A 62,909-nucleotide genomic window follows, 5' to 3' on the forward strand; every position below is an offset into this window, starting at 1 on the left:
GCCAAGTTCCTTGCACAAATTGGTTCATTTACCCTTGCACTGACCCTCAGAGGCAGGTACTCTTTTTTTTTTTTTTTTTTTTTTGAGACGGGGTCTTGCTCAATCGCCCAGGCTAGAGTGCAGTGGCACGATCTCGGCTCACTGCACACTCTGCCCCCGGGGTTCACGCCATTCTCCTGCCTCAGCCTCCCGAGTAGCTGAGACTACAGGGGCCCACCAAAACTCCCGGCTAATTTTTTTGTATTTTTAGTAGAGATGGCGTTTTACGGTGTTAGCCAGGATGGTCTCTATCTCCTGACATCGTGATCTGCCCGCCTCGACCTCCCAAAGTGCTGAGATTACAGGCATGAACCACTGCGCCCGGCCTTTTTTTTTTTTTTCCTTTTTGAGATGAAGTTTCACTCTGTTGGCCAGACTGGAGGGCAGAGGCACAATCTCAGCTCACTGCAACCTCCGCCTCCTGGGTTCAAGCGATTCTCCTGCCTCAGACTCCTGAATAGTGGGATTACAGACACGCACCACTACTGTCCGGCCAATTTTTGTATTTTTAGTAGAGATGGGGTTTCACCATGTTGGCCAGGCTGGTCTTGAACTCCTGAACTCAGAAGATCCGTCCGCTTCGGCCTCCCAAAGTGTTGGGATTACAGGCATGAGCCACCAAGCCCAGCCCAGAATTAGGTACTCTTGCCTCCCTTATACACGGGAGGAAATCATGGCACAGAGGGGAAATGTAGTGTGGGCAATGCGCACTTCCTGGGCGCTGGGGGTTCCTCTCTGAGGCTCCTCCTCGCATCGTGTCCGCAGATCCAGGGGCACAGGGCTCTCCCCATCCTTTCCCCGACCCTGCCTCAGTGCTCAGCTGGGAACTACCCTGGGGTTAGGAACCGAGAGGAGTAGCAGGCTTCTCCCACTAGGTGGCAGCAGCGTCCGCGCCTGAGTCCCCGCTCCCACCCTAGGGAAGGCGCTGCCGGGCGGACTCCCGGGCCTCCTCCCGCATCTTCCACAGGTTGCATCTGAGGCTGCAGGAAAACGGATGGCTGGGAATGGCTGTCGGGGGTTGGTCAGAGGAAGTCCCTAGGCCCTTTCCGAGGCACATCTCTTGGCCATTCACGCATCCTTCGCAGACTCCGCTCCCTGCACCTCCGTTTCCTCTTCTGTGGCCGGCGGCTCCCCTGTGGCCACCCCTTCTCCCGTCTCTGCCACCTCCCAACAGCCATTTCCACTCCTGTGGTCCCATACCAGCTAAGGAGAGCTCCCTTCTGATTGGCAGGTGGGCCTGTCTGTCACGGGCATGTTCCATCCCACCCGAGCCCAAGGACACTCCAGGGTCTCCTTAGTTTCACGACGAAGATGCGTGCTCAGCGGACTCTGCAGACCCAGTGTCGCGACTTCGCCCAAAGCCAGGCGTGTATCTGTGCGCGTGTGAGGTGCTCTGCAGCAACTCTATGCAGAGAACAGGAGGGCTAGGACTCGGGGTACTTGCCATGAACCGCTTCGAGTTCCTAAACAAGTAAAAAGCCCAGAGAGAGAAAAAAAAGGGGGGCGGCGGGGCAGGGGTGGGGAAGGAGGGAAACCAATATCTATGGGACTGGTGGGACTGGCTGCTATGGGACACGTGGGCTGCTTCCCCTGTGCTGCGCTGATGGCTTCCTTTTTTTTTTTTTTTTTTTTTTTTGAGACAGAGTCTCGCTCTGTCGCCGGGGCTGGAGTGCAGTGGCCGGATCTCAGCTCACTGCAAGCTCCGCCTCCCGGGTTCACGCCATTCTCCTGCCTCAGCCTCCCGAGTAGCTGGGACTACAGGCGCCCGCCACCTGGCCCGGCTAGTTTTTTTGTAGTTTTAGTAGAGACGGGGTTTCACCGTGTTAGCCAGGATGGTCTCGATCTTCTGACCTCGTGATCCGCCCGTCTCGGCCTCCCAAAGTGCTGGGATTACAGGCTTGAGCCACCGCGCCCGGCCTTTTTTTTTTTTTTTTTTTTTTTTTGGAGACAAGATATTGCTCTGTCACCCAGGCTGGAGTGCAGCCTCGACCTCCTGGGCTCAAGCGATCCTCTCACCTCAGCCTCCCAAGTAGCTGGCACGACGGGCGTGCACCACCACACCTGCTTATTTTTTGTTTTGTTTTGTTTTTTTGAGATGGAGTTTCGCTCTGTCGGCCATCCTGGAGTGCAGTGGCTCGATCTTGGCTCACTGCAACTTCCGCCTTCTTAGTTCAAGCGATTCTCCTGCCTCAGTCTCCCGAGTAGCTGGGATTAAAAGCACGTGCCACCATACCTGGCTAATTTTTGTAGTTTTTAAAGTAGAGATGGGGTTTCATCATGTTGGCCAGTCTGGTCTCAAACTCCTGACCTCAAGTGATCTGCCCTTCGCGGTCTCCTAGAGTGCTGGGATTACAGGCATGAGCGACTGTGCCCAGCCTACTTATTTTTTTCTTTGTAGAGATGGGGTCTTGCTATCAGGCTGGTCTCAAACTTCTGGGCATAAGTGATCCTCCCACTCTGGCCTCCCAAAATGCTGGGATGACAGTTGTGAGCCGCCACGCAGGTCACTTATAAGAAAGAGGAAGGGATTTATCCAAAGCCACAGGGCATGTGAGAGGCGGCAGAAGGGACTCAGTAATGTGGTTTTTGGGTCAGGCGCGGTGCTCACGCCTATGATCCCAGCACTTTGGAAGGCCGAGATGGGTGGATCACTTGAGGCCAGGAGTTCGAGACCAGCCTGCCCAACATGATGAAATCCCGTCTCTACTAACAATCCAAAAAAAGGCTGGGCGTGGTGGCTCACACCTGTAATCCCAGCACTTTGGGAGGCCAAGGCGGGTGGACCACCTGAGGTCAGGAGTTCAAGACCAGAGTGCCCAATATGGTGAAACCCCATCTCTACTAAAAATACAAAAATTAGCCAGGCATGGTAGCATGCGCCTGTAGTCCCAGTTACTCGGGAGGCTGAGACAGGAGAACTGCTTGAACCCAGGAGAGAGAGGTTGCAGTGAGCCTAAATTGTACCACTGCACTCCAGCCTGGGTGATAGAGTGAAACTTCGTCTCAAAAAAAATAAATAAATAATAAATAAATAAATAAATTAGCCAGGCGTGGTGATGCGCGCCTATAGTCCCAGCTAATCAGGAATCTGAGGCAGGAGAATCACTTGAGCCCAATAGGTGGAGGTTGCAGTGAGCCGAGATCATGCTACTGCACTCCAGCCTGGGTGACACTCGAGGCTTGTGCCCCAGGCCCACACGCAACTGCTCCTTGTGGTTAGCTGGGAGAAGGGACACAGAGCCTATGGCCTTTGGGGTTGACTTTTTTTTGTTTTCTTAAAGGCTTCAAAAACATACAGCTACTATCTCTACCAGAAAAGGCCGTTTCGACCCAAACAATGCATTATCCATTCATCCATTTATCCATCCATGACATAAATGTGCTGAGCTCCTGCTATGCACTGGCCAGACTCCATTTATGGCTCAGAAATCACCAGGGTATGGTCCTTGCCCTCAAGAGTGACAAGGGAGAGAACTCATAGATGCGCATCATTCTAGAGTAGACGGGCAACTCTGGGTGATCTACACCTGCTGTCTCCACTCCCTCACCTTTAATGGACTCTTCAATCTCTTATTTTTTTGAGATGGAGTCTCATTCAGTCACCCAGGCTGGAGTGCAGTGGCGTGATCTCGGCTCACTGCAACCTCTGTCTCCCGGTTCAAATGATTCTCCCACTTTGGCTTCCTGAGTAGCTGGGATTATAGGCACCCACCAGCACGCCCAGCTAATTTTTGTATTTTTGGTAGAGACGGGGTTTTGCCACATTGGCCAAGCTGGTTTCAAACTCCTGACCTCAGGTGATCTGCCTGCCTTTGCCTCCCAAAGTGCTGGGATTACAGGCATGAGCCACCGTGCCCGGCCAATTCTTTGACCTCTTGTAATCTGGCTTTGTCCCCACCAATCCACTGAAGCCGCTTTGATCAAGTCCATGAAAGAGCTCATAATCTGTCAAATCAAATGGTTCTCTCTCTTTCCATTCTGTCTGCTTCCCAGCAGGTGCACCTGTCCCTGACTCAGATCCCCAGAGCCACACTCACCAATTCTCAGGACTCCTTCTCCAGCCAACTCAGCCTAGGGCCTTGTCTTGCTATCTATATTCTCTGCTTAGGTGATCTCATCCATACTCGTGGCTTTAAATACCATCTATATGCCAGTGACTCACAAATGTATATTTCCAGCCCAGACCTCTCCTCGGAGCTCCAGACTCTGAGATGTCTGTTTGTGATGTCCAAATACATCTCCAAGGCAATGGATCATAAATGGAGTCTTACTCCAGACCTGCTCTGCTCCCATCTTTTCATCTCAGTGGATGGTCCCATCATTCCTCTAGATGGTCTGCTCAACACAGAAACCTAGGAATCATCCTGAATCCTTATCTCTCACCTAATGAGCCCCAAATTGAGACCTGTTCGGCCAGGTTTGGGGGCTCATGCCTGTAATCCCAGCAATTTGGGAAGCCAAGGTGGGAGGATCACTGGAGGCCAGGAGTTCAAGGTTCAAGTGAGCCATAATTGTGCTGCTACACTCCAACCTTGGTGACAGAGAATCACATCTGTAAAAAAATAAGAATAAAAAGATCTGTTGGTTTAATGTTCTTTTCTTCCCTTCCTTCCCTTCCTTCCTTCCTCCCTCCCTCCCTCCCTTCTCTCTCTCTCCCTTCCTTCCTTCCTTCCTTCCTTCCTTTCTTTTCTTTTCTTTCTCTTTCTTTCTTTCTTTCTTTCTTTCCTTTCTTTCTTTCTTTCTTTCTTTCTTTCTTTCTTTCTTTCTTTCTTTCTTTCTTTCTTTCTTTCTTTCTTTCTTTCTTTCTTTCTTCCTTTCTCTGTCTCTTTCTTTCTTTCTTTTTCTTTCTTTCTTTCCCTCTCTCTCCTTCCTTCCTTTTCTTTTCTTTTCTTTTCTTTTCTTTTCTTTTCTTTTCTTTTCTTTTCTTTTCTTTTCTTTTCTTTCTTCAGCATTTCACTCTGTTGCCTAGGCTGGAGTGCAGTGATGCAGTCATAGCTCAGTGCAGCATCGACCTCCCAGGCTCCAGCAATCCTCTCTCGCCTCAGCCTCCTAAGTAGCTGGGACTGCATGATCAAGTCACCATGCCCAACTAATTTGTTTTTGGTTTTTTTTGGTAGAAATAGGATTTCACTATGTTGCCCAGGCTGGTCTTGAACTCCGGGGCTCAAGGGATTCTCCTGCCTTGGCCTCCCAAAGTGCTGGGATTATAGCACCCAGCCTCAATTTTATTTTCTTTTGTTTTCTTTTTTTTTTTTTTTCTTCCGAGATGGAGTTTCACTCTGTTGCCCAGGCTGGAGTGCAGTGGCGTGATCTCAGCTCATTGCAACCTCTGCCTCCCAGGTTCAAGTGATTCTTGTGCCTCAGCCTCCTGAGTAGCTGGAATTACAGATGCGTGCCACCAAGCCCACCTAATTATTTTTGTATTTTTAGTAGAGATGGGGTTTCGCCATGTTGGCCAGGCTGGTTTCGAACTCCTGGCCTCAAGCAATTCTCCCACCTCGGCCTCCTGAAGTGCTGGGATTACAGGCGTGAGCCACTGTGCCAGCAATAGGTAGTTTTTCGACCCTTTCCCTCCTTCCCCTTATTAGGAGTCCCCAGTGTCTATTATTCTCATCTTTATGTCCATAGGTACCCAATGTTTAGCTCCCACTTGCGAGAACATGTGGTATTTGATTTTCTGTTTCTGCATTAATTCATTTAGGATAATGGCCTCCAGCTGCATCCATGTTGCTGCAAGGGATATAATTTCATCTTTTTTATGACTGCATACTATTCCATGGCATATATGTATCACATTTTCCTTATCCAGTCCACTGTTGGTGGGCACCTAGGTTGATTCTGTGTCTTTGCTATTGTGAATAGTGGTGCAATAAACACAGTGCAGGCGTCTTCTTGGTAGAACGATTTTTTTCTTTCTTTTTCTCTCTTTTTCTTTTTCTTTTTTTTTGAGGCAGGGTCTCACTCTGTCACTCAGGCTGGAGTATAGTGGCCTGATCTCTGCTCACTGAAGCCTCAAACTCCTGGGCTCAAGCAATCATCCTGCCTCAGCCTCCCGAGTAGCTGAGACTACAGGTGCGTGCGACCACTCCTGGTTAATTTTTTTTTTTTTTTTTAGACAGGGTTTCTTCATGTTGACCAGGCTGGTAGAATGATTTCTTTTCTGAATATGCCATGCTCTGGACTGCCTCCCAGCCTTGGCACACACCTCTGCCTGGAATACACTTGCCCCCATGCTTGACCTGGCTAACTCCTCCTCATCTTTCAGGTTTCAGCTGAGACAGCTCCTCTTCTGGGAAGTGAGGTGTTAATCGTTGTTTCCTCCTGCCTCATAGGACCCTGAGTTCCCATGGCTTTCTGACCATCCCCTGTCCCCATGTCAGTTTCCCTGGATGAGGGTTGTCTGTATATTTGTCTATCTTCTCTATGAGGCTGTGAAGTCACAGCTCATTGACCTTGGTCCTGGTTGTATCCCACAATCTATAGTTGATATTCAGTCAATATTTACTGAATGACTGAGTGACTGGTACAAAAGCCTCCCCCCTCTGGACAAAGCAGGGCTCAACACTGTCCATCATTTTCCTCTGAAATTGGCTTGAACTCCAGCCTCATCCTCACCTGCCTTCAGCAAGTTCTTCTGGAGGCAGGCAGGGCTGGGGTTGAGCAAGCACCGTGGGAAGAGAGCACAGGAGACAGGACTCAGCAGGCTCCTTGGCCAGAGTGTCCCCCTCCCTTCACTGCAGGCCCCCTGCGCCCAGGTCATGGACACCCTCTTGCTACACTCACTGACTGTCACACTGCACAGCATCTCCCTTAGTCCTGCCTCTTTTCTTATCCTGGAGAGACACGAAGGAAACCTAATGGTTGCCTTTACTTTAGAAATATTGGCCGGGTGCAGTGGCTCACGCCAGTAATCCCAGCACTTTGGGAGGCTGAGGCGGGCAGATCACTTGAGGTCAGGAGTTCGAGACCAGCCTGGCCAACATGGTGAAACCCTGTCTCCACTAAAAATACAAAAATTAGCCAGGCATGGTGGTGTGCACCTGTAATCCCCACTACTTGGGAGGCTGAGGCTTAAACCTGGGAGGTGGAAGTTGCAGTGAGCCAAGATCATGCCACTGCATTCCAGCCTGGGCAACAGAGCGAGACTCTGTCAAAAAAGAAAGAAAGAAAGAAAGAAAGAAATATATTATTTTGCTGGGCATGGTCTATGGCTCACACCTGTAATCCCAGCACTTTGGGAGGCCAAGGTAGGAGGATGGCTTGAGGCCAGGAGTTTGAAACCAGCCTGGGCACCATAGTGAGACCCATCTCTACAAAAAAATAAAAAATAAAGACAGATTAGCCAGGCGTGGTGGTGCATACCTATAGTCCCAGCTACTTGGGAGGCTAAAGTGGGAGGATCACCTGAGCTGAAGTGTTCAAAGCTGGTGTGAGCTATGATCTTGCCACTCACGGCACTCCAGCCTGGGCAACAGAGTGAGACCCTGTCTCAAAAAAAAAAAAAAAAAAAAGATAGAAAAAGAAAAAGAAAGAAAGAAAAGACAAGACCAAAATTTGGCCAGGCACAGTGGCTCATGCCTATAATCCCAGCAATTTGGGTGGCCGAGGCAAGCGGATCCCCTGAGGTCAGAAGTTCGAGACCAAACCTGGCCAACATGGTGAAACCCCGTCTCTACAAAAATACAAAAAAACTAGCTGGGCATGATGGTGGGTGCCTGTAATCCCAGCTACTCAGGAGGCTGACGCGGGAGAATCACTTGAACCTGGGAGGCGGAGGTTGCGGTGAGCCGCAATCGAGCAATTGCACTCCAGCCTGGGCAACAGAGTGGGATTCTGTTTCAAAACAAACAAACAAACAAAAAAAGACCAAAATTTATTATTTTAATGTATTCTTTGGAACAGGTAACCTATGCATGTGGCACAAAATTCAAAAGATACAAAAGGATGTACGTTGAAAAGTCTTTCCTCTTCCTGCCCTGTCTCCCCAGAGGTCACCATAGTTATATTTTCTTTTGTGTATTTATTATTATTTTTTATTATTTTTATTTTTTCACTCTCTCAGCTTGTCAAGAGACACAGTTACCATTTTCTTGTGCAGGCCTCCAGAAACAATATATGAACAACTAAGCAAATACGGCTAAACTCTTTCCCTCTCAAATGGCAGTATTCCAACCATGCTTCTCTGCACTTGCTTTTCTTTTTTGATTTCTTTTTTCTGTTTTCTTCCGAGATGGAGTCTTGCTCTGTCGCCCAGGCTGGAGTGCAGTGGCATGATCTCGGCTCACTGCAAGCTCCGCCTCCTGGGTTCACGCCATTCTCCTGCCTCAGCCTCCCGAGCAGCTGGGACTACAGGTGTCTGCTGCCATGCCCAGCTAATTTTTTGTATTTTTAGTAGAGACGGGGTTTCACTGTGTTAACCAGGATGGTCTTGATCTCCTGACCTCGTGATCCACCCGCTTCGGCCTCCCAAAGTGCTGGGATTACAGGTGTAAGCCACCACGCCCAGCCTGCACTTTGCTTTTCTAAGTTAAAATGAAACCGTGAAATGATTCTAGGGCCAGGCACAGAGGCTCACGCCTGTAATCCCAGGACTTTGGGAGGCCGAGGTGGGAGGATTGCTTGAGTCCAGGAATTTGAGACCAGCTTGGGCAAAGTAGTGAGACCTTGGAGACCTTGTATGTTTTTTAAAAAAAAGATGATTCTAAACAAGAGCCAAACAGCCTCTGGTGGCTGCACAGTATTTCACTGTATGGAATTACATCATGACTGATTTAGGCCGGGCGCGGTGGCTCACGCCTGTAATCCCAGCACTTTGGGAGGCCGAGGTGGGCGGATCACAAGGTCAGGAGATTGAGACCACGGTGAAACCCCGTCTCTACTAAAAATACAAAAAATTAGCCGGGCGCGGTGGCAGGCGCCTGTAGTCCCAGCTACTCAGGAGGCTGAGGCAGGAGAATGGCGTGAACCTGGGAGGTGGAGCTTGCAGTGAGCTGAGATTGCGATAGCGTGAGACTCCGTCTCAAAAAAAAAAAAAAAAAAAAAAAAAAAAGGTACATCATGACTGATTTAACTGGTCCCCTACTTCTGGGTATCTCAGTTGTTTCCAATTTTCTGGAACATGTTACATTTAAGAATCTTGAACTTCGTGGCAGGGCGCGGTGGCTCACGGCTGTAATCCCAGGACTTTGGGAGGCTGAAGCAGACGGATCATGAGGTCAGGAGTTCAAGACAAGTGTGGCTAAGATGGTGAAATGCTGTCTCTACTAAAAATACAAAAATTTAGCCAGGTGTGGTGGCGCGCGCCCCTGTAATCCCAGCTACTTGGGAAGCTGAGGTAAGAGAATTGCTTGAACCCGGGAGGTGGAGGTTGCGGTGAGCCAAGATTGCGCCATTGCACTCCAGCCTGGGCAACAAGGGCAAAACTCTGTCTCAAAAAAAAAAAAAAAAAAAGAATTTGAACTTCTATTATTTGGCTCATGGGTCAGCATATCTATAAGATAAAATTCTAAAAGTGGAATTTCTGGGTCTAAGGATATGTGTGTGTGTGTGTGTGTGTGTGTGTATATATATATATATATATATTTTTTTTTTTTTTTTTTTTTTTTGAGACAGGATCTCACTGTTACCCAGGCTGGAGTGCAGTGGAGTGATTATAGCTTACTACAGCCTTGACCTCCTGGGCTCAAGAGATCCTCCCACCATCCCGAGGTCAGGAGATCAAGACCATCCTGGCTAACAAGGTGAAACTGCATCTCTACTAAAAATACAAAAAAATTAGCTGGGCATGGTGGTGGGCACCTGTAGTCTCAGCTACTTGGGAGGCTGAGGCAGGAGAATGGTGTGAACCTGGGAGGTGGAGCTTGCAGTGAGCCGAGATCATGCCACTGCACTCCAGCCTGGGCAACAGAGCAAGACTCCATCTCAAAAAAAAAAAAAAAGAGAGAGAGATCCTCCCACCTCAGCCTCTTCAGTAGCTGGGACCACAGGCACACACCACTATACCTGGCTTTTTTTTTTTTTTTTTTTTTTGTAGAGACAGGGCCTCACCATGTTGCCCAGGCTGGTCTTGAACTTCTGAGCTCAAGGGATCAGCCCACCTCAGCCTCCCAAAGTGCTGGGATTACAGGTGTGAGCCACCACCACCGGCCCAGACACTTTGATTTTGCCATTTTATGGGTAACAAGTGATTTCTCAGGGTTTTTTGTTAGTTTTGAGACTGAGTTTTGCTCTTATAGCCCAGGTTGGAGTACAGTGGTATGATCTCAGCTCACTGCAACCTCCACCTCTCGGGTTCAAGTGATCTTCCTGCCTCAGTCTCCCAAGGCACATGCCACCACGCTCGGCTAATTTTTTGTATTTTTAGCAGAGATGGGGTTTCACCATGTTGGCCAGGCTGGTCTCAAACTCCTGACCTCAGGTGATCCACCCGCCTCGGCCTCCCAAAGCGTTGGGATTATAGGTGTGTGCCTCATCCCCTCAGTGTTGTTGACTTTACATTTCTCTTTTTATTTTATTATTTTTTTTTATTTTTAAGAGACTGTGTCTCACAGTGTTGCCCAGTCTGGCTTCACTCAAGCGATCCTCTCACGGCAGTCCCTGGAGTAGCTGGGATTACAGGCATCTGCCACCAGGCTGGACCCCATTTCTCTGACTTAAAAAAAAAAAAAAAATTGCAGTGAAATACGCACATCAATATGTACCATCTTCACCATTTTTAAGGGTAAGATTAGGTGGTGTTCGGTATGTTCACTTTGTCGTGCAACCATATTTCTCTTTTAAATAACAGCACTTAGAGATGCCAACTTCGTGCCAGGCCCAGTTTGGGACACTAGGAACTCCCAGATGAATCAGCCGCTCCTGTGGAACTCCCTGCTGGTGGGGGAGGCACTGGCGAAACGGTGCTGAGCGGAGTCCTGACGGCGCTGGAGCTGAGGGGCAGTGTGGGATGCCCCAGGAAGGTTCCTAGGAAGAGGGGAGCCAGGGTGACTCCCTAAGGAAATGCCGGTCCCAGGTAGAGGAGCGCATGTGAGCCAAGATCCTTAGGACTGAGCCGTCTAGGTGTGTCCCGGGAACTGCAGGAAACGGTTGGGTGAGTCAGTGGTGGGCAGCGGGGGTGATAAGCCCTTTCGTGTTTTCGGGATGGTAAGTTTGGGGCACAGGTGAGTGAAGACCGAAGGCCAGGGGTGGACTGACACTTCGTGGTAGGCGCAGGCCAGGGCAGGGGGGCGGCTTGGGGGTGGCAGGGTTTGGGTGAGAAATGGCAGCACATGGGGAACGAACGCAGGGCTCGGGGGCCTTCAGAGCCAAGCCCCGACGCCCCTTCCCACCTGCGGGGCAGAACTGGAGACGGCAGGGGGAAAGGTTAGGGAGGGTGGTTCCTAAAGGAGATGCCATCCCTGGTAAGGGGACACGGGCCCCTGGGAGTTGGGTTGGGCCACAAGGAGAGGCCTGAATGGCCAAAGGGAGGAGGTGTGCGGGAAGCCGCAGCGTCAGACCTCTGCCTACTCCCTCAGATCGTGAGGCTCCCCAGCCTGGCTCGGGGGACCCCGAGATCCCCGGCCGGCGACAGCAGGCGGATCAGACCCCCTGCTCCTGTCCGCCTCTGGGTCCCTACAGACATGGGGAGGGGAGGACGGAGGCCCCAGCTCCCTGCGGGGGAGGGGCGTGAAGACGCGCGAGGTTCGGGGGAGATGAGCCGGCGTCGCCATGACAACGGGGCTGGTGGTCCGGCCCTGGGGACCCGGGAGGGAAGGAGGAGTAGTGGCCACACGCGCTGGCGGGGGCGGGGGCCCGGGTCTCCCAGGAGTACTTGGGGAACACCCGGCAATTCTGGCGGCTGCTTCCTGGTGGCGCAGGGAGCCCGCGTGTTTGCGAGTGCGTGTGCGTGCGAAGTTCTCCGGGTAAGTGTGCCAGCGCGCGCCTGGGGGTGTGCAAGGGTGTGAGCGTGCACACGTGGGCACGGGCGTGTGCGCGCAGGGGTGCCCGGCTGGATGTGTGCACACGAGTGTGTTCCGGCCCGCGTGCCCCTGCGTAAGTGTGCGCGCGCGAGCACACGTCTGTGTGTGCGCTCGCGTGCGCTCCCGAGCGGGCCCCGGGTGGGAGTCCGAGATCCCGCCCCCTCCCCAGCCCCAGCGCCCCTCCCCGCCCCCCCCCCCCCCCCCCCCCCCGCTGCCGGCGCCGGCTGCATCCTCGCCTCCACCTCGCTCACCCCCTCCTCCCCGCACTTTCTCGGCGCTCCCTCCCTCTCGGCTGGCACAGCCGGACTCCGCGCTCTCCTCGCCGGCCGCCACCGCCCAGCCTGCGCCCGCCGTTCCCCCATTGCCTGGGCACCTGTTGGAGGCAGAGGCAGGTGCAGGGGGCTGGGCAGGCCGGGGGCGTGAGGGTGCTGGGGAGAGTGCCAGCCTGTGTGCGCTACGGGGGTGTTCGGCTCTCCTGCGGCTGCAATTTCTGGCTCCCCTGGGGAGCCAAGGGTGGCATCTGAGGCTGGGGTCTCCACCAGGGGCTGTGGTGAGCGAGCGGGGGAACCAGGCAGGCAGACAGGTCCTGGGGCTGAATGAAGGGACAGTGGGGAGTGGGAACCTAGAGGGGTGAGTGACACCTTGACTAGACCAGCGCCTGGTGCAGAGGAGGACAGAGCCTCCGAGAAACAGAGGCGGGGCCCTGCAGGGTCCCTTGGGGAACAGGCAGGCTCAGGAGCAGAGCAGAGGGGAGCCCTAGAGGAGAGGAAGGAGCTGGCAAGATGATACAGGGACAACCTGGAGGTGGGTGGGTGAGGACGGGGTGGTGCAACTTCGACTTCTGCGGGGAGTGGGTTCGCAGCCCAGCCTCTGTGGAGCCAGCGTGGGGTCTGCAGGGCCCAGGCCTCCTGCCTGCCACCGGCTGGCACAGGCCACCCTCTCCCTCGACACCTAGGAAGGGAGGCTAGTGAGGGCCCTGCAGACCGAGGAGGCTGTCTGTCGCCTGGCCCTCAGCCAGAATGGCTAGGTATGATGGGCTCACTGGCTCACACGCCCTCTCCCAGCCAGGGGTGCTGCATGAGGGGCCGCAGGGGCGACCGCATGACCATCAACATCCAGGAGCACATGGCCATCAACGTGTGCCCCGGGCCCATCCGGCCCATCCGCCAGATCTCTGACTACTTCCCCCGCCGGGGACCAGGACCTGAAGGGGGCGGCGGCGGCGGCGGCGGGGAGGCCCCCACCCATCTGGCCCCCCTGGCTCTGGCCCCCCCTGCAGCCCTCCTTGGGGCCGCCACGCCTGAGGATGGTGCGGAAGTGGACAGCTATGACTCGGATGATGCCAGTGAGTCTGGGGGCTTGGAGGCCCCATGTGCTGGTGGGGGTCTCCAGGCTTGCCATGCCGGGGGAGGGGGACGGGCCCTGCTGGCTGTGCATATAGGTAAGGGAGGAGGGCAGTGGGGGGGGGGAGGTGGCAGGGATGGCTGCCACAGCTGCAGTCGGTGTGGAGATTACAGCTTCAGCAAGGCTCAATATTCAGTATTTCTGCTGAGACACTCCACCACCCACACAGCCCCAGTTGCGGCCGAGCCAGGGACCCAGACGCACACACGCACGGGCCCACTCAGCCTCTTGCACTCACACTCGCCGGCTGGCAAGAGAGAGAGAGACACACACACAGCCAGTGCCCACCTGCTGGCCTCTCTCACACACCTGTCTCCAAACCGACCCATGCTGCCTTTCCTCTCTCTCCAGCCGCCCTGGGCATGCTGGAGTTTGACCTTCTCTATGACCGGGCCTCCTGCACTCTGCATTGTAGCATCCTCAGGGCCAAGGTGGGCACTCCCTGCTGCCCCAGCCCGGGCCGGTTTGCGTGCAGCCCCCAGAGGGGGCCCATTCCTCCTTCCCTTCCCAGGCCTGCTCCTTCCTCCTGCCCTTGCAACCCCCTTCTGGGCTCCTCCAGGGTCCAGCTCTACAAGAGGGAGAAAGGTGCCGGGAGCCTCCAGCCCTCTCCCCTGCCCTCCTCTCCAGGGCCTCAAGCCCATGGATTTCAATGGCCTCGCCGACCCCTACGTCAAGCTGCACCTGCTGCCTGGAGCCTGTAAGGTAACAGCCTCCTCTCGCCCTGCTCGGCCCAGCCCGTGCGTCCAGCCCATGGGACTGGAGGACAGGTATTGAGAACCTTTCATCCCCACACCCCAGGCTAATAAGCTAAAAACGAAGACTCAGAGGAACACACTGAATCCCGTGTGGAATGAGGACCTGACGTACAGCGGGATCACGGATGATGATATCACGCACAAGGTGCTCAGGTGAGGGCTCCCCTCCCCACCACCCAGGTCCAGCAGCAGCTCAGGGACAGCTGACATTGTAACTGCTGGTTGGTTAATCTATGTCCCATTAAGCCTGTACCTCTCTGATGCTCAAGAACCATCAGCGGCTCCCTAGCCCCTTTGGCAGCAGGCCAAAATACTTCCCTGCCATTCCTGCCCCCCAATATCTCCTGCCAGCCAAGTGTGGTGGCTCACGCCTGTAATCCCAGCACTTTGGGAGGCCAAGGTGGGCGGATCACTTGAGGTCAGGAGTTTGAGACCAGCCTGGCCAACTTGGTGAAACCCCATCTGTACTAAAAATACAAAAATTAGCTGGGCATGGTGGCATGCGCCTGTAAATCCCAGCTACTTGGGAGGCTGAGGCAGGAGGATCGCTTGAACCCAAGAGACAGAGGTTGCAGTGAGCCGAGATTGCACCACTGCACTCCAGTCTGGGGGATAGAGGGAGACTCTGTCTCAAAAACAAAAATATCTCCTGCCCCTCAAACAGAGGACTCCCTTCTTCCAACTGGCCAGTTCCACAACTCCTGAACTTATCTTGTTGTTTTCTATCTGGAAAGCTCCTTCCTGCCAGCCTAAATTCCGCTCATCTGAGGCTCAGTCCAAGCTCTGTCCCCTCCCAAAAGTGTTCCTGGGTTACCGAGACTCCTTCTCAGAGTCCTTGGCTGAAGTCAGAGCTCTGCAGCTTTGGTCTGCCCCTTCCATGCCTTGAGTTCCCCTAAAATCTCTTAAGGAGTGAAGTCTTCAGGGACAGGGAACTTGCTTCGTCATCCCAGGAGATGGAGATGTGAGGAGAGTATTCCCTCAAGTCAGGTGGCGGGCAGCGAGACCCAGGCTCTGGAGAGACCTCTGCCTTTGTGCTTGGATTTGCATTTGGGACCTTCCCTGATGGTCAGGGCCGTGTGGCAGGGAGGCCACCTTGGTGTCGGGTGTGCGGGTGGAATGGAGGGGAGGCCAAGAGGCCAAAACCAGAATGAGACCTAAAAATGAGCGCTCACCAGGGCCCAGCCTGGGCCTAGTATTTTCACATTTCTTTCTTTCCCTTGACCATCTCCATTTACAGATGGGAATTGAGGCATAGGGTGATCAAGTGACTTGCCCAAGGTCACACAGGTGGCTCAGAAGTTGCAGGGGGCCGGGCGCGGTGGCTCAAGCCTGTAATCCCAGCACTTTGGGAGGCCGAGGCGGGCGGATCACAAGGTCAGGAGATCGAGACCATCCTGGCTAACACGGTGAAACCCCGTCTCTACTAAAAATACAAAAAAACTAACCGGGCGAGGTGGCGGGCGCCTGTAGTCCCAGCTATTCGGGAGGCTGAGGCAGGAGAATGGCGTAAACCCAGGAGGCGGAGCTTGCAGTGAGCCGAGATCGCGCCACTGCACTCCAGCCTGGGGGACAGAGCAAGACTCCGTCTCAAAAAAAAAAAAAGAAGTTGCAGGGTTGGGATCTGCCCATCCTCCACGCCACAGATGCCCAACCTGGTAGTGGGTCACTGCAGAGGTAGGGCAGGGGCTGCAGGAGGACAGGTGGCCAGACAGCAATCATTTCTTAGTGAGTCCCTGTGGGGCTGGCTGGCTGCTGCATGCAGGAAAAGAACGGGGTTCCCGAGGAGGCATGGGGTCCTCGTCTGGCTGTCCAAGGCTCTCACGGCCTGTGTCTATGGCCACATCCACTGTGGTGTTTGGCTTCTACCCCCAGGCCCTGAATGGAGGCAGTGATCAGGGTGCTCCAAGATTTCTGAGGGCTTCCCACAATGGCCGAGCACATTCTGATGGACCAGGGACAGCCGGTTGGCTGCACAGGGAGGGACAGAGGAATGGGCAAATCTGCTTGTCCTTCTTAAGTGCCAGCCTGTCTTCCAGATGAGACGTAGTGTGTAGGGCAGAGCTGGGCTGGTTCAAGGCCCTTCCTACACCCCAGAACAGGGCTCAGGTACCCCAGGGGCCCTGACACTGCAGTTCCCCACCAGGATTGCCGTCTGTGATGAGGACAAGCTGAGTCACAATGAGTTTATTGGGGAGATCCGCGTGCCCCTCCGCCGCCTGAAGCCTTCGCAGAAGAAACATTTTAACATCTGCCTCGAGCGCCAGGTCCCGGTGTGTGTGGGCGTCTGCAGGGGCACCGGGGGAGGGGGCCCTGGGGAGGCCAGGCTTCCAGAACCTTCTGTTTGCCCCCTCAGCTGGCATCCCCCTCTTCCATGTCGGCGGCGCTGAGGGGCATCTCCTGTTACCTGAAGGAGGTGAGGCATCTCACAGGGATGGGGATGCACGTGGGTGGGAGGCGGCAGGGGCCCAGGCTGACCCTGAGTCTGTGCCCCGCAGTTGGAGCAGGCGGAGCAGGGGCCAGGGCTGCTGGAGGAGCGCGGCCGCATCCTGCTGAGTCTCAGCTACAGCTCACGGCGCCGGGGACTGCTGGTAGGCATCTTGCGCTGCGCCCATCTGGCTGCCATGGACGTCAACGGTTACTCGGACCCCTACGTCAAGACGTGAGCCCTCGCCCTGACCCTCTCCTCCCCAGGGAGCCTGCCCTGGCCTGAGTTGGGCCTGGCCTGTCCCTGACTCCTCAGTTCCTCTCCCTCCACCCCACCTCTAGGTACCTGAGGCCTGATGTGGACAAGAAATCCAAGCATAAGACATGCGTGAAGAAGAAGACTCTCAACCCAGAATTTAACGAGGTACCCAGGTGGGGATGGGATGCAGAGGGAGGCCAAGGAGGGGCTGAGGAGCCGGCTCACGAATGGGTGGCTGGCCTTGTTCTCAGGAGTTTTTCTACGAGATAGAGCTCTCCACTTTGGCCACCAAGACCCTGGAAGTCACCGTCTGGGACTATGACATTGGCAAATCCAATGACTTCATCGGTGAGGGAGGAGCTGGCTGAGGGTGCTGAGGGAGGGTGAGTGGCAGGGAGGTGGCCCTGACCCTGCCACTTGCTCCCCCAGGTGGCGTGTCCCTGGGGTCAGGTGCCCGAGGCGAGGCTCGGAAGCACTGGAGTGACTGCCTGCAGCAGCCGGATGCAGCCCTGGAGCGCTGGCACGCCCTGACCAGCGAGCTGCCCCCCGCAGCTGGGGCTCTGTCCTCAGCCTGAGTGGACAGCAGTGTCCTGGCACAGCCCTATCGGGCCGGGTGCAGTACCCAACCTTCGCACGAGTGTGTTGCACGTTTACACGGGGTGGGCTGCCCCCACCCTGCACTACCTGTCTTATTTTTGTGAATCTCCGTGACCTGGGTCTGTCTGCTCGTGAGGGGCTGTGGAGTTCTATATTCATATATGCAAACCTCCTGCCTGACTCGCTAGTCCCTGCAAATATGCAAAGCTCCCCTCCTCTGCACACCCGGGCAGTGCTGAGCCCGGCCCCAGGCCCCCACGCTCCTCGCTCCTGCCTCTCCACGCTGCCCCGTCCCTCTCCCCCCACAGGGAGGAGGTCGGATTAGGGGAGGTTCAGAGGAGGAGAATGCCTCAGAAAAAGAGAAAAGGACAAAAAACACACCCAGAGCCACTCCTTTAATACAGAAACTTCATTGCAAAAACCTAGCCCTGTACAGCTGCCCTTTTAAAGGGGTGGCCATCACAGGGTCTCTGCCTCCCCAGCAGGGGGCAGATGCTCCCGGCCACTCGTTTAAATAACTGTCCCCTGGAGGGGGCCAGAGTTTGAAGGCAGGGCCCTTGCCACCCTCCTGGGGGACACCCGTGCATGTTTACGCCTTTTCTGGTTGTGTCAGTGGCCGGAGCATGGCAGCTGGGCGTCAATAAACACCTCCGAGGAAGCTGGGCTCATGTGTGCTGGCACGGGGAGGGCGCCGGGCAGGGCTGTGGTGGGCATGGCATGATGTTGCAGTCACTCCGGGATGTCAATCACCAGGTCATCGTCCCCATCCAGGGCATCGTCCCCGCTACCTGCGTCGCTGAACATCTGCCGAGGGACCGTGCTCAGGATCGTGGGGGGGGGCATCTTCGGGGGTGGGAGAGGGGTCAGGGCTGTCCCGACCCCAGCCCCAGAACCCCGGCCAGGGAAGGTCAGCGGTCCTCCCACAGGGCAGTCGGGGGGCCCCACTGCCATCTGCAGCAGGGGAAGAAACACAGGGGGGCTAGTCAGGGAGGCACTGGGGCCTCAGGAGACCGGGCCCTGCCCCCCAGGGCAGCTCTGGGGACGGGGAAGGGGCCCTGGGCACAGCCAGGCCAACCTATGCTGCACTCAGGGCCTGCCCGCCCCTAGCCCCTCGAGCCTCAAACCAGCAAGTGCCTGGGGGTGGTGATGGAGGTGAGATGAGGGGATGGGGTGCCTCACAGGAAACCGGGAGGGAAAGGCCCGGCCCTGCCCTCTCCAGGGAGGTGCCTGGGCTGCCCTGAGACAGGGGTTAAGCCAGAGGTGGAGTCGGCCTGGACTGCTTGCCTGCCTTCCACTGGGCCCCGAAGGTGCCACCTACTGCCACCGGCTTCCTCTTCCTCCTCCTCCTCTCCCTCTTCTGCGGAACTCACTGGTTCGGTGGAGGGTATTGCAGGCTGCCTGAGCCAAGAGCCCTGGTGGCTTCTCTGCCCCCCAGAAGCTTCTAATATGTCTTGGATGGGCCCCTCCTCGGTATCCCCGCAGCCGTGACCTAGGCCCAGCCCTCCTCTCAGCTCACCTGGGCTGCGGTCCCAGCCTCCTAACTGGACTCCCTGCCTGCAGCCTCTCCCAGATCCAGCTCCTCCGCACTGCAGCCAGAGCGCGCGCTCTAAAACACAGACCTGAGCGCGTCACCGCGCCACTCAGGGCCTCGGGACGGGAGTGCTGCCTGCCAGATGACAGGCGGCCCCTCCACCTGGGCATCCTGCTCTATTTGTCAGAAGTCCTGCTTCATCCTCTGAGGCTGGGAAGTGGCCTCTGCCCTGCCCAACCCTTCAGCACCCCCAGCTGCCAGGTCCTCACAAACCCTCCCCAGAGAGCTCTGTGTGTCTCCTCCACAGTCCCCATGCTTTGTCTGTGGGCACAAACTGGGCACGGGCTGTGTGCCAGGTGGTTTAATGCCCTCCCAGCCTCAGGACACTGGGGAGCGGAGACAGGTCACGTGCCAGCAGAGGAGGCTGAACCTGGTGTGGACACGGAGGTCCTGAGGCACAGGCCCGCTGGCTCCTGCGGGGCAGTGGCAGTGTCCAGTCTGGCCCTGGGCTAGATGCTGGGTGGGCTGGCAGGAAATGCCATGCGCGGTCTCCAGTGGCCCTTCTGAGTGTCACATTTGGCCCTGTGGCCTCCTCTCTGCTTCCTAAGGAGCCCTCACCCTCATCTCCGCTGCTGGGGTGGCGTGGGGGCCAGGGTGGGTCAGGCCTCAGGGTATAGGAGGCTGGTAGGATGGATAACGGACAGGGGGTCCAACTCTGAACAGCACCCCCGCGCCCTGCACCAGGCCCCCACATGTACACGCGGGAGCAGACGTGTGTATGACTGGAAAGCACCATCCCCTTCTCTGGCCACCCCCTCTCCTTCCCCGCTGTGCGCAACACGTCCCACCCTGGCCTGGACTTCCTCAGTGGCATCCTCTCAGCCTGACTGGCAGCGACTCACGTTTCTCTGTGGCTTACTAGGAGCCAGGCATGGGCCAAGCGATTTTTATCCCTTCACTCACATTCTCCCCACAAGGACGCCACTGAACAGAGAAAGAGAGCTGTGGCTCCAAGCGTGAAATGACACGCTGAGGTCGCATGGTGAGTACTGGAAGAGCTGGGATTCAAAGCCAGCCAAGTCTGACTCAGGCCTGACAGAACCAACCTGCTTCTGTCTTCAGTTATCCCTTCTCTGCTTGGACTCCCTTCCTTCCATCTCCTCGCTCCCCTGACAGTAACAGACAAACTCCCACTTCAGGCCAGTGTCCAGGCCTTCCATGACGCCGCCCCACCTGGTTCTTCTTGCCAATTTCTTACCACTCCTGCTCTGGCCCAGAGAGTGCTTTCACTGTGGCCCTGGCTCCCTTCCCACCATGGCTTCAGCCAGGAATATCCAAATCCACTCACCCTGGGCTCACACGTTCTCCTCGCTGAGGCCTTTCCTGGCTTCTCCCCACCTCCCCTGACAGCTATGGACCTGGGCCGCCCTCCCAAATCTTCTCTCCAGAATGTCTAGAACTTTGCTCCCAGACACAACTCCGCTTCAGGAGTCAGCACCAGGCCAGAAAGCCTCTAAGTGCCCCCCAATGCTGCAGCACTCCCCACCCTGCCTGCCATCCCCCTGCTAAGGACCAGGGCTAGTACTGTCACCTCTGCTACTCAGGCTCAAGAGATGAAGCCTCACAGGGCCAAGGTCACACGGAGAAAACGGCAGAGTTGGGATTGAAGCTCCAGATCCTGTACTCCAGACCACTGCAAATGCGGCCTCTCATTCTGCTTCTCTGGCTCCAGAACCCTGGAAGCCACCCAGCTGGTCCCCATTCTGCTTTGCCCCTCAGCCCATCCCCATCTCTCCCAAGGCTCGAATCTACCACCAGCCTGGTGGCTTCCAAATGCGCAGCCCCTCATGGGCTGCTGTCTAGCTTCCTTTCCAGGTGGCACCTGACACATCCGCGGCCAGACTCAGCTTCCCTCCAAGCCTGTGCTCCCACAGCCCTCCCATCTCGAGGGAGGGAGACTCCACTCGTGCTCAGACTAAAGCCCTGGAGGCATCCTGGCCTCTCTCCTGCACAGCCCACACGGGGTCCTCCCGGAACTCCCACCCTCATTCTCCGAAATGGGTCTGCAGCCCCCTCTGGACCCTCTGCCCTCGGCCTGGTTTACCGTGGTGGCCTCCTCATTCCCATCCCAACTCACCCCACCGCTCACCTAGTCTGTTCTCTGACCACCCGTGTCTGCAATTTTGTTAAGATGCAATTAGATCACTCTTGCTTCATGCTTGCAACCTGTGCCCCGCCAGGGAACTGCCTTCTCCAAGGCTTCATTCACAGCGAATCCTGCACGCTGGCGCCTCAGGAGCTCCCCTCTGACCTGCTCCAGGACCCACTTACTTTCCTTCCCGACACGGACTCCTTCCAGACCCTCAAACAAGCCCAGCTCACACCCTCCCAGGGTCTCTGCCTGACAGAAACACTGCCCAGGAGCCACACAGTTTGCTGCCACTTCCTGTATGTCTCTGCTCAAAGAACATCCCCGACTGCTGGGCCCTAAGTGTCAGCCTCGTCCCCCCGGCGTCCCCATGCTCTGGACCTCACTCTGTTCTTTTCCACAAGTACCTATTTTTCTAGTATGTTTTCTGCGTATCTTGCTAGAATGTGAGCTCTGTGAGGGCAGGCACTGGTCTGCTTTGTGCACTGCCGTGTAAGAGGAGGTGCTCCAGGGGCGCTTGCTGGTCATATCGAGTAGGACCATTAGCCCTATAGGTGCCAAGCCTAGGAGGCCTAGAGGGTAACAGAGACTTGCTGAAGGCCATGTGGTTTCTAATAGGCAGTCTTGACTTGACTAGATCCAGTAATCCTGCCCTGGTCTGGGGCTACGTGGCTTCACAAAACATGCCCCCCCTGCCCAGGAAAATGAGCCTGGCCCCGCTACACTACAGCCGTGAAAGGGCGGGACCTCTGGCATCTGCACGCCAGGTCCCCCAAGGCTGGTTCTGCCCTGATTTGTCTCCATACAAGCCTGTGAGCCGAGATTTCTCTGATCCACCCCTCAGTGCTAAGTGCTGACTGGGTCCCCAAATTAATCGTTCATGATTCTCTGACAGGCCCCCGCCTTGAGCCTCCCTCAGGTGGCTCTCCTCCTGCCGTCCTGCCCCTCCCTAGCGCCCCCACGTCAGGGTACCTTGAGTTTCCGGGGCAGGCGGGGCCGTTTCTCCCGCTTGGGCCTCAGGGGGCTGGGCTCGGGCAGCTGCAGGGCCAGGTAGTCAGAAGGGAATGGGGGGTAGCGGGGGGAGGCCAGCTGCGGGCGGGAGCGGGGATGGAGATGGGAGGCGGAGTGGACCGGGGTGAGGGTGGGGAAAGAAATGCAAACAGGAGGAAGATGGAAAAACAAAAGAGATGGTGATGAGTGCGGCTCCCGGGGCTCCCGAACACAGAAGGGCCGGGCAGCAGCAGGATGCTGTCCTGGGCTTTGCTCTCCTCAGTCACGCTTGGCCCCGTTCCTATACCAGAGAGAAGGGGGCAGCCCCCACTCACACCCTCCACGGGACACTTGGGCCACACCCAGACAGATGTCTCCAAAGTTGGGCAGGCCTTGCCCGGAGGCCCAGCCCTTCTGCCCAAATGACGTCCACCTTACTCCCAGGCATATTAGTTCACCACTTCCCACCCCTGACCCCAACTCACCGAGCTCAGGTATGGGGAGGGGACCCCGGAGGCCTGAAGGGGAAACCCTGTTGAAGAAGGCAGGGAGAGGCTGGAGGGAGAGGGGGCCCCCCCCAGCGGAGGGCTTCTCTTCCTGGAGAAAGGACAGGGCGGGGTCAGAGGTGGCTGGGAGCCCAGGCGCCCCACCTGACCCTCCCCAGCGAGGAGAATGCATCTTCTTCTCACCTCTTAGGGGCCGGTGTGTCAGACAACTTGGGTGTCCCCTCGGTCTCGCTGTTATCTGATGATGCAGTGGCATCTGAGTCTGTGATGGGGACAGATGGTCAGTGGGGGTGGGGGGATCCCAGTCCATCCCAGAAGGGTATAACCTCCTCCACACTACAGAAGGGCACCGGAGCACCAGGTGTGGGGGCTCACGCCCGGAATCCCAGCACTGTGAGAGGCTGAGGTGGCCAGATTGCTTGAGGCCAGGAGTTCAAGAGCAGCCTGGACAACCTAGTGAGACCTCATCTCTATTAAAAACAAAAGCAATTATCCGAGCATGGTGGCGTGTGCCTGTAGTCCCAGCTACTCAGGAGGCTGAGGCAGAATTGCTTGGAGATTGAGGCTGCAGTGAGCTGTGATAGTAACACTGCACACCAGCCTGGGTGACAGAGCAAGATCCTGCCTCAAAAAAACAAAACAAACCAAAAACCCAACAGAAGGGCTCCCAGGGGGGATTCTGACTCACCAGCTAGTGGGCACGCACATGCACCACACACCTGAGCTGTCCCAGGGAGGTCCACAGCCTCTCCAGCCTCCCCAGCGCCCCTCCCGCTCTGATTCCTCCGTAACACACCTGCCATGCATGGCCAGGGTGCCGGGCTCCTTCCCACTCACCACCTCTCCTTGTCATCAGATCCAAGGAAGGATGGGAAGGGCAGCACCTCCACTTGTCACATGAGGTCACCGAGGCTCAGAAAGTAAGGTGTGAGGCTGAGACTCTGACTCCTTGGCTATTTGATGCCACTGGTTCCTTGCCTCTGAGCTGAGCTGTCTTCAGCTCCTGCCTCTGCCCCACTCCCCATAACCAGGGTCCTGTTCATCCACCCCTGAAGTCCTCCCCTTCATCCACTGCTCCCCACGCCAACTAACACAGGTCAGGCCACCAGCATGTCAAAATCACCTGCTAAGCAGTCTCACATCACCCTGCCATCCACTGTCCACCCCCAACCCCACAGTGAGCTAAAACCAACCTGGTCACATCCTTCTTGATGACATCCCCCACTACCTGCATGAATTCATGGTGCTGCTTAATCTGGCTTCAACACACCTTTCCGATCAACTAACGTAACTGTATTCTTTACAGCACACTGACCTATTTTGTCAAAAAAGAAATGTATTTCCTTGTTCAGTGCCTCTGCCTAGAAGGGCCATCTTTCATGGAACAAATGACTGATACACCTATAGAAGCCATTACCAGTGTCTGCTCAGAGAGACCCTTTAAGAAGCAAATCAAATGCCACCGCCTCTGGGAAGTCTTCCAGAATCCCTCAAGCCCAATTAACTGCAGGCTCTCCTGGAACCCTCTACTCTCACTCATCATGGCTGCGCTCACACTGTGCTGGAAAGTGTCATTTGCATGTGTCTCCCTGGCCAGGGTGTGGGCCTCCATGACAGGAGTGGGGCTCATATTGCTGGCCTTTGCTCCTCAGATGCAACCCACTCTAGCCATGAACATGCTGGGTCCTCTTCCACCTCCTGCCCTGAATTCCCCTCAAACAGGATGTTAACTGGAAGACCCTAGGAAAGGGAGAGGCAGGGGATGAGAGGCTGCAATAAAAGCCAAACCTCCTACTATGACCTGAGTGAGCCCCTGCCTACTTCCCTAACCTTATCTACAATCCTCCTGTAATAGCAAGCGAATGGTTATCACGCGTTCTGACAAAACACTATGTCCCAAAACGTGGCTGGCTGCTACGTGCCGATCCCTGCCTCAGACCAATGTTTAAAGGCACCTTGGAGAGAGGTGATTCTACATGACATGGCTTATGAGGGCCCCACCCAGGAAGAGGCCCACAAATGCCCACCTTAGGGTTTTTTCAAACTGTGGGTCTCAATCCATTAGTGAGTCATGAAATCAATTTACTGGTGTGCAACCAGCACTAAAGGAAGGGAAAAAAAGCAATCTAAAGAGTATCAGGATGAATTGGATACAGTGATCTTAAAAATGTTTCACTAAACTGTTTTGTAGGTATGCATGTGGGGCTCCGGTTATGATGGAAAATATAGTTAATTGCAGACAATATTCAAATAAAGGGATGAAAACAGTGCTCTCTCTTTTTCATCCCTCTGCTTTTCAACCAAGCCTGGCCTGTTCTTACCTCAGGGTAGCTGCATTTATTATTCTGCTGGGGCAGCTCCAGCTCACTTCTTCACAAGGTTGGTTTTGGTTTTTCTTTTTCTTTGGACGGAGTCTCCCTCGGCTGCCCAGGCTGAAGTGCAGTGGCGCAATCTCGGCTCACTGCAAGCTCCGCCTCCCAGGTTCACGCCCATTCTCCTGCCTCAGCCTCCCGAGTAGCTGGGACTACAGGCACCCGCCATCACGCCCAGCTAATTTTTTGTATTTTAAATAGAGACGAGCTTTCACCATGTTAGCCAGCATGGGGTTTCTTTTTCTTTTGAGACAGTCTTGCTCTGTCACCCAGGCAGTGACACAGTGGTGCTATCAAGACTCACTGCAGCCTTGACCTTTCAGGCAAGGGATCCTCCTGGTTCTGCCTCCCAAGTAGCTGGGGCCACATGTATACACAACTATACATGGCTTTTTTTTTTTTTAATTGAGATGGGGTCTCACTATGTTGCCCAGGATGGAAGCCTGGTTTCTTATCTGGTCCCAACTCAAACGTCACTCCGTGAAAGGCCTTTCTTGAGTACTCTATTCAGACGTTGCCTGCTGCCTGCTTGCTGCTGTCTGCAAGCTAAGAATGGCTCTTTTTTTCTTTTTTTGAGACGGAGTTTTGCCCTGTGGAATGCAGTGGCAGTGATCTCGGCTCACTGCAACCTCTGCCTCCAGGGTTCAAATGATTCTCCTGCCTCAGCCTCCCCAGTAGCTGGGATTGCAGGCGCACGCCACCACACCCAGCTAATTTTTGTATCTTTAGTAGAGACGGGGTTTCACCACGTTGGTCAGGCTGGTCTTGAACTCTTGACCTTGTGATCCACCCACTTCGGCCTACCAAAGTGCTGGGATTACAAGTGTGAGCCACCGTGCCCGGCCAAGAATGGCTTTTAACCTTTTAAATGTTTGAAAAAAAAAAAAAACTACAGAAAAAATTTTCATATGGAAATAATACAAATTTCAAATTTCAGTGCCTATAAAGTTTTATAGAAACATAGCCCTACTCATTGATTTGCCTATGGGACATGGCTGCTACTACAACGGCAGAGTTCAGTAGGTGCTTCAAAGATTGTATGTTGCGGAAAGCTTACTTACCATCTGGCCCTTTGCAGAAACAATTCATCAACCTCTGTTGTACTATAATCATTACCTGCTTTCATTACCTTCAAGTCCTTACGGTGACCTAAAATTCTAGTGTATTGTCTTCATTTACTTATTCTTCCCAACTAGAATATAAATTACAAGAGACCAAGGGCTTTGCCTGTCTCTGCCTCTGCTGTATCCCCTGTGCCAAGCACAATGCCTGAAACACAATAGGTGCTCAGTAAGTGCCTGAATAAAAGAACGGTGCAGGTGGAAGGCAAGCAACTAGGCTTAAGGACCACTGGGGGCTGCATCAGCTGCCACTGCCTAAAAGGCAGGGGCCCAGGAAGCTTGCTAAGTGCCAGGAACCACGCCCTCCACCAATTTTTCAAGACCTTGCTCACCCGAAGAGTCTTCATCCACATTCTCGTACTGCAGAAGTCGGTCTAGGAGGAAACTGAGGAGAGAGAAGGAGAGACGGACAGTGATTCCCCAGCGCAGCAATGTCCCCCTGGGCCCCTCACCCTCCCAGCAGGCCCATCGGATCCTTGAAAGAGCCATGCACTTGTGGCCCTACTCAGGGATGGGGTCCCAATGTAGACTGCCTAGGAACCACATCGCCCTCCGCCCCTGCAACGTGCCTCACCTCTTGTCCCGGGACACCTTCAGTAATTTCCTTTGCGCTTTCCTCAGCTCCTCCTGGAAGCACTCGTGCTCCTGTATCACGGGCAAGGGGTGCGCTGGGCCAACGGTCCTCCGTGAAGGGCCCTGGAACCGGCAGCCGCTCGCCCCACCCACTTTACACCTGAGTAAACTGAGATTTTGTCCGCGCCAGGCCTCCCCCCTCTACAGCCTTCCCGCGGCAGCACTCACGTAGATGAGGAACTTGAGCTTCCGTTTCAGATTCCGGTATTTCTTTTTGTAGTCCACTTCACCATCCGCCGGCCCGTTCATGACCGGCCCGGCAGTGGCGCCCAGCTTCTGCAGTCCCGCTACCCCAAGCAGGAGCTGCCCCGTCGCTCACGCCTCCACTTCCGGAGACTCTGCAAGGCTGTGCCACCGGGACTACAACTCCCGGCGTACCGGGCGCCAAGCGGCATCACCGCACGGGCCGCCCTGCCGGGATACTGGGAAAGGAGCGCGGTTGTGAGTGGCTGCGCTGGGGATGGCGTAGCAGTGACGCGGTGACGCCACAAAAATGGCGGACGCTGGAGGGTGCCGTTCTTGACTCTAATGTGCTTAGACACTTGAAGCCACAAAAGGATTTTGCCCCGAGGTTCCTCGTCTCCTCGCGAGGATGCCTCTTCTCTTCTGCCTTGCGAAATAATAGCGGCCTAGCTGGTGCCCGTGACCACGAAGGAAGGCAGAGTCGCGGGCTGATTACGTTTCACCCAAAGGTTGCTGGCGCCGAATCGGTTTCTAACAAGAAATTTTAAAATGATTCGTTCCAAGAAAGGGTAGGAGCCGCGAGACCCTCCAACTGCCCAGGGAAAACAAGTCTCGTCTGGCAAAGTTATCGACCCACGCGGTCCGCGGCCAAGGGCCAACGGTCCCTCGCCCCACGGTGCCGCAGCACTGCGCGTGCGCGAACCGCTGTCAAACGCGCTGACGGAGGCCGAGAAGAAAAAAAGGCGGGAGCCGCCAATCCCGGGTTGAGCAAAATGGCGCGGGAGAAGGAGATGCAGGAGTTCACCCGTAGCTTCTTCCGAGGCCGCCCGGACCTCAGGTGCCCAGGGAGTTGGAGATGGGGTTGGAAAGGGCGCGGGTGGGACGGGACTCCGTCCTGACACCCTGTCCCCGCAGCACGCTCACGCATTCCATCGTGCGGCGGAGGTACCTGGCTCACTCGGGCTGCGACCACCTGGAGCCAGAGGAGAAGCAGGCACTGAAGCGGCTGGTGGAGGAGGAGCTGCTGAAGATGCAGGTGTGCCGGGCCGGAGCCTGGGTCGCGGGAGGCGGAGGCGGGGCTTGCTGCTGAGGAGGAGGGGCCTGACGGGGCGCGGTGAACGCCGCCTTGATGCATAGTTCGCCCTCTTGGCGCACACACAGGTGGATGAAGCCGCTTCCAGGGAGGACAGACTGGACTTTACCAAGAAGGGCAAGAGGCCTCCCACCCCTTGTAGCGACCCGGAGAGAAAAAGGTTCCGCTTCAATTCAGAGTCGGGTTAGTGCTTCCTACCTGCTATGGGGGACTTCTGCATCGTTGGTTCACTCAAGAAGCATTCACTGCGCATCTCTTATGTCCCCAGGCGTTAAATGAGGGAGCGAGGCCAGTGAGTCAGGAACCGGGAACAGCGAGGACAGATAGCTGTTTCCTGCTGCCCCTCCAACTGTCAGGGCAGGGCTCGAGACAACCTATCCGAAGTGAAGGGAGAAGGGACAGGAGGAGCCTGTCTCAACCCTCTTTCCTCTCCATATTCCAGAGTCCGGCTCTGAAGCCTCCAGCCCAGACTACTTTGGACCCCCAGCAAAGAATGGGGTGGCAGCAGAAGTCAGCCCAGCCAAGGAGGAGAATCCAAGGCGAGCCTCAAAGGCGGCAGTTGAGGAGAGCAGTGATGAGGAACTGCAGAGGGACCTGCCTGCACAGAGGGGAGAGGAGAGCAGTGAGGAGGAGGAAAAGGGGGACAAGGGGAAGACTAGGAAGAAACCTGTGGCAAAGAAGCAGGCACCAGGCAACGCCTCAGTCAGTAGGAAGCAGGCGAGGGAAGAAATCGAGGAGAGCGAGGAAGAACCCGTTCAGAGGACAGCAAAGGTGGAGGGAAATAAAGGAACTAAAAGCCTGAAGGAAAGTGAACAGCTGAGTGAAGAGGAGGAGGAGATCCTAGCTGGGAAGAAAGAGCACAGAGGGGAGGAAGAGAAAGAAGGGGAGAAGGAAAAGGAGGTTTGGAAACCTCCTGGCTCCAGAGCCAGGAGCAATGGCGGAAGAAAGTCAGCTAGGGAGGAGAGGAGCTGTAAGCCGAAAAGCCAGGCCAAGAGGCTCATGGAAGACTCAGACAGCGAGGAAGAGCAGAAAGAGGCAGCAGGCAGTGGGGATGACAGTGGGAGAGATGGAGAACCCCCAGTGCAGAAGAAGAGCAAGGACAGGACCCAGCTTAAGGATGGGAAGGGGTTGAGTGGAAGCAGCGAGGTCGAGGAAGACAGTGGGAAGGGGGAACCCACAGCTAAAGGCTCTAGAAAGACGGCCACACTGCGCAGCACCAGTGGTGAGGAGAGTGACTTGGAGAGGGAAGTGAGTGACATCGAGGCAGGGGGCGGCCCCCAGGGGGAGAGGAAGAACCGCTCTTCCAAGAAGAGCTCCAGGAAAGGCAGGACACGGAGCTCCTCTTCCTCCTCAGACGGAAGTCCAGAGGCCAAAGGAGGGAAGGTGAGGGTGAGGCGGGGTGGGAGGCCACCATTAGGGAAGAGGGACACCCTGCCTCAGGCCCAGCAGGCTTTGCCTTCAGCTGCTGTCTTTCCTTGCTAGGCTGGCTCAGGTCGCCGTGGAGAGGACCACCCAGCTGTGATGAGGCTAAAGCGCTACATTCGGGCCTGTGGTGCCCATCGAAACTACAAGAAGCTGTTGGGCTCCTGTTGCTCACACAAGGAGCGCCTGAGTATCCTCCGGGCAGAACTGGAAGCCCTAGGCATGAAGGGTGAGGCCCGGCGTGCCCTGGGGGCTGCAGCAGAGGGCCTTGCTGCTGGGGAGGAGAGGATCACCAGCTTCTTCTACCCCAGGTACCCCTTCCCTAGAGAAGTGTCGGGCCCTGAAAGAGCAGAGGGAGGAGGCAGCTGAGGTAGCCTCCTTGGATGTTGCGAACATCATCAGTGGCTCGGGTAAGGGATTTCCTCTCACTGCCTGGGAGCAGATAGGTGAGGTTGGACATTCTCGGATATCTGATCTCTCATTTCCCCTTTCCCCTAGGCCGGCCACGCAGACGTACAGCCTGGAACCCTTTAGGAGAAGCAGCACCCCCAGGGGAGCTGTACCGTCGGACCCTGGACTCAGACGAAGAGCAGCCCCGTCCTGCACCCCCGGACTGGTCACATATGCGTGGCATCATCAGCAGTGATGGTGAGAGTAACTGAGCTCTGCCACCCTCAGGAAGGACCCTTGATCCATGTACAAAGCATACATAGCACCCCTTGCCCGGTGTCTGTGGAACAGAAGGAGCTTTCTTCAGAGAAGACTGCCGCTCCCGAGGACACAAGCTGTTGGGATGCTCCTTCTCAGCTTCACGCTCTCCATTTAAGGTGTTTATTTTGTAAGACTCAATAAAGGAGTGTTTGTAATCACCTCATCAAATCTGGTCCCCCATTCTCACCTCCTGTATTTTGGGCCAGGAAACAGAAGTCACTGCCTCCACCTCCTCCCCTAGCGTGGTTCCCTTTAATTTCCCCCGGGGTTCCTGGGAGAAGTCCCTGCCTCCAGACCCATTGGAGAAGGGTGTGTGGCTCCTGTGCTGCCAGCCTGCCCAGTGGCCCCTCTGCTTTTAGCCTGGCCTGATAACCTAATGCCCACTTGGGAGGGGGATAGAATGACTTGAGGGCAGCCGGTGCTTAAGCCTTCCCCCTTCTTCTGCAAACAGCCACTTTGTCCAGGGGCTGTTAGCCTCGAAGGGGTGGGGAAAAGCCCTGACCTCCTGGGCCAGTCCCAGCCTTCTAGGCCTCTGGCTACAGGCCCAGCCTATGCAGTCACATGAGGTCTCCACTGAACTCTGGCTGCTGAGCCTTGTGGGAAGATGTGAGCATGGAGGTGCCTGGAGTCTGTGTGGAAAGCAAACCTAAGAATCTTTGAAGCCAAAGCAAAGAAAACAGGAATTAGAGGTCAAGGGGTTGAAGACCACCTTTGAGATCTGATCTGGTCACACCTGAAATCATTAAAATAACTGAAATGTTTAGATACACAGCCCAATAAATTCTCTTTTTTAAAAAAGTACAAGCAGTACTATTCACCGCCCACTGAGCAAGTCCTTCACGCACACCAAAAACAGAAAGGGTGAATCCTGAGGTCTGTTAGAATAACCAACAGTTTATTAAAAGCTTGCCTGGGGCTCTGTGCCAGCCCCACAGCTGAGAGGGGCTCCCACGACTGCCCCTAGGCCCAGGAGCAGACCATTCCCCAAGGTCCTTCCCTTGTTTCCCCGCCCCAGCCCTGATCCCAATTTAAAAAAAAAAAAAAAAAAAGGACAAGACGGCACAGGACGTCAGACAGTAACAGGGGAATGGGGAGACCCAGGCATCCTGACCCCAAGACCCCATCCTGATCCTTCTTGCCAGTAAGGTGGCCTCTCATTCTCCCCACCTCAGGCCCCAGATCTGCTCTGCCCCGTGGCAGGTCTGAGGGCCCCACTGTGAGGGTAGTATAGTTCTCTGAATATAGTATGTCTAGACCCACCCTTCCCCTCCCCCAGGGGACTAGATGAATATTTGACACGCACATCTCCCTCCTTTCCCAGGTGGCGGAGGGAGACCCTGGCACCATGGTGGGGAGGCGGGGCTCCCAGGCAGCCTTGAGGCACCTATCCCAAAGCTAGCCCTGGGCCACTGGCCAGCCCCAAGAAGCTCATGAGATGAGGAGGTGTGAGGGGAGCTGGAGCCAACATCCTGTCCTCTACCCTTGTGGGGGCCTCCAGCTCAGTGCCCTCCAGTGTCAGGCTCCACCCACCCCTGCCCTGCCCAGCTTATCTGCTCCTCCCCACTGCACTTCAGGAATAGAAGTGGGAAGAACCATTGAGGATGTGGGAAGCGACACTGGTGCTGCGACTCAGGGGCCCAGGCACCGCGGCAGCAGGGGGGCCCACGTTCTCACTGCCACTGCCCCCCGAGGCTGCCCGCCGCAGGGGCTGGGGGCTGTTTCTTAGCAGCAGCAGGGCTCCGCCACGGGGTGTCCCACTCTGTGTGGGGGGCCCTAGCCAGTTTGGGGGGCCTGGGGGAGCCAGCAGAGATGGCTGACGCCAGGCTGGAGGGGGCATGCCTGGTGGAGGAGGGCCATGACTCCAGTGTGCCCCGGAACGGGGAACGGGACGGGAGGGCCAGGCTGGGGCAGGGGGTGGAGCGGGATAGCCCTGGGCAGCAGCCTCGGCTGGGATGCCCCCCAGAGCCATGCTGGAGAAGCCCAGCCTCATGCTTTCCGCATCAAAGGCCTCGATCTCACGGGCCTGCCGCTCAAGCAGACTTCGGATTCGCTCAGAGCGCCCTGTCTGCAGGGCCAGCAGCTCCTCTTCCACCTGGGGCATCCGGAACAGAGGTTAGAGTCAGGGGCGGGAGCCTACTCTCCCTCCCCAGTCCTGGAGGCTGGGCCCCTTACCCGCTGCTCCAGCAGTGCCCGCCGCAGCGCGACCCTCTGCTCCAGCTCCCGCAGTTCCCTCTCATGCTGGCTCTCTGTGCGGATCTTGATCTTGCTCTGGTAAGCGTTGAGCAGCTCCAGCTCCTGTTGAAGCTGCTGCCGAAGGGCCTGGAACTCTGCCTCCTGGGTCTCATCAAGTCGTAGCTGGGGAAGATGAACAACCAGTTGTAGGAATCTCCTCCTCCACCCCCACTATCCTCCCCTGCCCCAGGTAGGGCTGGGCCCTAAGGTTTCAAGAAGCAGCGGTCTCAACATCTATCAGAATGGAAGATGGTCATACCCTGTGGCACAGCAATTACACTGCAGAATCTATCCCCCACGTATACTTGCACATGTGCTCGAGGTGTTCACGGAAGCGTTGTGATAGCAAAATACTGGAAACAACCTAAATGTCCACCAATAAGGGATGGGTTAAATAAATTATGGTGCAGCCATATTGTGGAAAATTCTACGCTGTAAAAAAAATGAGACAGGAGTACTGACAGGGGAAGATGTCCAAGAAGTATTAAGTGGAAAAAGGAAGTTAGAGAATAGTAAATGTAAAGTATGATTCCATCTGTGTTTAAAATTCATATATTTTTTCAAAATGTGCACTGAAAAAATACAAAATACAGTTAATTATTAACAAGTTGCCTGGGAGAGGTGGGACTGGGTGAGAGAACAGCCTTGGGTGGGGCGTTTCCACTCTCTACCCTCTCTGCACATTTTAAGTGGCCCATTCCAGTGTTAGGTGTGATCATTTTTTTAGAACAGCAACTTTCAAAATCCTCCAGAAGTCTGAGTAAATGGGCTTGAGGGCCACACTCACTTTAATCTGCACCCTGTTTATCCATTAAACTAACTCAGGGCCAGGAAAAAATAATAGCCACTCTTTTCCTTGGTGGTTCTTGGGAATAGGCACATGGCTTTGTCAAGACCTTAAGAAAATACTAAGAGAAAGAATAAAATCACTGAGGAGAATATGAAATAAATCATTGTGGAGAACACAAACAGAGGGAGAGTATGTGAGTTTCCCAAGTACAAAAGCCCTAGCTCTGTGCATGCCCTGCACCGTCCAATTCTCTAAAGTGAAGTACAGAGCCTGGCCTCTAGCGCACTCCCTCCCTGGACCCCAGGCCTCACCGCCTGTGAGCTGAGCATCTCTGAGATGGACTGGTCATACTGCTCGGCCAAGATCGCCAGCTTGCGGGTCTGCTCTTCCTTGAGCCGTTTAAGGAGGCTCTTGTGCTGAGCTTTGGGCGTGGTCTCCAGCAAGTGTGCTCGCAGAGCCTTGTACTGCCGAGTCTGGATCTTACACGTCTCCTGGAACTGCTTCTTGATCTGCAGCTCCTTAGACTATGCAGTGGACGGATCAAGGGGAGATGGGGGCAGCGGGGAAGAGGAGGAGGAAAAGGAGGAGGAGGAGGAACAACCAGGGAAAATGGGGAGAAGAGAGAGAAGAGGAGAGGAGACAGAAGCAGAGACAGGGAGAGGGAGAGAAACAGAAAACATGTTAGACAGAGGGGGTGGGGGGAGCTGTATACAGACAGACATGGAGAGGTGGGATCATGTTGAGAGAGATCAGGAAGGTCTCGATGGGCGAGAGATGCAGAGAAGACAAGAGGTTCCAAAGCACGTGCACGGAGTTGGGTGGGTGGGATACCCACGAGAAAACATCGGAGTTACTGGACAGGGAACTGAGGATCTTGGAAGCTCTGACCAGGCAAAGAGGGAGAGACTGTGACCTAGAGATAGAAGCACGTGAGCAAATATGAGAACGTGCACAAGAACAAGCGAGAAGAACCAGTCACACAAAACACCCGTGAAGAAAAAGCAACACAACTAAGGACAGACACAGGAAGTCCCAGGTCCAGCAGCTCAGGGAGGAAGGCAGGGAAGGAGAAGCACCGAGCTGAGAAATGGGTAAGAAGGGGCTGCCCCATTTTGGGCCACGGAGGAGAAAGGGACAAAAGAGGTGGCCAGAAAGGGCCTGACAAGTTCAACCGGCCAGCAACTGCCACCCTGACCAGATCCACATTCCAGCCCGGCCCCTCACACACTCAGCTCCCACTCCAGGCCCACACCCAATCCTGCTGCCACAGCCCTCATACTCCGCCTGGTTGCCCCCAGCTCAGCACCCCCTACTGTGGAGGGTCTGCAGCCCCGTCCCCCAACCCACTAGGGTAATGCCTGATGCAGGAGAGCAATTTGGCCCCCTGTAGCCGGGTACCATGGAGGGAACGGGTTGGGAGAAAATGCAGGGCATGAGGAGACCAAGGGAGTGGAAACTAAGACCTATGGAAGGAACCCGCAAACACGGGCTCTGAGGGACCAACAAGTTCGCTGAAGTTCTACAGGGGCCCAGACCCCAGAGCCGGTGGTGGTCATGGTGCAATGAAGCTATGAAGGCAGAGAGCATGAGGCTGAGTAGTGAGAGGGGCTGAGATAACGGAGATGGGGTGAAGAGGTCATGGAGCTGGGCCGAGGGTCAGCCTGGGGGCATACCGGGGAGGCTAGGCGGCAGGACAAAGCAGACAGAGGCAGCCTGGGCCAAAGGCACAGTTCCGCTCAGATATTTTATTTGTGTTTGTCTTTTTCTTTTTTTGGTGGGGGGAAGGGGACAGGTTGGAAGGGAGACAGAAAAACAAAATCAAAGAGGAGAAAAAAAAACATGACTCTTCCCACCCTCCACCACCCTTGGCCCCAGGTCTGAGTCAATGAAGGTGAGGATGAGCACACACAGCCAGGGAACAGCAATAACTTAGGGGAGGAGCGCCAGGAGAGCAGAGAGTGACTGCTGGACTCCACGGCCGAGGAGGCTGCCTGTCTATAGGTCTGAAGGGCTGGGCCTGGGGTGAGTGAGTAAACTGAGGAAGGTGGGTGAAAAGAAAGGACTAAGGACTGGAGAAACTTCACTGAGTCGTGGGCGATAAAGTGCTCAATGCTCTAGATTTGGGCTGGAAGGATTGTAGTTAGCTACCTCCAGGGAGGCAGGGCCCGGGACTGGCGGGTGCGGGATCTCCGCCCGGCTAGAGTCCCTGGCAGTGGCTGGTGGGAGGCAGGGGGCCCTAGCTGGCGCTGGCTGCGTGGTAGTAGCCGGGGGATTCGGGTGGGCCGTTCACCCCGAAGCAGGCCCCAGCTAGCCAGTGTGTGGATGGCCCATGGGGGCAAGTGGGATGCTAAACCCTGGCTGGCCCGTGCCAGACGCCAGTTCCAGCCCTTGCACAGGGCCCAGACCTTTGCCAACAAGGCTAATGGGTGTTGGGTGGTGCGGGGATTACGCCGCCGGGGCCCAGGGATGGGCAGGCGGCTGCGGAAGCCATCCTTGTTGGTTTTGGGGTAGAGTGCAAACAGACCCCGGTCCCCCACAGCCCCACAGCCCTGCAGGGCCCGGAAGGCCATGGGTGACAGGCGCAATAGAACCCGCAACCAGAGTCGAGATATGCCCCGGCGCACCCGGGGGCCCTGCTGCCGCGCCCATCTGCCCCCCGCTGCCATAGCCACCAGAGGTAGAGCCAGGCCTGGCCAAGCTAGGAGCCAGGCAGCTCCAAGGCCCAGGGGAACACCCATGAGGCCTCGGCGCCAGCTCAGGCCCAGGACGGCCCCCAGTGCGGTACCCTGGGCCAGGAGCAGGAAAAGACTGGAGGGCAGGTGCAGGGCTGTACAAAGGAGCAGGTAGGAGGCCCCCAGCCCCACCAGCCCCACCTCAAGGGCCAGCAGCGCTGCCTGCAGGCCACCCCCACCCTGGGCTGCCAGCAATGGAAGCAGCAGCAGCAGCAGGAGGGGCAGGAGGCCAGAGGAGGACCCCACCGCAAAGGAGAGGCCAGCCAGGAGGCCATGGGACAGGAGTCCGGGGAGCTGGCTGGCAGGGCCGGGCCTCAGGTGTGTTGGAGGGGGTTCAGGAGGGATGTCGGGGGAAGGACAACCATCTCCAGGATCCCTAGGGGTCCCAATCGGAGCCCCCTGTTCCTCTTCTTCCTCCTCCTCGGGGACTGGAGTCAGTGCTGGGCCCTGGACCCAGCCAAGCTCAAACTCCTCATCTAGAAGACTCCCATCCTCCTTCCCCCACAAGCTCCACGTCCCAGCCTCCTCCTGGCCAACAATGCTCCTCTCCTGGGGTACAAGGGAAGGCACCCTAAGCTCCTCTATCTCCTCCTCAGGCAGACCCCAAAATTCCTCATCAACCAGGCTCCCGTGTTTTTGTGGACTGGGACTAGGGGCTCCTGATTCTTCCCCCAGAATCCTCTGCTGCTTGGGCTCCAAAGTGGCCCCTTCCTTTCCCAGAATCCTTCTCTCTCCAACTGCTTCCTCCTCCTTGCCCAGCATTCTTTGGTACAGGACTGCCTCCTGGCCAGGTGAGCAGGGCTGCTCTTCTACAGGGTTGCCTGTGCTAGGTGGGTCCAGAGCCCCAGGAATGGGAAGTGGGAGGCCCGGGGGGCGCTGGCCTGCACGTACTTTGAGGCTCTTGGGCTGCTGGCGAACCTGGGCCGCGTGCTTCTGCCGCAACTCTTGCTCACGCCGCTTGTTGTACTCCAGCTGGTTGCCCAGCTCCGTCTGGTGCTGCAGGCGGGTGAGCTCAGCCCGCGTGCGCTGCACGGCCTGGAGCTGCCGCAGCTCCAGCTCCCGCGTGGCCTCGTGCTGCCGAAGCAGCAGTGCACACTCCAAGTCTTTCTGGGTCTGCTTCTTGTTCAGGTCCTGAGGCAGAAGAAATGCAGGGCCCAGGGCCTGGTCAGTATCAACAAAGTGAGGGGCCAGGGCTCCTTGGCAGAGGGAGCTGGGGATGGCAGGAGATGAGGGTGTAGGGGAGGCAAGCTCCTGCCTGTCTTGGGAACAGAGAGGCCTAAGGAAATTCTGGCAAGACCTGTTGGGGATGAGAAGTAAAAGGGGCACTGAAGTAAAGATGAACTGTAACACTCGAGGGCCAAGGGGAAAGAAGACAAGAATGAGGCCAATGGAAAAGGGTGGGTCCCTGGGATCCATGAGTGAGCGGGAGGAGAAAGGAGACTGGGACGCCTACCTCCCGCAGCAGGTCCTGGTCCAGGCTGTGCCGAGCCAGCAGCATCTTGCGCTTGTACTGGCGACACTGCAGCTCAAAGTACTGGCGCTGCCGCCGCAGCAGCCCTGCCTCCTCCTCCGCCTGGCACTGCTGGAGCTGCTCCTTCTGCCGCAGCAGCCACTCAGCCTTCTCCCGCTTGGGAGTGCTGGGGTTCTCTTGGAGCTCCTGGGCGAGGGCAGAGGGGAGCAGGGTCAGGGCCCACCTGGCCTGTCATTGGTCCCACCCCCGAGCAGCCCTAGCTCACCTCCTTCAGCTGTTCCTTGCGAAGTTTGTAGGTCCGCTTCTGTGCCTCCAGCAGAGCAGCCAGCTCCTTCTTCTGTTGACCAAGGATGTGCTGCTGGAACTTGCGCTCCTCGGCCTGGGCAGCTCGCGCCTCCTTCTCACCGATGGCCTGGTGCCGCCGGGCCAGCTTTTCTGCCTCCGCCCCAAAGCCAGCCCGCTGCGCCTCAAGCTCCCGCTGCAGCCGTGCACTGTGCTCCTCCCGTTCACCCCTCAGACGTGACTCCAGGGCCAGCAGCTGCTTCTGGTGCTGTCGTCGCATCCGCTTATAACCACTCAGCTGCTCCCGCAGTGCAGAGTCCTGCTCATGCTCCTGGATCTGACGGCTAACCTGGGGCAGGAGAGAGGGTGAGAGCTGGGGCTCAGCCTGGCCCCTAGTTAATTAACACAAAGGGTCTTCCATGGGGAAGAACATGGGTTTTCAACTCATAAGTTCATTCTCATTTAGCACCTTCCTCACACACAGCCTCTCTAGCCTGTTTCCTCAACTGGATAATGGTGGTATTATCTACTTCACAAGTTGGTGTGACTGAATGATAAAAGGTGGCAAGCACAGGGCCTGGCACAAAAGTAGGAACAATCGATACTAATTTGAAACAGTGAGTCAGACAGACCTAGGATCAAATCCCAGCTTTGCCACTGACCAATCATGTGATCTCAAGTAAGTTAACTTCTCAAAGCACCAGTTCCCTCATCTGTTAAACGGGGAAATAATACCTCCTCATAGGGGCTGTGCGGTAAGTTCAGACTCTATCTTAATAAGTGTTGGCTTCCTTCCCTTTTAGCAAACATGGTGGGCCTATCACTCCCCAGGTATTGAGCTGGGATTGGGGCCACAAGATGCTGGAATAACAAGAACATTGGGCTTGGACACCTTCATCCAAAGTCTGATCTCAGGTCTCAATCTCAATTGACTCTACGTGTGGCTCTTAAACTAGTCCTGGCAGCCAAGCCCCTGGCAGTCAAGACTCTGCACAGTACCGCAAAACACCATGGGATCTGAAGAGTTGTTGGAACACAACCAGCCCCAAGCAGAGGCCATAAGAATATACTAGACTGAATCAGTGGCCTCTAAGGGGATTGCTGACACTCAAATGCAGTTGAGCAGGAATGTGATCTAAAGGCTTATTAAAAACATGGATGAAAAACTATGGTTTTTTTTTGTTTTTTTTTTTTTTGAGACGGAGTCTCACTCTGTCGCCAGGCTGGAGTGCAGTGGCCGGATCTCAGCTCACTGCAAGCTCTGCCTCCCGTGTTTGCGCCATTCTCCTGCCTCAGCCTCCCGAGTAGCTGGGACTACAGGCGCCCGCCACCTCGCCCGGCTAGTTTTTTTTTTTTTTTTTTTTGTATTTTTTAGTAGTGACGGGGTTTCACCGTGTTAGCCAGGATGGTCTCGATCTCCTGACCTCATGATCCGCCCGTCTCGGCCTCCCAAAGTGCTGAGATTACAGGCTTGAGCCACCGTGCCCGGCCGAAAAGCTATGTTTTATGATAAGCCTAACCTGTGAACTGAGAAAAAGATTGCCATGAGTTGATTTTAGGAGAGGACTAAGGGCCTGCTTATAGGAGTGGAGAGCCACCAAAGGCACTGGGACAAGTGGCCCCTCTGAGCCACAGGTGCCTCATTTCTCCAATGGGATCCTACCGTCCCCCTCCCAGGGGAGCTGGGAGGGTTAACATAGACCTGTGTGTAAGCCTGAGAGTTAACTGCTGGCATGAGACAGACACCTGAACACCATCCCTGCCCTCTGGGGCACAGAATCTGGCAAACCTATCATGTTCTGTTCAGGACCACCCAAGCACAGGACACCCCCGGCACTGGACACCCCCGGCACAGGGCTCCACAGGCACAGGCTCCCCCCGCACTGGGCTCCCCTAGCACACAACTGTGAAGCACTTGACTTGCCAGAGGAGCCTGGGCAGGCAACCCAGGAGATGTCAGTTAGGTCAGGCCACGAAAATGGTGTAAGAGTTTGCCAAGCTAGACACACCCAGATTGGGCCATATGACCAAAACAGTCCACTGGGAAGAGGAGGAAAGCTGGAGGGTTAAGGGGAGCAGGCAGGAGCCAGCAACAGAAAATGAGGGTAGAATTCGGACTCGATACCATGCCACAGGGAGGAAATCATTTCTAGACTTAAAAAGACTTAAAAAACAGACAGCAAGCAGGATGAGTGAGGATGGCTACACTCACCAGGGAGGCAGTTCGGATGGTGGCAAAGTGGTCCCGGTTTCGGCAGTAGGCCCGGCGGCGGGCGGAAGAGGTGGTGGAGGTGGGAGCTGGGGCTGCAGGCGGCTGGAGAGGGCTGGGGGTTATCTCTGGCTGGTAGGGGTCATCATATAGATTGTCAGAGCCCTAGAGGGAGACAGAAGGAACACCCAAGGCTCAGAGGCCTCTGGGTCCAAAGGGAGTGACCTGAGGAGAGCCACTCAGACTCAGAGGAGTGCTGTGCTTAGGGAGCGAGGGCGAGGACCCAGGGGGTTCTAGAGCAGGTGGCTCGGGCCCCCCAAGGATGAGCTGTGTACCGGCAGCCGGTGAATAATGGAGCTGTGAGAGGTGACTGTGTGCTCCCCCTCCTGCATCATGGCCATCTCCCGGGCTTCCGGGCCTTCCTCCTCCTCCTCCTCTTCCTCCTCCTCCTCCTCCTCTTCCTCGTTGTCTGAGGCATCTGCTAGGCTGTTGACAGAGCTGCTCTGGCTGGAGGCGCTGATGGACATGCTGGGCACTGAGTGGCTACTCTCGAGACTGGTCAGAGTCCCAGCCCGGTGCATGTAGGGCTCAGCCTCCTGCAAATAGGGCATAGGCTGCTGGGCAGGGAAGGGGAAGCCCTGGGGCATATGCATGGAGGTAGCATGGGGAGATGGTGGTGTGAGTAGGGCTGGGGAAGGGGCCAAGCAGCTGCAGTGGGTAGGCACACATGGGGCATAAAGAGGGGTGTCAGGGCAAGCTGGGTCACCTCTTCCTCTTCTGGGGCCTCAGCACCAGGGCCATTGGGTGCCTCTTGGAATAGGATCTTCTTCATCTTGCGGTACTGCAGGTTGTCCAGCTCCCGCACGGCATCCTTGGTCCTCTGGATCAGGTCCATAATGACTGTGGGTGGCCGCTCCCGGAGCACAAAGCGGTGCTGGGGGAAGAGGACACTGAGGCCTGCTGCCAACTCCCCTTCCCCCTACAACCCACAGCCCTTGGCATTCCCTGCAGCCTGAGGCACTCTTCTGGGGCCCACGCCCACCATGGATTGATGCTGGCCTTGTCCCAAGCCCCTCTCCCACAATAATTTTCTGTACCACCCAGTACCTACTCCCCAGACTCTTCTTCTCTAAGCATGGCTGACAGGTAGGAACAGTCAGGAGATCTGGATTCTTGTCCAGCTCCTCTACTAAAGGGCTATGTGACCTTGGACATGTCATGAGGCCCCTCTGGGTTTCATATAGTATCCTACAATTATAAAACAAGTAGGTCCAACTACATAATCTGAAGTTTCCAACTAAGGCTCCTCAGGTCCCTGTGGGTCTGTGAAGGGAATGGGGCCCCTCTATTTTTGATAATTCAAAAAACACCTAAGGGAAATCATACATTTACCCATGATAAGGCTACACAGGCTTTTGGCTTGCATTACATCAGATCAGTGGGGCAACCCTGGTTATCGCACGCTGACCAGAAGCTCTAGCTGGCAATTATATAAATCTTTGATTAATAAAAGATGGGAAAACAGATTATTACTTAATAAATTAAGGCAGTCTGGTAGACAAAATCTCGTAAAACACAGAGTCCACCGGGCACTGGGGATGGGGTGGGAATTCATCAACAAAGCTCTTGGTGGAGGAAGAACTGGGAACCACTAATTTCCCTAGGGGTTCTTGTGGCTTTAACAAGCTACAGTTCCAAGAGAATGCTAGGCCAGCAGGCCCTCACCTTCAGGAGGACCTCTGAGGTTGGTCTGTCTTGAGGGATTTTCTGAAGACAAGAGTCGACAAAATTCCGGAAGTACTCAGACCTGAAAGTCACAGGGGGTGGGAGAGGGGTGGGGAAGGCATGAGCCAGGCATCTGTACCCCATGGCCTAACCCCTGGGCCCAGATTCGGAATCTCAGTCCTCACCAGTGTCCTGACTGGAGCACGGGGGATTCGTTCTGTGCAATGTGGTATAAGGCACTCATCGCATTCATGTTAAACAGCGGTGGTTTCCGTTCCGCTACAGAAAAGGGTGACAGGGAAGAAGGTGAGAGGTGGCAGGGGGTAGAGGACAATGGAATGGAACTGAGACGACTTGGGTTCAAATCCCAGTTCCTTGATTTCCTTGCCACATGACCTTGAAAAGTTCCCATCATCCTGTTGCATGTCAATTAATTCCTTCCTCTGTAAAATACAACACCCATCCTCTCCACTGCACACAGGTGGAATAGGGGTCAAAGAAAATAACATCCACCAAAGCAGTAACGAAGGCAGAAGGACAGCCATTCAGTTATCACCCCAACTAATACTTCTTAGGTACCAAAGCGAGCAGATAACTTGATGATTGCTATGGGGAAGATAAAAACAAGAATTAGGCCCTGCCCTCAAGGAACTTTCAGTCTAAAAAAGAAGATTAAACAGGACTGAAAAAATAACATCAAAGTATTAACTGGTATAAGAGGGAAACAGGGAAGTGGCTGGGAAGTTGAGAGTATGCACTGGGCCTTCAAGGTAGTGTATCTTCAGGGAATTCAGAGAAGGGCTTTGTAAAAAGCCGAGATTAGAAAGGAAAGCGCAAGCTACGAGTCCCTAAGAGTCCCTTGTAGCCAGACAAATATCATGTTGTTTTGGCCTAAACGGTGATTTTTAAAATTAACTGCCAATAGTAACAATCAAATAATAATATAAATTTCCAGTTTCTCCTTAAGAATTAGATCTGTTGAAATGGAGTCTACATTACTGCATAACAATGGTCTGAAGATAACATTAGCTGCCCTTTCTATGGAAACAGCAATCTCCAGTTTGCCACAGCCTCCTCCACATTGCTTCCCTGATATTGACTTAGTATGAGTTGACATTTATAATCAGACTTGATTTTTTTTCAATAGTAGAGTAATATTTCTTAGTATTCACATCTCTTCCAAAAACTAGAAATAAAATGGACAGATCTAGTTTTTTCTTATACTTGGGTTTCTTACATTTTTCATCAACTATCTGGGCCTGGCATCAAATGGTAAATGGAGACTGTGAAGATGGAGGAAAAGGGCTTGTCCAAATCTCTGACTTCGGGCAGAGGACCCAACACGAACCAAGGCAAGGAAGTGGAAAAGTTCATGACACACTCAGAGCGTGGAGCCCATGAAGGAAAGGGCCAGCCTTTAGGAAACAAAGCCTCTAGGTTGGTGCAAGGAAGGATGGGGATGGTTTCAGTCTTGAAGGCAACAGGGGGCCAATCATGGCTCCAAACAGGGAGTGAAATGACAGCACTCAGCTTATGTAGACCTCTCCGGCATTAGTACTTAAGACACACTGGAAGGGAGAAGAGACTGGAGAGATCATTGCAGGAGGTTGTTGATAAGAGAAACTAACAGCAACTCTTTCTTAGGCAACTATTTTGTGCCTGACATTATGTTGAAAGCTTTATAAAGGTTACCTACCCCATTAAAGAATTGTTTCAGTAGTGCTGGCTGACAGAGATGAGAACCTTGGCATGGCCTCAAGGCCTTAGGAACTCACTTGGGCCTAACTCTCTGGCCTTATCCCTCTGGCCTTATTCTCTGCATTACATGCTAGGTTCCAAATAACTGAAGCTAGTCCCAGTTCCCCAGGCCTGCTCTTACCTCTAGGCCTCTCACATGCTGTTCTCTCTGCCTGGAAAGCTCTCCCTGCATTCTGCAAACAGCTATTATTTATCTTGTGGATTGGCTTCAACATTCTGCTACAGTGGCTTCAACATTCTTCTTCAGCCCTTAAACTAGGTCAAGTCCCTTGTTTTACATTTGAACCGCTCCTGTAACTTCTCCACACAGTATTCATCACATTGAAAGAAAACATGCCTGCCTGGTTTCCCTAAATCAAATGTAAGTTCCATGAGGGCAGGATACTCATTCACTGCTATCCCTCCAGAATCACAGTCCATGGCACCACACGTGATGGGCACTAAAAAAAGATTTAGAACCAGGACAGTGGACAGGAAGAGATGAATGCTACAAAATCTCTAGGCCTAAGAGCTGGCAGAATTTGCCAGCTGCCTGTATTGGGGCTCCAGGGTAGGGTCACAATGGACAGGAACTTGGAGGCCTGGGATCCTATTCCTAGGAGAATGGGGTAGTCTGGGAAGCAACAGAAGAGAATGGAAAAGAAGATGAGGGAACAGAGAGGATGTTCTTACCCAGCTCGATGCAGGTTATCCCCAAGGACCAGACATCCACTTTGCCATCGTACTGCCCCTCATCCATGGCCAGGATCACCTCGGGTGCCATCCTGGGAGAATGGTCAGGAAAGAGAGGAAAATCACCCGCCGAGACCCTGACACTCGTACTCCCAACACCCTGGGAGCTCTCTCCACTCACCACCACTCACTCACTCACCAGTATGGGGTGCCCACGAAGGAGTTGGCAGGTGCCATGATGGATGCAGAACCAAAGTCCCCCAGCTTCACTAACCCTGGCTCTGACAGCAGGATGTTTCCAGCCTTCACATCCCTGCCAGAGGCAAAGTACAGGGATGAGACATGGGTCTCAGGAAAGCCAGGCAGGGGAAGCCCAGTTAAGTGACAGGTGGTGCAGATAGCACTCCCCCCCAGGCATTGCCGGTGCTGCTTGTACCTATGGATCATGTTGTGGGAGTGCAGATATGCCAGGCCCTGAAGCGCCCCGTGGGTCACGGCTGCGATCTCTACCTCCTGAAGGGGTTTCTTGTGCACTGAAGAGTGAGGAAGAACATCAACCCGAGGGAGCGCAAGGGTGGGACTGGAATAAGTTCCCCTTAAGCCTTCCCTATGACTCCTCTGCTCTTCTCCCTTCTCCACTTATTGGCCCATGAGTCACTTACCTTCTAGAAGGTCAGAAGCTGAGCCCAGGCAATACTCCATCACCAGCTAAGGAAGAGACAAGGGTCAGAGATCAGAGTCTCCTGGGCAGGGACTCAAAACAGAGCTTCCTTGAGTGTCCTGCACTCAAGCTATGTCCCCGGGGTGATAACAGGGAGGAAGAGCAACTGGAGACAATGAGGGGGTGGTGGGAGAGTTTTGGAGTCCGGGCGCAAGACATTCACCACCGCCCATCTGAATACCTTCAAACTCCCATTCAATCTCCGCCTCCTCCAACCCACAGTGACCTGTCCCACCTGCTAACAGCCTATGTCACTCTGAGCCAGGCTTCTGCTCAGTGGGTAAGTCTGAGGACTAAAGCAGTCAAAAGAGACTTCCTCCTTTCCAAGATCCCACAACAGCACCATGAACAGGGCCCACCTAAGACACTGGACCAGGATAAGGACGGGCATGAATAGGGGTAAAGATCAGGCCAGAGTCTGACACCAGCTCACCCAAGCCGTGTGCTCCCTCAGGTAACAGCCCCGGTACTGAATGGTGTTGGGATGCCGAAGCTTCTGTAAAAACCGCACCTCCTTGATGATGTCTTGCCATTTCTAGGGGGTCAGGGTAGGCAGAGGTTACCAGCCTGCACCTTGAGACAGGGGTCCCCTGTCCCCAGCCTGGCTGTATTGCACCTGGCCTACCTCATTGGACTGCTTCCCACTGTAGGACATCTTCTTGATGGCCACCACCTCACTATTCCGGACATCCCGGGCCTAGAGGACCAGACCAGAAGGTGTTGAAGGCCCCAGTGAGAGCCAGGCATGGGAAGACTTGCTGGCCCAGCAGGAGAAGGCAGGAAAGACCAGTGTGATGGAGTAGTGTGCAAGGGCTGTTGGGAGGTCCACAGGGGTAGGAAGAGTCCCCAATCCCTATTACACCGTCCCAGGATCCAACTCACAAAGTATACGGCTCCAAAGCTGCCATGGCCAATTTCCCGGAGGTCAGAGAAGAGCTTTTCTGGGTCATCTTTGAAGAAGAGCTCAGCCACATCTGGGTCCTTCAGGCTCCCGGCCCGGCCCCCAGCTGGCATGGTGGCCCCTGGGGGCCCTGAGAGTGAGGCCTGGCCTGGGGAATGGAAATGGGACCCTTAGAGCAAGGACTGAGCCTTCAGGGAGAGGAAGGGACCCATCAAGTTTCTGCCATCTCCTCCCCTCATTCCCTGATGAGGGGGAGGCACTGCTGAGGAAGGGGAGGGGGAGATTAGGAACGACATCAAAGCTCCAAAAAATGAAGTTGCCCTGGCAACCAGATCACGCGGGCTGGGTCCCTGGAGTCCCTAAAACTGCTAGGAAGATTCTGGGAAGCTAAGCATCCTCACCACCCCCTTCAGCACTCAACAAGTTCTCATTTCCCTATAGCCCCTGTATCTGCCCTCAAGGATAAAACATTCTGCCTCCCAGGCAGCACTCCAGAGCCCCAAGTGTCCTGTCCCATAAGTCCCATACCCCAACTGTTTCCAGGCACCTTTCTGTTCCCCTTGGCGCTGAGGCCCCCTCCTCCCTCAACCTCTCACACCCTAGAAGAGAACAGGAAATGGCCAGGCCGGAGGCGGTGGAAATCCGTCCATTGTTAGAAGTGGGTATGGGCCCAGAGGGGCCCGCAGAGTCACTCTCAAAAAGGGCAGGGGGAGATCTAGAATGGGAAGAATAGGGATATAAATGGCATCTGGCTGTGAGGGCCTCTCTGTGGTCTGGGCCACCTTACTTGTCCTGTCCAATTGCATAAGCATCACACACAGGTACAGGACATTTGCAGGGTACAAATAACATTTATTGAGCACCTTACATGCATTATCTCTTATTCAGTCCTCACCACAACCTTACGAAGCAAGTATTATGATTTCCCTTATATTACAAATAAAGAAACAGGCACAGCAAGGTTAAGTGCCTTGTCCAAAGCTGGTCTTCCATCATTATGATTTCAGAGCCCTTCAAAATAGACAGGGCAGAATCATGATCACCATTTCCTAGGTGAGATCACTGAGGCACAGAGAATAAAAAGGACTTCTCCAAGGTCAGAAAACAGAACCTTCTGCTCCCTGGTTAGGCCTGCCCATTACTCTCTCAGTTGTCACTCCAAGTTCAGCTCCCCTCTTGCAGGAAGCCTGTCCTGACCACTCCAGCCATTGGGAAGAGTGCCTAGGGCACCCAGCCAAACACCCAGAGAAAGTTCCTGCAGGATACCAGAACCAAAACCCTCAAGGAGATTCCAAACAGGCTCCATCCAGCCTAAGCATTTGTCAGAATTTGGGCACAAAGGGGCCTTCAGCAGAGCTGGACTCCTGGGGCAGAGTTCTAGCTACTTAAAAGCACCTAACAATTTTAGCATGTAATTTATTCTGTCATGCATTGTTTCCTGTTGTGTTGTTAATTTTGTCTCCTCAGTCCAACTGGAAGCTGGAGGGCAAGGAGGGAGCCTGACTCTCCAGTGGGCCCCCAGGGTGCAGAGGGCTCAGAATAGCCTGGGAGACTGATTGATTGCTCTCTGCTCAGCCCTCAGCAGCTCCCAGGTTGCTCAAAGTAAGGCCCTTTCTCTCTTCTGCCAGCAATAGTGCCAAGCACCCCTCACCAGCACCACACACCCACACACAAAGGCAGGTGCTCTCAACTTGCCAAAGGAATCTTCCTGACCTCTTTACCAATACAGGGCCCCAGAATGCTAACCTAGGACCCAAGGCCACATGGAAGGGGTGCCACCCACTGGCAAAACATCATGCAGGTCCCCTTCCCCATAACAACAACAAACACTTGAACAATAACAAAAGTCAGTGCTAAATCATAACCACCTTCCAAAATGGACAACGTTATCTCCATTCTACAGATGAGGAAACCCATATCTATCTGTTCCTAAGCTATGCTACCAGTACATCCCATCTGCAATGTACAGCAACAGGGCTTTGAATAAGTTCCTTCTAGTTCTTGGTCTTCTCTTCAGTGAAATGGATTACAGCATGGAGCTGTTGTAAGATTTTAATGAGATCTCATACTTAGGAACACCACGCAGACACTCAGCATATGGATTTTTCCTTTCCTGCCTCCAAGGTCCCCACAAAGCTTTAATCCTTCGGGGGATCAGTCTACCCCAACAGCTTGGCTTGAACAGTTAAAAGATGCCAGTAGTGCTACCATTTGTCAAGAGCCAGCCCTCTCAGGAATCCAGGCCAAACCCTGGGATCAGGGTAAAGATGAAGGTCACAGTGGATGAAAACTCCATGAGGCAGTGGCAAAAACCAGTCTCCCATCAGGAAAAGCTTCTGAGTAGAGCCCTCCTGGAAAGGAAGCTCATCTCACCCCCATTCTTAAACCTCATCCCAGCCTGGTCTCCTGGGGACCCCTGGCCGAGCCCAAACACAGAGGAAAAGAGATGGCAAGAAACAGGCATGCATCAGGGAAAGATGTGATTGAGGACTTGAGTTCAAATTCCGGTTTTGCCACTGTGTGACCTTGGGCAACCTCTCTGGGCCTCAACGTTCTCAACTGTAAAATGGGAAGATGCCAATAAAAGAGGCCACCACACGGTGAATGCGGGGATGTCACATGACAGAATGGCTGTCAAAGCACTTTGTAAAAGACAGATCGTTTGACAAATAGATGAGATTATTGATACCATCAGAGCAAGAGATTGGAAGGGAACTGTAGCTGGGGGAAAACATTGCCAGGCACCTCCAAGCACACACACAAGCATACACACAAACCCATATACACACACTTCCTTGCAAGGACAAGAAATCCAACAAGACCAGGCCTGAAAAGCAGATAAGCAGACCCACCAGGGGAATCAGAGGCATGGGATTCAACACCGCAGAATAGGCAGGAGAAAGGGGCATATCAGGGAGAAGAGGAGGCTGTGAGGGGCAAAGTGAAGGCGAGAAGACTGAAGTGTAAATCCATCTGATTAGCTGAAGCGCCCTAGGGTGTGAACCCCGGTGACATCAGAGACCCTGTCACCTGAGGTCCCCCACCAACCAGACACAATGAAGGGAAGAGGAAGGGGAAGGGGGTGGCAACAGAAGGCAAGGCTAGCCAGAGGCTGACCACTGGCTGAGCTGGGCTTCCCCATCCTGAGGAGAGGGCCTACCCAAGTCCAGCTTCTCAGAAAGGCGCACCCTTTCTTCTCAGAGCTAGACACAGGGACCCGCGCCCCTGCACCCCGTGTCTCACCTGGTAGGGGTCACTATGGTGCCCCAGCGCCTCCGCTTCCGCCTGGGGTCCTCCAGCGGCTCTGCCAAGTAGGGAGAGGGGCAAGGAGACCTTTCCCCTTGCCACCTCTTCCTCGGCTTTCGCCCTTCCTGAGGGGCGGGCCCGGGAAGCCTCCCCTGGAGGGGAGGGGGTGACAACCTAATCTGACCTCGCGGTCCAGTCCTCCCCCTCCTCGAGGGCGACAGCTGCCGAATTCCGGATTTCTGATTGCGGGGTCTGAACCCCGAATATTTGAACAGGATGGAGACTGAATCCGATATTTGAACGCCTGGGGAATGAACCCCGGATACTGGTGCACGCAGGGGCCTGAACCCGATATTTGAAATTCTATGAAACAGAGACCCAGGTTTAGAGAGGTTGGGACCCGAGTCCCGGATATCTGGACTATGAGAACTGATACCCGGGTATCTGAGAAGCGAGGGGCAAAGCCCGGAAATCTGGGACCCAGGAACCTGAGCCCTAGGTCTTCGGCCACCGACTGGGGGCCCACCCCGAGGACGTCCGGCCGCACGGCCCCTCTCACGCCGGGGTCCGAGGGTGACAGCCCCCACTCCCGCCCCGGCCTCCTCTCTCTCCCTTCTCTCTTCCGAGAATAGCTGAAAGATTATAGCTAAGGCGCTGCTGACGGTCCCCGCGCCCTCTCTGCCTCTCCTCTTCTCCGTCTCAGCCTCTCTCCGCACCACAGCCCAGGTCTCGTCCCGGTCTCCCTCTCCCTCTTCCTCCCAATTCCAAGATGGAGACCGGGCGGGAGCGCGCAGGCGCGGTAGGGACGCCGGGCCAAAGGGGGCGGGGCAGCGAAGGACTCAGCCCCGCCCTCTCCTCTCACCGCCGCGGCCTGGGAGACCAGCAGCCGCCGAGCCCGAGTGCGCGCGCGCCCCGCCACGCGGACCCCCGGCCGGAGGAGGCGGGGAGAAGGGCTAGGCTTGCAAGGGGAGGAGCCCGGCACTCTGTCCCACGACTGGCGGTGGACAGAGCTGCAGCGCATGCGTTCGCCCCGCCTTTGCTCTCAGCCCGAGGTTGTTGCTAGGGGAAGCTTTGAGGGGGCGCGGGTGGACGGACAGCAGCGGCGATCGGCGATCTGCGCCTGCGCGCAGGGTGGAAGTTGGGAGGGGCAAGGGAAGCTGCTGCTGGGCGCGGAAAAAGCGGGAAAATAGACTGCTCCGAGGTTAGCAACCATCTAGCCTGGACGAGGGCCCCCAAGTGCGAGGAATCTTTGCGCGTTGACGCTGGGAAAACTCAATAGGTCAAATCTCTTACGGAAATGGAGGCGCTGCAGGTTGCAAGACTTGCCAAGGTCACAGTGCATTTATGTCACAGCATTTCCATGACCTGACACCCCACCCGCCCAACTAACTGTAATTATATCCATTTTATTTCGTAGAAGAAAACAAGACAGGTGTTTACCAAAGCCAAGTTAACCATGGGGAGAGCTCAAGTAACCTATGCCCTATGGCAACCTGTGTCCAAACTAAAGACTCAACAGAAAAGAGTCCCCCAAAACTTGTAAGCCTACCTACCCTAAAATCCCCACCTCAATCCAAACCCCAATAAACACCATACACGCCACTGGGCAAAAAGTTTTTTATTTTCCCCCACATTCCAGCTCTTCGCTTTTTCTAAAACCTTTTCCAACTCAGAGCCAAGGCCCAAGAAGTTGATTCACACCTGAGGAGAAAGAAGAAAACAACAAAACAGGTCGGAGAGCTGCTAGAGGAAGCTCTGAGATGTGTGCAGAAATGGAGGAACGAGCAGAGGGAGTGACAGCTAGAGACCAATACAGGCATTTGATCCCAACTAAGGTAGCCTCAGGACTCCAGGATGTGCCAGGGGCAGGAAGCCCTCCTTTCCCAGTCCAAGGTTGAGAGGGTCCTGTCATTTCCTGTCCCAAGTAGGTGGCTGGGGCATTTAGGTCCAGCCATCAGCAAAATAAGCAGAGTTGATCTTGAGCTTCCAGTTCCTCTGGCCTGATCAGTTTCCTGAGCCTGAACTATTTCCACTTTTCCCATAGTAACTTCCCAGGGCACCACAGCCAGCTGAAGCTGAGACCAGTTCAAGAGCTGGATGCATAAAAACATGGCTCTCAGATTACATGCACCCTCCCTCTGACAAGTGAAGATGTTTTGCAGAAATATTTTTTCCCTTAGTGGGCTGACATGTGAACCTAATGACCCCCACCCATTGCTATGTTTGTGAAGCTGATTCCCTCCAAAGATCTTGTTAACAGAATCAGCTTTTTCTAAAGGTAATGATGACTAAATGGAAGAGAGAAGGTGCATGTCAAGTTCTTGGGAACATACTACGTCCCCAGTAAACGGGTATCATCAATGAGACTCTTCTGAGCAGTTCAAGTTGAATTTTACAACATTTTCATCATAAAACTGGGTATCGGAATTTCAGGACAAAAGCAAGACAAATATGGTTCATATCCAGGACGAATCATCAAATGCGAACCCTCTTAACTCACCATTGTTACCCAAATGCTTGGATGCGAACTAGTTATGGGTGAGTCTTAAAATCACAATGTTGCTTGAAAGAAGTCAGCCACAAAAGAATGTGTATGATTCTGTCTACATAGGTTCAAAAATAAGTAAAACCAAACTATATTATTTAGGAATACATACTTGGCAATAAATTATAAAGCAGGACAGTAGTTATTTCTAGGGAGAGGGAGGGCATAGTCAGGAAGGAAGGGACTATGGGGGTTTGTGGACTGCTGGTAATATTCTATTCCTTTCCTCAGTGGTATTTATAAGTATCCACTTTATAATAATTTGCCAAGCTGTCCTTTTATGGTATTGGACTTTTCTACATAAGTGTTAAATATTTTATAGTAAAAAAGTTAAAGTAATTAGAAAAATATTGAATGCTCACGGTATCAAATTGTTCCCAGTCCCTAAGGGAAAGCTGTGGTTGAAGAGGTTCTCGGGGACTCAGAAGCAGCAGTCTTTGAGGAAAAGTCCAAGGATCTGCTCTACCCCAGTTACAACCTCCACGCCCACCCCATTCCCTGCTCCCGCAGGACTGGAGCAAAGAACCTCACCTGAGAAACAAGTCGGGAACTAGGCCAGTGCCCTCAGAGCCGGGTTCTAGACCAGTGGGACTCCCGGCGCGGGTGGAAGCACATAGCAGTGACACAGCAGAGAAGGCCACAGAAGAGAAGCAGGAAGGAGCCCAAGACCAGCAGCCTGGAGCCACACAGAGCCAGCTCCTCCTACGGAGGGGTACAGGGAGGGGAGGAGGAGATCTTAATCCAGCCCAAGGGCTATAGAGGGAGCCTCCATGAGGGAGAGGGCTCTCTACATCTAGGGAGCAACTAAAGGGAAAATGTTATTTTCATATAAGTTGACATTTATTTATTTAAACAGGGTCTCACTCTGTCACCCAGGCTAGAGTACAGTGGTGCGATCTTGGCTCACTGCAACCTCCACCTCCTGGGCTCCAGTGATCTTCCCACCTCAGCCTCCTGAGTAGCCGGGACCACAGGTATGTGCCACCATGTCCAGCTAATTTTTTTTGTATTTTTTGTAGAGATAGGGTTTCGCCATGTTGCCCAGGCTCGAACATTTGTCTTGATGGTTTGAAAACTACTTTCTTGCCCAGCTATCAACCTGAACCCCCATCATGACTCCAAGAGATAGGAAACTTCATTATGATCCACGTTTTAAAGATGTGTAAGCGGCCGGGCGTGGTGACTCACACCTGTAATCCCAGCATTTTGGAAGGCTGAGGAGGGTGGATCATGAGGTCAGGAGATCGAGACCATCCTGGCTAACATGGTGAAACCCCGTCTCTACTAAAAATACAAAAAATTAGCTGGGTGTGGTGGTGGGCGCCTGTAGTTCCAGCTACTTGGAAGGAGGAGGTAGGAGAATGGCATGAACCTGGGAGGCAGAGCTTGCGGTGAGCCAAGATTGCACCACTGCACTTCAGCCTGGGTGACAGAGTGAGACTCCATCTCAAAAAAAAAAAAAAAAAGTGCAAGCAGTGCTAGATCTAGAAACCAGATCTCTGATTCCAAGTCCCAGGTTACGTTCCTCATGGGGTTTTTTCTTTTTTTTTTTTTTTTTTGAGACGGATCTTCAAGGATCATCCTGACCTGACGGAAGGTGTGGGTTGCAATCCTGGCTCTGCCACTTAACCAGTTGTGTGGCCTTCGGCAATTCACTCCCTCTCTCTAAACCTGTTTCCTCATCTGCAAAATGGGATAATAACACCTACCTCAAAAGGCTATTTTAAGATCAAATGAATTAATGAACCCTAAGAGCACTTTGTGCATTATAAACTGCTGTACACAATGCTCTTTGGTAAATGCCACCTTCTGTGTGAAGCACTCTCCACAAATGTTCAAGTTAGGGTTAATGGCTCCTTACTCTGTGTTTGCATAACACTTTGCTCACATCTTTCTAATAGCAATTAGCCCATTTGCCTCTTATTACAGCTTCTGAACTCCTTTGAGGTAGAGAGAATGTTTTAAAGACAACAGTAAACAATAATAGCTGTCACTTATCAAATCTCTATGTCCTAGGCACTGTGCTGGGCACTTCACAGTCATTCTCATTTAATCCTTATTTGGTGGAATTAAGAGATAGGGTCATGTTTTCTGTTTTACAGATGAGGAAGCTGACACTCAGAGATGTTTAGACACTTGTTCTAAGTCACACAGCCCCCAAGGCAGGGTTATAAAACCTGTGCTTTTTCTACAACGTAGAATTGTTTCCAGGGGCCTTCAAGATACAGCAGTCAGCAGGCAGTCCACAAAACCCTGGCGACCCATCCGAGGCTCTTACCGAGGTCAGCAGCTTGGTCAGCACAAGGCCTTCATGGCTCCAGACACTAACGCACTCCTCACCCATTCTAGGGCTCAGGGTGGCATTTCCAGCCCCCTCCTCTGAGCAGGATATGGGTGGCTGACTGGAGGGTAGGATTCCTGGAACGGCACTAAAATACAGGCAGGTTCCTGCAGTCCTTTCTGTGGTCACCCTGGCTGTGATAAGGACCAGCTGTCCTGCAGAAGATCCTGTGAAAGGCACAAAAGATGGAAGAAAATGAGGGGTGACGCGGGAGCCTCTGTCTTCACACTTCTATTCTTTTCTTTCTTTCTTTATTTTTCTGAGATGGGGTCTCACTTTGTCGTGCAGGTTGGAGTGCAGTGGCACGATCCCAGCTCACTGGAGCCTCAACCTCCTGGGCTCAAGTGATCCTCCCACCTCAGTCTCCCGAGTAGGTGGGACTACAAGCATGCACCACCCGCCTGGCTAATTTTAAAATTTTTTTGTAGAGACAGGGTATCACTGTATTGCCCGGGCTAGACTCAAACTCCTGGGCTTGAGTCCTCCTGCTATCTTGACCTCCTAAAATGTTGGGATTCCAGGCATGAACCACCATGCCTGGTCCTATTTATTTTTTAAGGCTTTCTTTAATACCAGGTATTTTGGCATTGATTCTCTTCAATAAACTATTCCACATACCATTATTTATATCACTGAGAAATGAAAATAACTTTGTATCAATATAAACACAAATTAAGTTGTAATTTAAATTAATTTAAATTATAATCAATACAACAACCATACCAATACTCGCAAGGCTGCAGTGAAATGGGCAGATACACATTGCCCATGTCAGTTTGCATAAACTAGCTCATCCTTTTTAAGAAAGCAGTTTCTCACTTGGTACCAAAATCCATTGAAAGGTTCTCACCCTATTTTAAATTAGTGGGGAAAGGATGGCCTCAGTAAACGGCCTTGGGAAAATTTCCATGTAGAAAAAAACATAGCGTCAAACTGTTATCCTATAACATAAAACAAAGTCCAGATGTATTAAAGAACTATACAAACTAAAAAAAAACGTAAGTATTAAAAGAAAATACAGTATATTTTATTTTATTATTATTATTTTTTTTTTTGAGATGGAGTCTTGCTCTGTCCCTCAGGCTGGAGTGCAGTGGCACGATCTCGGCTCACTGCAAGCTCCGCCTCCCGGGTTCACGCCATTCTCCTGCCTCAGCCTCCCAAGTAGCTGGGACTACAGGCGCCCGCCACCACACCCGGCTAATTTTTTGTATTTTTTAGTAGGGACAGGGTTTCACCATGTTAGCCAGGATAGTCTCGATCTCCTGACCTCATGATCCGCCCGCTTCGGCCTCCCAAAGTGCTGGGATTACAGGCATGAGCCACCGCGCCCAGCCATTTTATTTTATTATTTTTGACACAGAGTTTCACTCTTGTTTTTGCCCAGGCTGGAGCGCAGTGGCACGATCTTGGCTCACTGCAACCTCCACCTCCTAGGTTTAAGTGATTCTCCTGCCTCAGCCTTGAGAGTAGCTGGGATTACAGGCACCCACCACCATGCCCAGCTAATTTTTTGTATTTTTAGTAGAGATGGGGTTTCATCATGTTGGCCAGGCCGGTCTAGAACTCCTGACCTCAAGTGATCCACCTGCCTCAGCCTCCCAAAGGCTGGGATTACAGCAATCAGCCACCATGCCTGGCCAGAATATTTTCTAATTTTAAAATGAGGAAGGCCTTCCTATGAAAGACACAGAACCTAAAAGTCTTAATAAAGGACAAGAGTGACAAACCCCTCTCATAAAAATTAAAGACTTCTATGCAATGAAAGATAAGTTAAAAAAACAAGTAACATATTGATTGAAAATACCTATATTTAAATGACAAAAAGGATTACTATCCAGAATAAAGACCTTCCACAAATCAAGAAGACAAAGACAAATAACTTAAAAGAAAAATGAACAAAGCAAACAAACAGGTAATTCACAGACAACATGAAAACAGACAATAAACCATAAGAGGTTCAACCTTACTAGCAATCAGGAGAAAGTAAATTAAAACAATTGGGTAATAGGCCAGGCCTGGTAGTTCATGCCTGTAATCCCAGCACTTTGGGAGGTGAGGCAGGAGGATCACTTGAGCCCAGTAGTTTGAAACTAGCCTGGGCAACATAGTGAGACCCCATCTCTACAAAAAATAAAAAAGTTGGCCAGGCGCAGTGGCTCACGCCTGTAATCCCAGCACTTCAGGAGGCCGAGGCAGGCGGATCACAAGGTCAGGAGTTCAAGACCAGCCTGGCCAACATGGTGGAACGCCATCTCTACAAAAAAATACAAAAATTAGCTGGGCATGGTGCCACGTGCCTGTAATCCCAGCTACTTGGGAGGCTGAGGCAGGAGAATCTCTTGAAACTAGGAGGCAGAGGTTGCAGTGAGCTGAGATCGCACCACTACCCTCCAGTCTGGGTGATAGAGCGAGACTCCATCTCGGGGAAAAAAAAAAAAATTAGCTGGGCATGATGGCGAGCACCTGTAATCCCAGCTACTCAGGAGGCTGAGGTGGGAGAATGCTTACTGCAAGTCCTGCCTCCCAGGGATAAACAATCCTCCCACCTTAGCCTTCTGAGTAGCTGGGACCACAGGTGTATGCCACTATGCCTGGCTATTTTTTTTTTTTTTTTTGTATTTTTAGTAGAGACAGAGTCTTGCCATGTTGTCCAGGCTGGTCTCAAACTCCTGAGCTCTAGCAATCTGCCTGCCTTGGCCTCCCAAAATGCTGGGATTACAGGCGTGAGCCACCACATCCGGCCCTAACTGTACACTTCCAATGGGTGAATTGTATTGTGTATGAATCATATCTCAATAAAACTATTATATATCTATTTAAAAGTAAAAAGAATGAGAAAGAATTGTCCCAAGTCTGCATATATCAGACACATTCCTTATTTTTGTTAACGTACATGTACACCTGGACAGGCAGAGACCCACTCCCCTGATACATACATACTCATAGGAGAATCTTAGAATGATAGTATTGTAAAGGACCTCAGAAGTCAAAAAATACCACCCTCTTCCATCCCTCTTTATCTCAGCATATTTTAGATAAGGCAAATGTCATACAGGGATTAATGGCATCCACTGACATTTTCACTTTCTGTCTCTCTCGCTTGTCATTTTCCCAGAACACTATAGCTCTTTGGAAATTTATGTTGTCTAATTTTTTTCTGCATCCTTTGTGGCATACAGAACTATGCTAAGCACATAGCGGGCCCTTATGACACTGGTTTAATTGAATATGGTTCTCTGATATCCCTGAGGAAAAAGGGGTCTCTAAGAGGAGGTAGCTAAAGGATGAGAAAACAGTAGGTCAAATCTAGCCCATTTCATCCTACCTCCAAAGATAGACTCAAAGAACGTCAGAACTGGCAGAGGAAGAAAGCATTCATAGAAAACCTACCCTGTTGGCAGCATGTTTACTGAAAGCCCGAATCACAGAAGTGACTAAAGTCCAGGGATGTGTCCAAGGTCATCATTGGTGAGGTCAGAGGTAGGGTCCAGCCCTGAGTGTTCTGATGCCCGACCCCACAGTCCTCTGTGATCTCACCTTACTTTTTTTTTTTTTTTTTTTGGTGGGACAGAGTCTGTCTCTGTCACACAGGCTAGAGTGCAGTGGTGTGATCTCTGCTTATTGCAACCTCAGCCTTCCGGGTTCAAGAGATTCTCCCGCCTTAGCCTCCCAAGTAGCTGGGACTACAGGCGCCTGCCACCACACCTGGCTAATTTTTGTATTTTTGTTTGTTTGTTTGAGACGGAGTCTCACTCTGTCTCCCAGGCTGCAGTGCAGTGGCACGATCTTGGTTCACTGCAACCTCCACCTCCCGGGTTCAAGCAATTCTCCTGGCTCAGCCTCCCGAGTAGCTGGGACTACAGGCGCACACCACCAAGCCTGGCTAATTTTTTTTTTGAGACTGAGTCTTGCTCTGTCGCCCAGGCTGGAGTGCAATGGTACGATCTCGGCTCACTGCAACCTCCGCCTCCCGGGTTCAAATGATTCTCCTGCCTCAGCCTCCTGAGTAGCTGGGATTACAGGCGTGTGCCACCATGTCCGGCTAATTTTTGCATTTTTAATAGACATGGGGTTTCACCATGTTGGTCAGGCTGGACTCGAACTCCTGACCTCGTGATCTGCCCGCCTCGGCCTCCCAAAGTGCTGGGATTACCGGTGTGAACCACTGTGACCAGCCTACCCAGTTAATTTTTGTATTTCTAGTAGAAATGGGGTTTCATGGCAGGGTGCAGTGGCTCAAGCCTGTAATTCCAGCACTTTGGGAGGCCGAGACAGGCGGATCATGAGGTCAGGAGATCGAGACCAACCTGGCTAACATGGTGAAACCCCATCTCTACTAAAAAATACAAAAAACTAGCTGGGCGTGGTGGCGGGCGCCTGTAGTCCCAGCTACTTGGGAGGCTGAGGCAGGAGAATGGCGTAAACCCGGGAGGCGGAGCTTGCAGTGAGCTGAGATCCAGCCACTGCACTCCAGCCTGGGCGACAGAGCGATACTCTGTCTTGAAAAAAAAAAAAAGAAATAGGGTTTCACCATGTTGGCCAGGTTGGTCTCAAACTCCTAACCTCATGATCCGCCCTCCTCGGACTCCCAAAGTGCTGGGATTATAGGCATGAGCCACCGTGCCTGTACTATTCTTAATTTTTTTTTTGAGACAGAGTCTTGCTCTGTCACCCAGGCTGGAGTGCAATGGTGCAATCTCGGTTCACTGCAACTTCAGCCTCCTGGGTTCAAGTGATTCTCCTGCCTCAGCCTCCCAAGTAGTTGGGATTAGATGCGCCTGCCACCATGTCTGGCTAATTTTTGTATTTTTAGTAGAGACGGGGTTTCACCATATTGGCCAGGCTGGTCTTGAACTCCTAACCTTGTGATCCGCCCTCCTCGGACTCCCAAAGTGCTGGGATTATAGGCATGAGCCACCATGCCTGCACTATTCTTAATTTTTTTTTTTTTTGAGACAGAGTCTTGCTCTGTCACCCAGGCTGGAGTGCAATGGTGCAATCTCGGTTCACTGCAACTTCAGCCTCCTGGGTTCAAGCGATTCTCCTGCCTCAGCCTCCCAAGTAGTTGGGATTAGATGCATCTGCCACCATGTCTGACTAATTTTTGTATTTTTAGTACAGACGGGGTTTCACCATGTTGGCCACGCTGGTCTCGAACTCCTGACCTCAAATGATCCACCTACCTCAGCCTCCCAAAGTGTTGGGATTACAGGTGTGAGCCACCAAGCCCAGCCTCTGATCTCACCTTTCAATCCCATCTGACTACCCAGGACCGTGGCCTGGAATATCCGGGTCTTGTTCCTGTCTGGACTGTCTCCGAAGTTCAAGGTGGTCAGTAAGCCCACGACGTGAGACCCTCGCCACTTCCCTGTGACTGTCCCATTCCTGGGACACAAGGTCAGCTGGCCAAAAGATCTCAAAAAAGAGACCCAGTCCTGTGAGCAAAAGAAGGGTGGGAGATGGGTGAGATGAGATTAGCAGCAAAAGCCTGTCTAGGTTGGAAGGAAGAGCAGGTATGGGGGTGGGAAACTTACCTGGGGGATGTCAGGGCTGCGCAGGCCAGTCCTGTGGGTGAGGAGGAAGCTGCCAAGGCCCAGGCCGGAGAGGCCAAGGAGCAGCAGGATCAAAGTGGCACAGACCAGAGGTGGGTGGTGGGCCAGACACAGGTGCAGGTTGTGCCCTGCCTGGCAGTTGCCCATGGGGAGCAGAGGGGGCTGAGCCTCCGGGGAGAGCCTGCTGGAGGACAGGGAGGGAGAATGGGACAAGAGCACCTCTTTCACGCAAAGAGAAAAGAAAGCTCAGAGAAGACAAGGGACTTTCCAAGGCCACACAGTAAGTGGCAGAGCCAGAACAAGAATCCAAGGTTCCCGACTCCAAAAGTTCATCTCCCTGCACTGCTGGATAAATATTTGCTGCATTTAATTTCTGAAGTAATCTAAGTGGAGGCAGAGCAGGGCACTCCGTGGTGGAAGAAGGAACCCAAAAGGGAGATTTCTCAGCTGGAGAAACAGGAAGCACTGTTCTGGGGCGAGGGTTTGGCTGAGGAATAGTTCCAGCCAGAGCCCAGACAAGGGAAGATTCTGGAGAAGAACTCCACTGTGCAGCTAAACGGCTAGATCTGAATCCCTTTCTGTTACTCACTGACTCTGTGAGCTTAAGAATCCATGAAATAGGAGTTCTAAGAACACCAAGTAATAAGGATTAAACGTGGTGGATGAAGCAATCTGCGTGGTATTTGGCCATGCAGAATTCAACAGATGTCCATTTCCTTTCTCTTTCTCGTACAGATTCTCAAAACCGGGTAAGGCGAGGCAAAAAATACTGTGGGGGAAACTGAGGCTCGCGGACTTTAACATAGGAGGGGTAGGGCCAAGATCTGAACCCTGTCTCCTGCTTCCAAGTGTGGTGCTCCTTCCCACGCAAGATGCGACAGCCTGATGGAAAAGAACTTCTGGAAGGCGAAGAGATAAACAGCGGTGGGGGGAGAAGGAGGGAGACACGGAAATGCAGGTGTCACAAATGCTCAGCCCTGCCCCGCCTCCCGTCCGGCTGGAAGGGGGTTAAAGGGAGGGGAGGGTAGAGCCTGGGGGTCCGCGGCCGCTGGTGCACCTGAGCACCCCCTCCCCGGAAAGCCCCCGCCCCGAACGATTGCAACACCCTCGTCCCCTCCCGGTCTCGCGCGTCCGATCCGCCAGCCGCTCGCTCTTACCACTCCGGGCCCGGCGGAGGCCGGCACCCCCTGCGACGTCACGCGCGGGGCCGCGAAGGGGCGGGGTCCGTGCTCCGCGCTTCCTTCCCCGACCCTCCTCCCCGCGCGGCCCCGCCCCAAGGACGGGTCCGCATGCGCAGTGGCCACGCGGGCGCCAGCCACGCAGCTCCCCGCCAGGGTGGGGGCGTACCAAAGGGACACCCGAGGAAGGGGCCACCGGGAAGGAAAACCTCCGCGGGAAGAGTGGAAACGGGAGGAAGGCCAGGGAGCAAGTGCGAGAAATGTCGCAGAAGCCCACAGGCTCCCTCCAGAGAGACTGGCGAGAACTGCCCTAGAAACTTGTCGCGGGCATTTTTGGGCTGTGCGTCCCCCACCCGCGCCAATAGCACAGCCCAACCGCGCCCGGGTTCCGGGTGAGGACTCGGCAACCGCTCAGAGCTGCAGGGCTGCCGCTGTAGGACTCCGTCCACTGGGGCTGGAAGTGGTGTTTTGGGCTCCGCTCTTCTGTGCACCCGGATCATGCTTAATGTCTGCACCTTTTTCGTGGACCCTGGCTTTTAGTGACTCCTTAATGTATAGGATGCTGGAGCTGAAGAGTTGCTCAGTAGAGAGCATCTCGGTTCACTTCTACCCAAGTTTTAGAGGTGAGAACATCTGGCCGGAGGTAGCATGACACATGGAGCCAGGAACTTTGGGTTCAAATCCTGACTGTCCGTACCCTCGGGTAAGCCATAGCCGCGCTCTCATGGGACTAAGCTTACCCCTCTGCTAAAGAGGATCATCCTACCTATCTCACCGGTTGGATCAGAAGCTCAAGGGGCAAAACGTGGGAAAACATGGGCCCAGTGCCCACGGAGCACACAGGACAGATGCTACTTGAAACGGAATCTATTTAATTCGACTGTGGTTTCCTTAAGGCAGAGACTATGTTGTTCGTATCACCAACCACAAAAGTTTGTGGCACAAAACCTTCGCATATACAGTCAAATGATTTCTTTCTTTCTTTCTTTCTTTTTTTTTCTTTTTTTGAGACGGGGTCTTGGTCTGTAGCCAGGCTGGAGTGCAGTGGCGCGATCTTGGCTCACTGCAACCTCCACCTCACGGGTTCAGGCGTTTCTTCTGCCTCAGCCTCCCGAGTTGCTGGGACTACAGGCGCACGCCACCACGTCCAGTTAATTTTTGTGTTTTTAGTAGAGACGGGGTTTCACCATGTTGGCCAGGATGGTCTCGATCTCTTGATCTCGTGGTCTGCCCGCCTCTGCCCCCCAAAGTGCTGAACCACCGCACCCAGCTGATTTTTTTTTTTTTTTTTTTTTTAAGACAGATCCTTACTTCGTCATCGCCCAGGCTGGAGTTCAGTGGCACAATCAAAGCTCACTGCAGCCTGGACGTCTTGGGCTCAAGAGATCCTTCTGCCTCAGCCTCCTGGGTAGTTGAGACAGCCAGTAGTCACACGCCACCCACCATGCCCAGCTAACTTTTGCACTGTGTGTAAGAGACGGGGTTTTGCCATTTGCCATGTTGCCCAGGTATGTCTCAAACTCCTGGCCTCAAGCAGTCCTCCCGCCTCAGCCTCCCAAAGTGCTGGGATTACAGGCGTGAGCCAGCGTGCCCTGACTAGTCAAATGATTTTTGACAAGGGTGCTGTGGCCATTCAGTAGAGAAAAGTATATTTTCTGTGCATCAAAGGACACAACAGGCTGGGCATGGTGGCTCAAGCCTGTAATCCTAGCACTTTGGGAAGCCGAGGCGGGTGGATCACCTGAGGTCAGTAGTTTGAGACCAGCCTGGCCAACATGGTGAAACCCCATCTCTGCTGAAAGTACAAAATCAGCCAGGCATGGTGCCGGGCGCCTATATTCCCAGCAACTCGGGAGGCCAAGGCAGGAGAATCACTTGAACCCCCAGAGTGGAGGTTGCAGTGAGCTGAGATTGCACCACTTTACTCCAGCCCGGGCAAAAGAGCAAAACTCCGTCTCAAACCCCCACCCCGCAAAAAACAAAACAAAACAAAAAAGAACAGTGAAAAGGCAACCAACAGAATGAGAGGAAATAGCAAATCATATATCTGATAAGGGGTTAATATCTATAATATATAAAGAACTCCTACAACTCAACCACAATAAACAAGCAACTCAATTAAAAGGACAAAGGACTTGAGTAGACGTTTCTCCAAAGAAATATATACTATACTGTAGAAATGACCAACAAGCAAATTAAAAAATGCTTAACAAAACTAACCATTAGGTAAATGAAATCAAAGCTAAAATGAGATACCTTATTTTGGTATCTTATACCCATTAGGTATACCCATTAGGATGTCAGCTATCAAAAAGCACTAAATAACAAGTGTTGGTGAGGATGTGGAGAAATCAGAATACTTGTGCACCGTTGGTGGGAATATAAAATAGTGCAGCTGGCCTGGC

The 62,909-nt window shown here is 53.7% G+C and overlaps 5 protein-coding genes across 16 annotated transcripts; 2 read left to right on the forward strand and 3 right to left on the reverse strand.

Moving 5' to 3' along the window:
* The first annotated feature begins 12,268 nt into the window (after positions 1-12,268).
* Positions 12,269-18,134, forward strand: DOC2A (double C2 domain alpha). 2 transcript variants are annotated; one of them, XM_073015300.1, is made up of 11 exons: positions 12,269-12,388; positions 13,065-13,341; positions 13,752-13,831; positions 14,028-14,102; positions 14,199-14,308; positions 16,299-16,425; positions 16,509-16,568; positions 16,651-16,814; positions 16,922-17,003; positions 17,090-17,186; positions 17,268-18,134. In XM_073015300.1, exons 2-11 carry the CDS (start codon positions 13,074-13,076, stop codon positions 17,411-17,413), a joined length of 1,209 nt encoding a protein of 402 aa, XP_072871401.1. In that variant the 5' UTR covers positions 12,269-12,388; positions 13,065-13,073; the 3' UTR covers positions 17,414-18,134. The 2 variants fall into 2 exon arrangements, with proteins under 2 accessions (XP_072871401.1, XP_037845580.2); XM_037989652.2 differs by lacking the exon at positions 12,269-12,388 and having other exon boundaries at positions 12,433-13,341.
* On the reverse strand, positions 17,816-27,219 carry INO80E (INO80 complex subunit E). 4 transcript variants are annotated; one of them, XM_073015301.1, is made up of 8 exons: positions 26,906-27,219; positions 26,679-26,749; positions 26,437-26,489; positions 22,795-22,873; positions 22,591-22,702; positions 22,088-22,204; positions 18,952-19,041; positions 17,816-18,239 (listed from the first exon to the last, which is right to left on the reverse strand). In XM_073015301.1, exons 1-7 carry the CDS (start codon positions 26,984-26,986, stop codon positions 18,973-18,975), a joined length of 582 nt encoding a protein of 193 aa, XP_072871402.1. In that variant the 5' UTR covers positions 26,987-27,219; the 3' UTR covers positions 17,816-18,239; positions 18,952-18,972. The 4 variants fall into 4 exon arrangements, with proteins under 4 accessions (XP_072871402.1, XP_037845581.2, XP_007987795.3 ...); XM_037989653.2 differs by having other exon boundaries at positions 17,816-18,386; XM_007989604.3 differs by lacking the exon at positions 18,952-19,041 and having other exon boundaries at positions 17,816-18,386.
* Positions 27,208-30,309, forward strand: HIRIP3 (HIRA interacting protein 3). Its single transcript, XM_007989599.3, has 7 exons — positions 27,208-27,758; positions 27,836-27,956; positions 28,082-28,196; positions 28,456-29,396; positions 29,496-29,664; positions 29,747-29,845; positions 29,934-30,309. Exons 1-7 carry the CDS (start codon positions 27,694-27,696, stop codon positions 30,095-30,097), a joined length of 1,674 nt encoding a protein of 557 aa, XP_007987790.3. The 5' UTR covers positions 27,208-27,693; the 3' UTR covers positions 30,098-30,309.
* A 711-nt stretch (positions 30,310-31,020) lies between these two features.
* Positions 31,021-49,673, reverse strand: TAOK2 (TAO kinase 2). 3 transcript variants are annotated; one of them, XR_005237689.2, is made up of 20 exons: positions 48,883-49,671; positions 45,621-45,787; positions 45,364-45,435; positions 45,172-45,273; positions 44,680-44,725; positions 44,454-44,550; positions 44,217-44,330; positions 44,018-44,109; positions 41,773-41,866; positions 41,588-41,669; positions 40,629-40,796; positions 40,198-40,458; positions 39,866-40,027; positions 37,637-38,002; positions 37,354-37,557; positions 36,792-37,031; positions 33,480-33,692; positions 32,638-32,742; positions 32,319-32,501; positions 31,021-32,238 (listed from the first exon to the last, which is right to left on the reverse strand). XR_005237689.2 is itself a non-coding variant. In XM_007989657.3 (19 exons), the coding sequence occupies exons 2-19, from the start codon at positions 45,750-45,752 to the stop codon at positions 31,717-31,719; spliced, it is 3,150 nt and encodes a 1,049-aa protein (XP_007987848.1). In that variant the 5' UTR covers positions 45,753-45,787; positions 48,883-49,672; the 3' UTR covers positions 31,021-31,716. The 3 variants fall into 3 exon arrangements, 2 of the variants coding, with proteins under 2 accessions (XP_007987848.1, XP_007987840.1); XM_007989657.3 differs by lacking the exon at positions 32,638-32,742 and having other exon boundaries at positions 48,883-49,672; XM_007989649.3 differs by lacking the exons at positions 31,021-32,238; positions 32,319-32,501; positions 32,638-32,742; positions 33,480-33,692 and having other exon boundaries at positions 34,899-37,031; positions 48,883-49,673.
* An 815-nt stretch (positions 49,674-50,488) lies between these two features.
* On the reverse strand, positions 50,489-60,611 carry TMEM219 (transmembrane protein 219). 6 transcript variants are annotated; one of them, XM_007989673.3, is made up of 6 exons: positions 60,484-60,610; positions 59,309-59,510; positions 59,020-59,209; positions 53,709-53,938; positions 51,962-52,132; positions 50,489-50,586 (listed from the first exon to the last, which is right to left on the reverse strand). In XM_007989673.3, the coding sequence occupies exons 2-5, from the start codon at positions 59,471-59,473 to the stop codon at positions 51,995-51,997; spliced, it is 723 nt and encodes a 240-aa protein (XP_007987864.1). In that variant the 5' UTR covers positions 59,474-59,510; positions 60,484-60,610; the 3' UTR covers positions 50,489-50,586; positions 51,962-51,994. The 6 variants fall into 6 exon arrangements, with proteins under 6 accessions (XP_007987864.1, XP_037845583.1, XP_007987874.1 ...); XM_037989655.2 differs by having other exon boundaries at positions 50,489-51,488; XM_007989683.3 differs by having other exon boundaries at positions 59,309-59,507; positions 60,484-60,607.
* Between the last annotated feature and the right edge of the window lie 2,298 nt (positions 60,612-62,909).

Source organism: Chlorocebus sabaeus, chromosome 5 (genome assembly GCF_047675955.1).
Source record: "Chlorocebus sabaeus isolate Y175 chromosome 5, mChlSab1.0.hap1, whole genome shotgun sequence".
Lineage (NCBI taxonomy): Eukaryota > Metazoa > Chordata > Mammalia > Primates > Cercopithecidae > Chlorocebus > Chlorocebus sabaeus.

What these genes read in the sequence shown, in the direction of transcription:
- DOC2A (XM_037989652.2), top strand. Translation starts at nt 13,026, where the DNA reads ATGATGGGCTCACTGGCTCACACGCCCTCTCCCAGCCAGGGGTGCTGC. An exon ending in CTATGACTCGGATGATGCCA is followed by an intron (nt 13,342 to 13,751) that starts GTGAGTCTGGGG and finishes CTCTCTCTCCAG; the next exon opens with CCGCCCTGGGCATGCTGGAG. An exon ending in GTAGCATCCTCAGGGCCAAG is followed by an intron (nt 13,832 to 14,027) that starts GTGGGCACTCCC and finishes CCTCCTCTCCAG; the next exon opens with GGCCTCAAGCCCATGGATTT.
- INO80E (XM_007989604.3), bottom strand. Translation starts at nt 26,986, where the DNA reads ATGAACGGGCCGGCGGATGGTGAAGTGGACTACAAAAAGAAATACCGG. An exon ending in GACACACCGGCCCCTAAGAG is followed by an intron (nt 22,703 to 22,794) that starts GTGAGAAGAAGA and finishes TCCTTTCTCCAG; the next exon opens with GAAGAGAAGCCCTCCGCTGG. An exon ending in CCTCCCCATACCTGAGCTCG is followed by an intron (nt 22,205 to 22,590) that starts GTGAGTTGGGGT and finishes TCCCGCCCGCAG; the next exon opens with CTGGCCTCCCCCCGCTACCC.
- HIRIP3 (XM_007989599.3), top strand. Translation starts at nt 27,694, where the DNA reads ATGGCGCGGGAGAAGGAGATGCAGGAGTTCACCCGTAGCTTCTTCCGA. An exon ending in CCGCTTCAATTCAGAGTCGG is followed by an intron (nt 28,197 to 28,455) that starts GTTAGTGCTTCC and finishes TCCATATTCCAG; the next exon opens with AGTCCGGCTCTGAAGCCTCC. An exon ending in GGAAGCCCTAGGCATGAAGG is followed by an intron (nt 29,665 to 29,746) that starts GTGAGGCCCGGC and finishes CTTCTACCCCAG; the next exon opens with GTACCCCTTCCCTAGAGAAG.
- TAOK2 (XM_007989649.3), bottom strand. Translation starts at nt 45,752, where the DNA reads ATGCCAGCTGGGGGCCGGGCCGGGAGCCTGAAGGACCCAGATGTGGCT. An exon ending in TTCGTGGGCACCCCATACTG is followed by an intron (nt 44,110 to 44,216) that starts GTGAGTGAGTGA and finishes CCATTCTCCCAG; the next exon opens with GATGGCACCCGAGGTGATCC. An exon ending in CCTCAGAGGTCCTCCTGAAG is followed by an intron (nt 40,797 to 41,587) that starts GTGAGGGCCTGC and finishes CTCTTCCCCCAG; the next exon opens with CACCGCTTTGTGCTCCGGGA.
- TMEM219 (XM_007989673.3), bottom strand. Translation starts at nt 59,473, where the DNA reads ATGGGCAACTGCCAGGCAGGGCACAACCTGCACCTGTGTCTGGCCCAC. An exon ending in GCAGCCCTGACATCCCCCAG is followed by an intron (nt 59,210 to 59,308) that starts GTAAGTTTCCCA and finishes TTTTGCTCACAG; the next exon opens with GACTGGGTCTCTTTTTTGAG. An exon ending in TAGTCAGATGGGATTGAAAG is followed by an intron (nt 53,939 to 59,019) that starts GTGAGATCAGAG and finishes TGCCTTTCACAG; the next exon opens with GATCTTCTGCAGGACAGCTG.